We start from the raw sequence: 69,712 nt of genomic DNA on the forward strand, positions 1-69,712 counted from the left end.
CAGCTTGGTATGGCTCCTGCTCTGCCCAAGACCGCAAGGAACTACAAAAGGTCGTGAATGTAGCCCAATCCATCACACAAACCAGCCTCCCATCCATTGACACCGTCTACACTTCCCACTGCCTTGGCAAAGCAGCCAGCATAATTAAGGACCCCACGCACCCCGGACATTCTCTCGTTCACCTTCTTCCATCGGGACAAAGATACAAAAGTCTGAGGTCACGTACCAACCGACTCAAGAACAGCTTCTTCCCTGCTGCTGTCAGACTTTTGAATGGACTTACCTTGCATTATGTTGATCTTTCTCTATACCCTAGCTATGACTGTAACAGTACATTCTGCACTCTCTCCTTTCCCTCTCTATGAACGGTATGCTTTGTCTGTATACTGCGCAAGAAACAATACTTTTCACTGTATGTTAATACATGTGACAATAATAAATCAAATCAAATCAAATCAAAATCATTTTCCATTGAGGACTGATTACATGAGGTCTCTCCTCCAAGCTGAAAGACATCACTGCCTGAAGCTACCTTTAGTTCCAAGCCCCCTTTCCGACATTTTCAAGTGATAAGGCTACTTCAATGGCTTTTTAAATTGAAATCAAGTTCTGCCAACACCTTCTTTTGTGTGGTTAGGTCATTATAGAAAGGATATTATTAAACAAGGAAGAGTGCAGAAGAGATTTACTAGGATGCTATTGGGACTTGATGGTTTGAGTTATAAGGAGAGGCTGGATAGACTGGGACTTTTTTCCCTGGAGCATAGACGGCTGAGGGGTGATCTTATAGAGGTCTATAAAATAATGAGGGGCACAGATCAGCTGGATAGTCAATATCTTTTCCCAAAAGCAGGGGAGTCTAAAACTAGAGGGCATAGTTTAAGGTGAGAGGGGAGAGATACAAAAGGGTCCAGAGGGGCAATTTTTTCACACAGAGGATGGTGAGTGTCTGGAACAAGTTGCCAGAGGAATAGTAGAGGCGGGTACAATTTTGTCTTTTAAAAAGCATTTAGACAGTTACATAGGTAAGATGGGTATAGAGGGATATGGGTCAAATGTGGCAGTTGGGACTAGCTTAGGAGTTAAAAAAAGGGGCGGCATGGACAAGTTGGGCCGAAGGGCTTGTTTCCATGCTGTAAACCTCTATGACTCTAACGGGAGAAACTTCAATATTAAGGCAGAGCAGTCCATCTGCTGGCTGCTGAGTGGAATGGCGCGATGACTGAGAGACAGTGAAAAGTAACATTGCATAACAAGCGAGGGGACAACACAAACTGCGTTGAAGCTAAAGCAAAGGAAGGTGACCACCCACACAAAGACTAGGTGTTGCACCGCAAGGGGTGGTGGCGCAGTGGTATTGTCGCTTGACTATTAATCCAGGGCAATGCGCTGGGACCCGGATTCAAATCCCACCAACATAGCAGAAGTTTCAATTTAAAAGCTTCATGAAATATCTGGAATCAGAAGTTTACTGATCATTAAATTACTGAATTCTTTCAGGACTGAAGAACAGGGGAAGGTCTTTGACACCTCACGGGGGATGTAGGTCCATAAATCACTACTATCCAGATGTTCAAGGACCACAGGTGTCTGTGTGGCTGACAGTATAACTGTGCATACATGCTTGCTCACAATTAGTACAGTTAAGTAAATTCATCGAGGTTATAACTGGCAAAGTGTACAGGAAAACCCAGCCTGCTCATTCAAGAGTCCCATTTTATTACAGGGTAAATACTGGGGTTACGGGGATAGGGTCTGGATGGGATTATTGTCGGCGCAGACTCGATGGGCCAAATGGCCTCCTTCTGCACTGTTGGGTTTCTATGATTCTATGATATGATTTATATGTTCAGCCAAGGGCATAGGTCTAAGGTGAGAGGGAAGAGATACAAAAAGGTCCAGAGGGGCAATATTTTCACACAGAGGGTGGTGAGTGTCTCCCTCTTGTGGCAGATGAGGCACAGATGAATCGGGTGAGGCTGGCATTCAGCATTTCCAGCACATTCCTAGAGGACATCATGGGCAGGATTTTATGGCCGCAGGGTGGATGGAGCTATTACGAGGGGGCATAACTATAGGGTTCATGGTGGGAGATATAGGAAGGATATCAGAGGTAGGTTCTTCACGCAGAGAGTGGTTGGGGTGTGGAATGGACTGCCTGCAGTGATAGTGGAGTCAGACACTTTAGGAACATTTAAGCGGTTATTGGATAGGCACATGGAGCACACCAGGATGGTAGGGAGTGGGATAGCTTGATCTTGGTTTCAGATGAAGGTCGGCACAACATCGTGGGCCGAAGGGCCTGTTCTGTGCTGTACTGTTCTATGTTCTATGTTCACTCGTCCCGAAACTGTAAAATCCCACCCAAGGTCAAGTACGGGCTCAAAATCATCCACTATATGTTTGTACTATTCCATATTAATCACTGGTTTCTCAAATGGGTGATTTGTTTGCAGATGTTTCCTTCTCTGGAACTTCCTACCAACAAATTGATGATTTCTATTGAGATCTACCGCTATGCGCAAGACCCATGACAATTGGTTTTGAACTGTCGGGCAGCTTCTTCCTTTTGTCCTCACACTACTGCCTGAGTGTGGGTTCCAGTCACACTGCAGCAATCCTCCCCCGAGTGCAAGGTCCTTCAGGCTACGTGAGGGGAGACGCAGCCCATTCCTGAATCTGCCACTCTGTCCTTATCGCCCATGAGACCTCACCCAGATAACGCACAGTCGCCCCCAGTGCTGACCCTCTTGTTTTCAAGCCCTCCCACTCTCTGACCAGCTCCCACTAAGTTAGGGCACTCCCTCAGCCCCGGTATGGACAGGAAGCCAGGAAGGAGGGAATAGGAAGTGTTGCCTGCATGCCAGACCTCACAACCCCTTTAGACCAAGAGGCGCCCCGACATGAAAGGAATGTAAGGCTGGTGAGTAACCCCTCCCGACCGCGATATGGCGATTCTGGGACCCCAGTTGCACTTACCTGTGCCACATGCAGCCTCTCTGCTGCTCCTTGCTCAGTGTATCCCCTTGGAGGGTGCCGGCTGCCTGAACGCTCACCCCCGGAATCCCCCTTGGAGGTGAAGGTGCCAGTTCACAGGTATGTAGACCTGTTGTAAATGGAGCTGGCGCGATGTGACACCAGCGTCCGCTGAATATCCCCCCCGGTGAGGGTGGTTATCCCAGAGACAGTCTCACTAATGACATGTTAATGTATTAAAATGAGCTTCCTGGGGTCCCGCAGCCAGTTTAATGCCACTCTGTCAGCGAGGGGGCTGGAAGATCGGGATTCGGAAAATTGCCGAATCGTGTATTCCCAGTCTCTCCGGATTTTGGGAACACACCGCCAGTCCTGTGCATGGAGAGTGTGGGCTCAAAATCATCCACTATATGTTTGTACTATTCCATATTAATCACCTGTTTCTCAAATGGATGATTTGTTTGCAGATGTTTCCTTCTCTGGAACTTCTTACCAACAAATTGATGATTTCTCAAATGTACGTGTCAGTATTTTTGCTTCTTTATTATTTCATGGGACGTAGTTATCACTTGCAAGGCCAGCGTTTGTTACCCGTCCCTAATTGCCCCTGAACTGAGTGTCTCACCCGGCCATTTCAGAGGGCAATTGAGAGTCAACCACATTGCTGTGGCTCTGGAGTCACATGTAGGCCAGACCGGGTAAGGACGGCAGATTTCCTTCCCTAGAGGACATTAGTGACCCAGATGGGTTTTTACAACAATTAATGATAGTTGTCATGGTCACAATTTTACGGAACACTAGCTTCAGATTCCAGATTCCAAATTCCACCAGCTGCCGTGGTGGGGCTTGAATCCATGTGTCCAGAACATGGGTGGCACAGTGGTCAGCACTGCTACACTCACAGTGCCAGGGACCCGGGTTCGATTCCTGGCTTGGGTCACTGTCTGTGTGGAGTTTGTATGTTCTCCCTGTGTCTGCGTGGGTTTCCTCCGGGTGCTCCGCTTTCCTCCCACAGTCTGAAAGACGTGCTGGTTAGGTGCATTGGCCATGCTAAATTCTCCCTCAGTGTACCCGAACAGGCGCTGGAGTGCAGTGACTAGAAGATTTTCACAGTAACTTCATTGCAGTGTTAATGTAAGCTGACTCATGACACTAATAAATAAACTTGATCTGGGTCTCTTAATATATTTTAATAAGATACTAAACTGATCATTCGGCAATTCATAATTGAACATTTCAGCAGTTGCTGCATCAAAAATTACTTAATGATCAAAATCTAAAGGTTACTGTAGCTACAACATGAAGACCATGCATAACCATAGAAACCCTACAGTACAGAAAGAGGCCATTTGGCCCATCGAGTCTGCACCAACCACAATCCCACCCAGGCCCTACCCCCATATCCCACCCGCTAATCCCTCTAATCTATGCATCCCAGGACACTAAAGGGCAATTTTAGCATGGCCAATCAACCTAACCCGCACATCTTTGGACTGTGGGAGGAAACCGGAGCACCCAGAGAAAGCCCGCGCAGACACGAGGAGAATGTGCAAACTCCACACAGACAGTGACCCAAGCCGGGAATCGAACCCAGGTCCCTGGAGCTGTGAAGCAGCAGTGCTAACCACTGTGCTACTGTGCCGTCCAATGCAACTTGAGCAGGTTTTAGGGCAGTCTTATTTTAACTCTTTCCTTAATATTACACTCGCATCCCTCTAAGCTACATTTGTAAAAGTATTCTTTGCAAGACTTGTGAGATCACAGGGATGGCAGAATGGACCGGCACAGTGGCACGGTGATTAGCACAGCTGCCTCACAGCGCCAGGGACCCCCGGTTCGATTCTGGCCTCGGGTGACTGTCTGTGTGGAGTTTGCACATTCTCCCCATGTCTGTGTGGGTTTCCTCCGGGTGCTCCGGTTTCCCCCCACAGTCCAAAGATGTGTGGGTTTGGTGGATTGGCCATGCTAAATTGACCCTAGCATCAGGGAGACTAGCAGCGTAAATACGTGGGATTATGGGAATAGGGCCAGGATGGGATTGTGGTCGGTGCAGACTCGATGGGCTGAATGGCCTCCTTCTGCACTGTAGGATTCTATGAGTAGTTCAATCTTCTCCAACACATTCACTAACTTTATGACTGAGAGGACAGGATTTTCCAGCCCACCGTGGTGCTTCCCGCCGGTTGAGGTTGCTCGCCATTGGCCGCCGGTGGATCGGCTGGTCCCATTGAAGTATGTGGTGTTTTGCATGGCTCACTCGTCCCACCACCATGGGACCCGCCAGGGGGGCGGGGATCACCTTCAGTGGGGACTGGAAGATTCCTGCCAATGGGAAGAGCTGGAAAATCCCGTCCATAGTCATTTGAAACTAATCTAAATGTTTGAAGGTAAATTATGAAGATTCTCAAAATAGTCGTCTGCATAACGCAATATCTGCACCAGTGCAGACAGTATCAAAATATCGGTGGCATAATGAAGCTCATGATCTGACCAATAATTTTTCATTGGAATTATGCAAGAAATGGGAATGCCAAGTTGTTGTCCAACCGCCGACACCTAGAGAGAAAAACACACAATTTATTCGTGACATGAGAATCTGAGCAAGACATTTGAATCATCCCTATCTATGGCCTTTAAATATGGCAGGGGCAACATGTCCCTCTCTCTGAGAGGCTATACTCATCTTCATGCCTCCGGAGGATCTCCATGACAGGTTCATGTCTGCATGAACCTGGGGTCAACCTCGTCCATGAGCTTGTGGGGAGAAGGTTTCAATTACATTGAAAATCAGAAAAAAAGTTAAAAGGAAGGAGAACTCAGGAGATGTTATTAATGGTGGTGTTAGGATTCAAAAAGGTTCAAAAACTAGCATAAGGGCATTTTATCTGAATGCTCGTAGCATTCGAAACAAGATAAATGAGTTGACAGCACAAATCATTGCGAACGAGTATGATTTGGTGGCCATTACAGAGACATGGTTGCAGGATGGTTACGGCTGGGAGTTAAATATCCAGGGGTGTCAGATTGTTTGGAGGGGCAGATAGGAAGATAAGGGAAGTAGTGTGGCTTTGATATTTAAGGATGACATCAGGGTGACAGTGAGAGATGATATAGGTTCTATGGAAAAAAAGGTTGAATCCATTTGGGTGGAAATTAGAAATAGTAAGGAGAAAAAGTCACTGATAGGCGTAGTCTATAGGCCACCAAATAATGATATCATGGTGGGATGAGAAATAAATAAAGAAATAACTGATGCATGTAAAAATGGTACAGCAATTATCATGGGGGATTCTAATCTACATCTCAATTTGTCAAACCAGGTCGGTCAAGGCAGCCTTGAGGAGGAGTTCATAGAATGTATCCGCGATAGCTTCCTTGAACAGTATGTAATGGAATCTACGAGGGAGCGAGCTATCCTAGATCTGGTCCTGTGTAATGATACAGGAATAATTAATAATCTGACAGTTAGGGATCCTCTCGGAAGAGGCGATCACAATATGGTTGAATTTAAAATACAGATGGAGCGTAAGAAGGCAAAATCCAATACCAGTAAACAAAGGAGACTACAATGGGATGAGGGAGGAGTTGGCTAAGATAGACTGGGAGCAAAAACTTTATGGTGGAATAATTGAGGAACAGTGGAGGACTTTCAAAGCGATTTTTCACAGTGCTCAGCAAAAGTGTGTACCAGTGATAAGGAAGGACTGTAGAAAAAGAGATAATCAGCCATGGATATCTAAGGAAATAAAGGAGGGTATCAAATTGAAAAAAAATGTATACAAAGTGGCAAAGTTTAGAGGGAAACGAGAGGATTGGGAAATCTTTAAAGGTCAACAGGAAGCCACGAAAAAAAGCAATAAAGAAAAGTAAGATGGATTATGAGAGTAAACTAGCTCAGAATATAAAAACAGATAGCAAATGTTTCTACAAATATATAAAATGGAAAAGAGTGGCGAAAGTAAACATTGGTCCTTTAGAGGACGAGAAGGGGGATGTAATAACTGGAAATGAGAAAATGGCTGAGGCATTGAACAGGTATTTTTGTGTTGGTCTTCACAGTGGAAGACACAAATAACATGCCAGAAATTGATGACAGGAAGGCTATGGCAGGTGAGGACCTAGAAACTATTATTATCACGAAAGAGGTAGTGTTGGGCAAGCTAATGGGGCTAAAGGCTAAGTCTCCTGGTCCTGATGGAATGCATCCCAGGGTACTAAAAGAATGGCAGGGGAAATAGCAAATGCACTAGTGGTAATTTACCAAAATTCGCTGGGCTCTGGGGTGGTTCCCGCAGATTAGAAAGCAGCAAATGTGATGCCACTGTTTAAAAAAAGAGATAGACAAAGGCGGGTAACTACAGGGTGGTTAGCTTAACTTCTGTACCAGGGAAAATGCTTGAATCTATCATCAAGGAAGAAATAGCGAGACATCTGGATATAAATTGTCCCACTGGTAAGACGCAGCATGGATTCATGAAGGGCAGGTCATATTTGACTAATTTGGTGGAATTCTTTGAAAACATTAAGTACGCGGTGGACAACGGGAAACTTGTGGATGTGGTGTATCTGGAAGGCATTTGACAAGGTGCCGCACAGAAGGCTGCTCCATAAGGTAAAGGCGTACGGTGTTACGGGTAACGTATTAGCACGGATAGAGGATTGGTTCACCAACAGAAAGCAAAGAATGGGTGTTTTTCTGGTTGGCGATCAGTGACTAGTGGTGTGCCTCAGGGATCAGTGTTGGGGCCACAATTGTTTACGATTTACATAGATGATTTGGAGTTGGGGACCAAGTATAGTGTGTGAAAATTCACAGATGACACTAAGATGAGTGGCAGAGCAAAGCGTGCAGAGGACGCTGGAAGTCTGCAAAGGGATATAGATAGTCTAAGTGAGTGGGCAAGGGTCTGGCAGATGGAGTAAAATGTTGTTAAATGTGAAGTTATCCATTTTGGAAGGAATAACAGCAAAACGGACTATTATTTAAATGGTAAAAAGTTGCAGCATGCTGCTGTGCAGAGGGACCTGGGTGTCCTTGTGCAAGACTCACAAGGAGTTGGTTTGCAGGTGCAGCAGGTAATTAAGGAGGCAAATGGAATTTTGTCCTTCATTGTTAGACGGATGGAGTTTAAAAACAGGGAGGTTATGTTGCAGCTGTATAAGGTGCTGGTGAGGCCACACCTGGAGTACTGTGTACAGTTTTGGCCTCCTTACTTGAGAAAGGATATACTGGCACTGGCGGGGGTGCAGAGGAGATTCATTAGGTTGATTCTGGAGTTGAGCGGATTGGCTTATGAGGAGAGACTGAGGCTATACTCATTGGAATTTAGAAGAATGTGGGGAGATCTTATAGAAGCATATAAGATTATGAAGGGAATAAATAAGATAGAAGCAGGGAAGTTGTTTCTACTGGCGGGTGAAACTAGAACTAGGGGGCATAGCCTCAAAATAAGGGGGAGCAGATTTAGGACTGAGTTGTGGAGGAGCTTCTTCACCCAAAGGGTTGTGAATCTGTGGAATTCCCTGCCCAGTGAAGCAGTTGAGGCTACCTCATTGAATGTTTTAAGGCAAGGATAGATAAACTTTTGAACAGTAAAGGAATTAAGGGTTATGGTGAGCGGGTGGGTAAATGGAACTGAGTCCACGAAAAGATCAGCCATGATCTTATTGAATGGCGGAGCAGGCTTGAGGGGCCAGATGGCCTACTCCTGCTCTTAGTTCTTATGTTCTTATGTAGCAGCAGGAGACCGGGACCACAGAGCAGGGTCAGGGGTCGGAGCTCAGGGGTCGGAGACCGCACTCGCCATGCAAGGGCATGAAGGCACAGTAGGAGACCATGGGTGTACAGGGCTTGAGTATCCTTTATGGAGGTGTTTGACGACATGTGGTTGTGGTGATATAAACAGGGCCTAGTTTTAAGGCTGATAAAATTGGATATCCTAAATTAAAGAATTGGGCATTTTGAAATCAAACACAGTCAAACCTCAGGCAGATCAATTGTACAATACACAAAGGTGTCTGGGCCTGACCCATCAACCACCCATCAAAGGTCATTACACTCGACTTGAGACTTAGCAGGAGATCATGGCACCTCATTGAAATGCATCGGCCTATTGTTAGAAGCCCAGATCGGGCCAGACTTTCTGTCACCAAGAGATCCTGTAGAAACCTTACCTGATAACAAGTTCAACAACACGGAGATGGACACCTGGGGGGGGGGCGGACCCTGGTGTCCTGTCAGGCAGACATCAAGAAACCCACTGGGTATTGGAACCCCCTCCTGGGACTTCATTGACCAGAAGCCAGAGAAGTTTCTGGAAAGGCAAGCAGGCTGGGGATAAAGGGACACACTCAGAGGCACACTGCAGCGAAGACTCGACAAGGGAGACAGCCGTGACCATTCGGAAGACTGACCAGAGAAGGAAGGAAGGAAGAAGCGGCCATCGAGACTCACCTTCGTGACGACAGACCAGAGGGACTCAGAGAATCGGGCCTGCAGTTTAACCAAACCACCTTTATGGGTAGTATACTTGAATCTGGGGTATCCTCTTGTTTTATGTGGGTAATTTAAGGGTTAATAGTGTTATTATTAATAAACTTGTTGAATCTTTACTTGGTGTTTGTCCTTTGTCCACCTTGCAAATAAGGGCACCGGGATAAAACCTTGGAGTAAGTAAACTGGTTGAAAGTATCTGAGAATTAACAGGTACAACATGGTGTAGAAGACTCTGCCTCACCAGGAGACTGCCTGGCACCTGTGCCACATCCCAGAGGACTTGGCACCACGTGGCAGTGAAGGACACCCACTCCCTGTGGACGCGAAGGTCAGGGCAGCCCTCAATTTTTATGCAATGGGGTCGCTCCAGGGATCCACGGCAGGTCCGATGGGGCCCTCCAGTATAGCCCAAGGGGGCCTCCTGCATTGTGGTGTGTCTCAACAGGATTGGGACTAATGTCCTTGTGGTGAGGTTCACTTGTGTTGTTGGGGATGGTGGAAACTCTATTGGCAGCGGTGAGTGGGACCAGCTAGAAAAGCAGAAAAAGGAATAAGGTGCATAATGAGAGTGTTCAATTGTCCCAGGGAAGGAAGTCAGTTTATTTGATAGGAACAGTCTTAGCAGATAATGGGGAATATTAAGATAGGTTCACAATGCCTGAATGCTTGCAAACGCACTCACTGTGGTGAACAAGGTGAGCTACAAAATAGCTGTGTGGCAATATAATGCCGTTGCAATGCTGGAAATGTGGCTTAAAAATGGTGAAGACTGGTCACTTAATATTCAAGGGTGCAGAGACAAGTGAAGAGAAAAAGGATGTGGGACGGCCACACTGATGAGTGAAGAAATTGCAGTGTTAGAAAGAAAGGTTCACTGGAATTCTACCGCCCCGCCCACCATGGAATCGAAGCGGGTGAGGGGCGGGCAATGGAAATGTCCCTTGACCTTGGGCCCGCCTGATGTCTCTGAAGGGCCAAGGGGAGACTCAAGTTAGCAAGAAAGATATGATCACAATAAATGGGTATTTTATGGGTCCCCAAGTAGAGAGAGAGAAAGAGAGAAGGCCAAATCTACGATGAAAGCACAGACAAACACTGAAAATGCTGGAAAATCTCAGCAGGTCTGATTTGATTTGATTTGATTTTTGATTTGATTTTTTTTCCCAAGGTGGCGCCAGGACGAGGCGACTTCTTGCAAGCTGTACCCAGCATACCTTCTAATTCTATCTTTTACTTTTGTTCTATGCTTCTAACTCTTTTAAACTCTCTAACAATGCTTTAATTATGACTGTAATACTACATTCTGCACTCCTTTCCTTCTCTATGAACGGTATGTTTTGTCTGTATAGCGTGCAAGAAACAATACTTTTCACTGTATGCCAATACATGCGATAATAATAAATCAAATCAAATTAAATCAAATTGGGTGGCACGGTGGCACAGTGGTGAGCACTGCTGCCTCACAGCACCAGAGATGCGGGTTCAATTCCGGCCTCGGGTCACTGTCTGTGTGGAGTTTGCACGTTCTCCCCGTTTCTGTGTGGGTTTCCTCCAGATGCACTGGTTTCTTCCCACAGTCCAAAGATGTGCGGGTTAGGTTGATTGGCCATACCAAATTGACCCTAGTGTCAGGAGGATTAATAGGGTAAATATGTGGGGTTACGGGAATAGGGCCCTGGGTGGGATTGGGGTCGGTGCAGACTCGATGGGCCAAACAGCCTCCTTCTGCACTGTAAGGATTCTATGATTCTATGAAATCAAAAGCATCTGTGGAGAGAGAATGGAGCCAATGTTTCGAGTCTGGATGGCTCTTCGTCAGAGTGAAGTCAGATCCCACCATCCGTTGTATTTTGCCTCTATGAAAGTGCAAAGATGTGCGAGAACTATAATGGTGATACTGTGGGAATTTAATTACCCAAACATCAATTGAGATCGAACTTCCTTGAACCCTATGCTGTTGGTACAACTTAGAAGGAGGTGTTGGTGGATCTGCTGTTGGAGAATGAGGTGGGCCAAGTACCGAGGGGTGACTTTTACAGCCCACCCCACTGGTGTGTTTGAAGGTGGGTATGCTCATAAAATGCAACCTGTGACCTGCCTGTCACCTTCCTACCCACCCTTGGCCTGTCTTTCATTTTATAGGGAGGAATGCAAGTGTTCGATGTCCTGCCCACCCTTGGGCTTCTTACTGAAACTCTTACTGGGGGTTGGTTAGCTCAGCTGTCTGGGCAGCTGGTTCGTTATACAGCAGGATGCCAACAGCGTGGTGGTGATCCAGTTGACCAGCAGGCTTTCCAAGGTGGGACTTCCTCAATAGATGGGGGCAGAAGTCTCATCCTCAGAGTGTAAAATGGTGGCAGGATAGCTGGCTTTCTGGTGGATGAGCTCCCAACCAAAGGGTGCAGGGATACAGTCCATAGAATCCCTACAGTGCGGAAAGAAGTCACTTGACCCTTCGAGTCTGCACCGACCACAATCCTACCCAGGTCCTATTCCTGTAACCCCACATATTAACCCTGCTAATCCCCCTGACAGTAGGGTCAATTTAATATGGCCAATCAACCTAACCCCACATCTTTGGACTGTGGGAGGAAACCGGAGCACCCGGAGGAAACCCACGCAGACACGGGGAGAACGTGAAAACTCCAAACAGTTGCCCCATAAAATCCAGCTGTAACATCCAAGAGAAAACATTGGGATAAAAGGTGTTCTCCTTGGAACGAAGGCGGCACGGTAGCACAGTGGTTAGCACTGCTGCTTCATAGCTCCAGGGACCTGGGTTCGATTCCCGGCTCGGGTCACTGTCTGTGTGGAGTTTGCACATTCTCCTCGTGTCTGCGTGGGTTTCCTCCGGGTGCTCCGGTTCCCTCCCACAGTCCAAAGATGTGCGGGTTAGGTTGATTGGCCATGCTAAAATTGCCCCTTAGTGTCCTGAGATGCGTAGGTTAGAGGGATTAGTGGGTAAAATATGTAGGGATATGGGAGTAGGGCCTGGGTGGGATTGTGGTCGGTGCACTCGATGGGCCAAATGGCCTCTTTCTGTACTGTAGGGATTCTATGACTGAGGGAAGATGTGGTAGAGGTGTACGAGAGTATGGCAGTTTCTAAATAAAGTAGATAAGAGGAAACCATAGATTTAAGGTTTGGGTAAGAGTTCCCGGGGGCAGGGGCGAGGGTGAAGGGGTAGGCGAAGGAAACGGTTTTGGTGCAGTTAACATTGATGATCTGGTGCTCCCTGCCTATGGGCGTGTGATTTCAAAAGGAAATTGGATGGATGCTTGAGGAAAATAAACTGATAGGGGCTACAGGGAATGAGCTGGGGAATGGAACTGATTGGATTGCTCTACAGAGAGTCAGACACCACTTGATGAGTGAAATCAACTCTTCTGTGCTGGCTCTATGGCCAGACACTCATGCTTCCATCAGGGGGTCTCTAAGGCCGTGGGAGGGGTACAATCACATGGACTGGATTCCCTCCAGGAAATGGCAGCGGGTCTGTCGGGCTTGGTGCAGATAGGTTACGCGCCATGTCTCAGGACGGTGGGTGCCAAGCGTCCACCATCCTGAAAATTCAGACCTATGATTGGTATGACGCCACTCACTCAGAATAGAGACAACCCCAAATTCACACCTTAGAACACCAAATGTACACACTGTGAAACCAGATGCGATTGCAATTGCTAAGATGGTAGAAATTGTACCTTTTTCTCAATGTGGTCACTGTGATAGACATTTTCCAGATCTTTCGCAATCAAGGGACATTCTTCATCCACTTTTGTTAATAAAACAACCTGTGGCACCTCTATGGAATGAAATAAATATTAATTTATTTGCCGATTTTTTCATTGGATTATTCGCTGTGATTCAGAGGGTAATGCATCATGGGATACACAGTAAATTCTTCCCCGTCAAAGGTAGAACAGGATCAGGCCATGAAGTTAGAATCCCTACAGTGCAGAAGGAGGCCATTCGGCCCATTAAGTCTACACTGACCACAACCCCACCCAGTCCCTATCCCTGTGGCCCCACGTATTTACCCTGCTAGTCCCCTTGACACTAAAGGGCAATTTACCATGGCCAATCCACTTAATCTGCACATCTTTGGACTAGTTGCCCTTGATAAGCACTGCTTGGTGACATAGCTAATTGCTATTGCTTTGTGATTCACAGCTGCTCATAAAGATCAAATCTTGTGAACAAAAATAAGAAACAACTGATTTCCTGATTTTTGTAAGAAGTCTCACAACACCAGGTTAAAGTTCAAGAGGTGATGAAGGAGCAGGGCTCCGAAAGCTCGTGATGCCAAATAAACCTGTTGGACTTTAATGTGGTGTGGGGAAACTTCTTAATGTGCCCACCCCAGTCCAATGCCGCCATCTCCACATCATTCCTGATTTTTAATATATTTAAGTGACAAAGTTCTCCCTGTGTGATTTGTTGGATGAACATCAGATGCACAATATTAAACAAGACAAATGAAATCTTGATCTTTATTGCAAGGGAGTACGAAGGTAGGGAGGTCTTGCTACAACTCTGCAGGGCATTGGTGAGACCACACCTGTGTACAGTATTTGCCCCCTTGCAGAAAATAGGAGGAGGGGCCCGTGTCCTTTGATCCCCTTTGCCCCAAGAACTACATCCAACTCCTCCTTGAAAACGTACAGAGCTCAATCTTACAAAAATAAATCTGTTTTGGCCTCAACTACTTTCTGTGGTATTGAATTCCACAGGCTGACCACTCTCTGGGTAAAGAAGTTTCTCCTCATCTCTGTCCTAAATGGTCTACCCTTTATCCTCAGACTGTGACCCCTGGTTCTGGGCACCCCCCCATCATCGGGAACATCCTTCTTGCATCTACCCTGTCTAGTCATAGAATCCCTACAGTACCAAGGAGGCCATTCAGCCCATCGAATCTGTACTGATCACAATCCCATCCAGGCCCTATTCACGTAACTCCACACATTTACCCTGCTAATCCCCGTGACACTGAGGGAGAATTTAGCCTGGCCAGTCCACCTAATCTGCACATCTTTGGACTGTGGGAGGAAACCGGAGCACCCGGAGGAAACCCACGCAGACACAGGGAAAATGTGCAAACTCCACACAGACAGTGACCCGAGGCCGCAATTGATCAGGATATTGAATTCGATGATCAGCTATGATCAAAATGATCATGGAGCAGGCTCGAAGGGCCGAATGGCCTGTTCCTGCTTCTAGTTTCTATGTTTCTATGAACCATTTAATGGGTTACCTTTGAACTGTAATGTATTTCTTGGAGAGCATTGGAATATAGCACTCACCCAGTTTATTAATCTGTGATCGAATGGCACGAATTTCATTTTTAATGTCGGTGGAGCACTCAGTGACTTTGCCGGCATTAATCACATAGACAACGCAGTGTATCCTCCCGCCAACAGTTGGTGATTTGATGTAATCTGCTGTATCAGCGTTAATCGGAGAAGCTGCTTTAAACTGCAAGAAAAAGAAACTGGTGTTAAAATCATACTTTTATTCCTTCTCAGGATTTGGGGCGGCACGGGTGGCACAGTGGTTAGCACTGCTGCCTCACAACGCCAGGAACCTGGGTTCGATTCCCGGCTTGGGTCACTGTCTGTACGGAGTCTGCACACTCTCCCCGTGTCTGCGTGGGTTTCCTCCGGGTGCTACCATTCTTCTCAGGATTTGATTTGATATTATCACATGTATTGGTATACAGTGAAAAGTATTGTTTTTTGCGCTCTATGGCTCTGTAGTGAGCACAGTAAGAAGTCTCACAACACCAGGTTAAAGTCTGTAGTGAGCATCCAGCCTATTCTGTAGAACACAGATATTGTTGTTTTAGCAACACAGAGTCGGGGGCCATAGAGAGTTTGCTATAAGTGAGATTTATTTCATTTACACTGGTGATTGTTAATTTACATAGGTGATCGCTATCTACGGGTGCTGTGTAACTGGACCTTCTTAACCTTTCTGTTACATCTTAGTGTATTCCCAGATTCCACAACAGAGGTGGAAGCAGCCTGCTCTCTGGCATTCCTGGTAATTTGTCATGACCTTGACAGGTATCCTCTGGAGGGTCCCGGTTGTGGTGTTGCTACCTTTGTTGGCTTTTGGGACTGGAGCTGATTTAGTCAGAAGAGAAGAGTTGGGGATGGACACTCCCGGAACCTCCTCGGTCGAAGGTCCCAGGCTGTGAACACTATGAGTTCTGGCTCTGGCTTCCTCCTGTGGATAGAGGGACAGCTGGAGTGAGGTGAAGAACCCCAACCGTCTTCTGCCGTTGGCATTCAAAGACGTGTAGGTTGGGTGCGATGGCCATGCTGAATTGCCACGGTGTATAGATTAGGTGGATCAGCCATGGTAAATGTGTGGGGCTATGGGAATAGAGTTGGGGGAGAGGTGGGTGGGGGCTAGGAGGGTTGGTGCATGGAATGGGCCTGGTTGGGATGCTCTTTTGGAGAGTTGGTGCACATTTGATGGGCCAAATGGCCTCCTTCTGCACTGTAGGGATTCTATGTATGCCCACAAATGCCTGAACCATGGAGTGCATCTCATGCACCATGGAGTTCATGCATTCCACCAGTGCAGGATAGAGGTCACGTTCCAAGGTCTCCACTGTGGCCGCCACCCCCTCAGTATTGACCTTGCTGCCTCGGCGTGTCAGCACAATCTCCTCGGGCAGGAGGCATTGGGGCTTCTCCAGTCAGCCTTTCAATTTGAACAGCGTAGCTGATCTCCGTTCCTGATGTTGTTTGGTCTCAATCCCATCTGGGCAGCACGGTGGCACAGTGGTTAGCACTGCTGCCTCACAGCATCAGGGACCCAGGTTCAATCCCCGGCTTGGGTCACTGTCTGTGTGGAGTTTGCACGTTCTCCCTGTGTCCGCGTGGGTTTCCTCCGGGTGCTCGGGTTTCCTCCCACAGTCCGAAAGACGTGCGGGTTAGATGCATTGGCCGTGCTAAATTCTCCCTCAGTGTGTCCGAACAGGCGCCGGAGTGTGGCGACCAGGGGATTTTCACAATAGCTTCATTGCAGGGTTAATGTGAACCTACTTGTGACACTAATAATTAAACTTTTAACTTTAATCTTCTCACACCTCTCAGGGTAACTGATCGTGGAACAGCAACACAGAAAATCCTGAGATCAAACTGTTTGAACATTTAGTGAGGAAAAGCAGAAGAATACCTGGTACTTGTTCGGAACATGGCCTTTGATGATGCTGATAATATCCTGACTGAGTATCCCCCCTTTGTCTCCCATTGCCATTGTATCACAGAGAATAAAAGGGAGAGATTTGTCATCCTTTCCTCCTCTGAAGGAGTATGTTGAGTACTGCAATCAAACAAAGATACCAGAGGGCAAAAATGAAATCACTTTCACTGCTAAAATCATTTTTACAAGAACATGGAATATGGTCATTGCCTTGGCAATAGAGACAACTTACAGGATACTGCGAGGCCTGGATAGCGTGGACGTGGGAAGGATGTTTCCACTAGTAGGAAAAACTAGAACCAGAGGGCACAAACTCAGGCTAAAGGGTCAATCCTTTAAAACAGAGATGAGGAGGAATTTTTTCAGCCAGAGAGTGGTGAATCTGTGGAGAAGGCTGTGGAGGCCAGGTCATTGAGTGTCTTTAAGACAGAGATAGATAGGTTCTTGATTAATAAGGGGATCAGGGGTTATGGGGAAAGGGCAGGAGAATGGGGATGAGAAAAATATCAGCCATGATTGAATGTCAGAGCAGACTCGATGGGCCGAGTGGTCTAATTCTGCTCCTATGTCTTGTGGTCTTATGAACAAGGGCAGCGATGCTCTCAGGCCCCATTGGCAGGTTCAATGGCAGGACAGGGGAGGAATTTGCAGGAGGCCCAAAACTTCAGTGCAAATTTCCCACCGGATCTTCTGCTGATGCCCCCCTCATGGCGGATCAGTAAAACCCACCTGAGGCCAGCATGAAACTCATTTGTATCCCAATGAAGGCCCGACCACCCACACCCGACTGTCCATGGCACCGTCGGAAAAACAAGCCTGTGCAAAACCCCTTTGGAAGAACGTGGTGTGCAGATATCGGGCCTCACCTGAATAATTCCTGGGGCTCCCTTTGGAGTTCCGGATGGAGGTCGATGGTAACCCTGGACCCTGGAACACCGTAACAGTGGGTGGTGGGGATCACCTACAGGTGGACCTCCCAGATCAGGTGTCCTGGAGACAGGGGTTTATTTTCCAGCCTCAGAATGTTCCTGGAGATCCCTCGAGGGAGTGCAGCGAAGGTTTACCAGGCTGATTCTGGGGGATGGCGGGACTGCTGTATGAGGAGAGATTGACTAGCTTAGGATTGTTTTCACTGGAGTTCAGACGAATGAGGGGGATCTCATATCAAATCCTAACAGGACTATACAGGGTAGATGCAGGGAGGGTGTTCCCAATGTGTGGGAGTCCAGAATCAGGGGTCACAGTCTGAGGATTCGGGGTAGACCATTTAGGACAAAGATGAGGAGACATTTCTTCACCCAAAGAGTGGTGAGCCTACCAGAGGAAGTCGTTGATGCCAAAACATTGAATGTATTCAAGAGGCGGCTGGATATAGCACTTGGGGCGAATGGGATCAAAGGTTATGGGGAGAAAGCAGGATTCGGCTATTGAATTGGACGATCAGCCATGATCGTGATGAATGGCGGAACAGGCTCGAAGGGCTGAATGGCCTCCTCCTGCTCCTATCTTCTATGTTTCTATGTCTATGTTTCATTTTCAGGAGGTCCACTTTCTTTCTTCGAAAGTGGGTCAGTGATGTTGGGCGCCTTTTCAACATGGCACCCGACAGGTCAGCAGGCTATGCTCCATCAGCAAATAAGCTGAAAACCCCAGGGCCAACGAGGAGAAAAATACTCTGTAAGATTCTACTCCAACCTTCTCAAGTGATCAAAACCAGTCCAGAACTTCCCATGTGTTATATAATGCAATCTATATCATGATCCCTCTTTAAATCGATGCAGCGATTCAGTGAACACCACATCAGCTAACAATGCATTTCATAGGCTCATTATTCCTTATTACTCTCTGGGAAAGGATGTGATTGTACTGGAAGGTATGCAGGGGAGATTCACCAGGATGCTGCCTGGGAGGGAACATTTAGAAACATAGAAAAACTACAGCACAAACAGGCCCTTCGGCCCACAAGTTGTGCCGAACACATCCCTACCTTCTAGATCTACCTATAACCCTCCATCCTATTACGCTCCATGTACTCATCCAGGAGTCTCTTAAAAGACCCTATTGAGTTCGCCTCCACCACCACTGACAGCAGCCGATTCCACTCACCCACCACCCTCTGTGTGAAAAACTTACCCCGAACATCTCCCCTGTACCTACCCCTCCAGCACCTTAAACCTGTGTCCTCTCGTAGCAGACATTTCCACCCTGGGAAAAAGCCTCTGCGAGTCCACCCGATCTATGCCTCTCAACATCTTATACATCTCTATTTGGTCTCCTCTCATCCTTCGTCTCTCCAAGGAGAAAAGACCGAGCTCCCTCAGCCTATCCTCATAAGGCATGCCACTCAATCCAGGCAACATCCTGTTAAGTTTAAGTTATGAAGTGAAGATGTGTAGGTTTGGGTTGTTTTCATTGGAGCAGAGGTGACTGAGGGGTGACCTGATCAAGGTGTACAGGATTATGAGGGGCATGGACAGAGAGGATAAGGAGCAGCTGTTCCCCTTAGTTGAAGGATCAGTCACGAGGGGACACAATTCAAGGTGAGGGGCAGGAGGTTTAGGGGGATGTGAGGAAAACCTTTTTACCCAGAGGGTGGTGACGGTCTGGAATGCGCTGCCTGGGAGGGTGGTGGAGGCGGGATGCCTCACGTCCTTTAAAAAGAGCCTGGTTGAGCACTTGGCACATCATAACATTCAAGGCTATGGGCCAAGTGCTGATAGATGGGATTAGGTGGATAGGTGTTTCTCGTGTGTTAGTGCAGACTCAATGGGCCGAAGGGCCTCTTCTGCACTGTATGATTTTATGGAATGAAGAACTTCCTAACAATCAGTCTATTCCTACCGCTGACGCGAAGATGAATCCTAGTGGTGAAAATATTTGGAAATCAAAGCTACAGTTTCCTGTTTCTCCCTGCTGTGTGTTCTATTGTCTTCTGGTTCATAGATGTTGATGACAATCACACGTTAGGCTTGGAAAGAACAGAAACTCTTCATGTTTAATTTGGCTGCATTGTATGATACAAAAGATCCAAAGATGTGTGGATTAGGTGGATTGGCCCTGTTAAATTGGTCCTTCATGTCAGGGGGACTAACTGGGGTAAATGCATGGGGTTATGGGGTAATGGGGATGGGGCCAGGGTGGGATTGTGGTCAGTGCACACTTGATGGGCCGAATGGCCTCCTTCTGCACTGTAGGGGCCCGATTTTACCATTTTGATTCTCAGTGCTGAATCTGGGAGTGTTCCAGATCTGACTTGCAAACTTGTTCTCAGGTGCCCCCATACCCACTCTGCCTAAAAAAAAAAATCAGCCATTCTGAATCACGCTGCAGAAGCCTGTGGGCGGGGCTAATCGTGCCCGAAACACTGCAGCTCCGATCCGAGCCTCCAACTGCGCATGCGCAGTGAAAACAATTTTGAAAAATGCTCCCCAGCCACATTGCTCCTGGGCCGGATAATGCCTCCCCCTGGCCCACCTCCGCAACATAACTGACCCCATTATCCCCCCACCCCCCTGCTCCCCAGACCAATCGCAGTCCCCTGCCCCCCCCTTACCCCCCCACCGATCACACGCAGAGTGGCAGCCGACCCCCCCCCCCATTCCCCCCCCCCCCACCACCACCAGAGAACGGTCTGGCCCAGCTCCCTCCTCCTCCCCCCCCCCCACCAGAGAATGACCTGACCTGCCTCCCTACCCCCCCCCCACCAGAGAACGATCTGACCCACCTCCCCCGTCCCCCCCCCACCACTGATGTGAGTCAGAGAGCCGCTGGAAGCTCAGAACTTACCTCCTCAGAAGCTGGAGCGCCCGAAACAGACCTTTGCCGAGCATGTCTGTTTTGCGCCAAACCTGGACGGGCGAACCCGATTGTAAAGGGGGAAATGCCGCTAAGTTTGGCGCCCAGCCCATTAAGTCAATTTAAATGCATGCAAATGCATTTAAATTGACATCACGCTGTTTCGGGCGCGGTGCCGATCGCGGCCATTTTATGTGCTTGGTAAAGGGGGAACGGGCACGGAGACGGTCGTGGATCGCACTACTTGCCTCACGCCCGACTTTACCAAGTTTTTGCGCCCGAAAATGTTGGTAAAATCAGGCCCTAGGATTCCAGAAGAAGTACTGGATTGAACTGGTTCTGTTATATGTCACATGAGTCTCTAATGAAATATGGCCCCATGGAACACTTACGCATTAGGCATTAGCTCCTAACTAAGTAGTTCCTAGTTATTTATGATATTTCCAGATAATACCACAATATGTAATACTCCCAATACCCATCAGAAAGATTAGCATGCAAAACATTGCTAAAAATGACCAGCTTCTTGTTCTTTGGGTCATCTAAGGCTATGTTGTCCAATAAGCTTTTGATATTTGCAAAATTGTGCTGATCAGGTCACCAAATTTACCACATGATTTAAAATATATGCAATGTTCATAAAACAAAGAAGTAATCTTTTGAAAAATAAGGTTGAGGTTTTACACCGTCAGCAGTCAAGACTGAAACGCTCACAGCCAGGAGAAGGATAACAGCTGCAATTATTCCACATTGCAAGCCTGCTTTGTGCACTCTCAAAGGGTGGTGACAATCTGTTGACTGAGTTGTTCTGTTTCTGGTCGCGTGCTCCAGTTTATTACAAAAAAAATAACATTTCTACATAAACCGTCTCTACTTTCTCAGAATTGACATTTTAGGAGACATGGAAAGAAAAATCAATAAAACTATTTATTAATTTCTGCACTCCAGTTTTTGACTTGTTCATGTTCTCTCACCTGCCATTTCTCATGGCCAACGCTCCGTAATCTCATAGAGTCATAGAGGTTTACAGCATGGAAACAGGCTCTTCGGCCCAACTTGTCCATGCTGCCCTTTTTTTTAAACCCCTAAGCTAATCCCAATTGCCCACATTTGGCCCATATCCCTCTATACCCATCTTACCCATGTAACTGCCTAAATGCTTTATAAAAGACAAAATTGTACTCGCCTCTACTATTATCTCTAGCAGCTTGTTCCAGACACTCATCACCCTCTGTGTGAAAAAATCGCCCCTCTGGACACTTTTGTATCTCTCCCCTCTCACCTTAAACCTGTGCCCTCTAGTTTTAGACTCTCCTACCTTTGGGAAAAGATATTGACTATCTAGCTGATCTGTGCCCCTCATTATTTTATAGACCTCTATAAGATCACCCCTCAGCCTTCTACGCTCCAGAGAAAAAAGTCAGTCTATCTAGCCTCTCTTTATAACTCAAACCATCAAGTCCTGGTAGCATCCCAGTGAATCTTTTCTGCACTCTTTTTAGTTTAATAATATCCTTTCTATAATAGGGTAACCAGAACTGTACACAGTATTCCAAGTGTGGCTGGCCTTACCAATGTCTTGTACAACTTCAACAAGACGTCCCAACTCCTGTATTCAATATTCTGACCGATGGAACTAAGTATGCTGAATGACTTCTTCACCACTCTGTCCACCTGTGACTCCACTTTCAAGGAGCTATGAACATGTACCCCTAGATCTCTTTGTTCTGTAACTCTCCCCAATGCCCTACCATTAACTGAGTAAGTCCTACCCTGGTTCAATCTACCAAAATGCATCACCTCGCATTTATCTAAATTAAACTCCATCTGCCATTCGTCAGCCCACTGGCCCAATTGATCAAGATCCTGTTGCAATCGGAGATAACTTTCTTCACTGTCCACTATGCCACCAATCTTGGCATCATCTGCAAACTTACTAACCATGCTTCCTATATTCTCATTCAAATCATTAATATAAATGACAAACAACAGTGGACCCAGCACTGATCCCTGAGGCACACCGCTGGTCACAGGCCTCCAGTTTGAAAAACACCCCTCTACAACCACCCTCTGGCTTCTGTCAAGAAGCCAATTTTGTATCCATTTAGATACCTCACTCTGGATCCCATGAGATTTAACCTTATGCAACAACCTACTATGCGGTACCTTGTCAAAGACCTTGCTAAAGTCCATGTAGATAACATCAACTGCACTGCCCTCATCTACATTCTTGGTTACCCCTTCAAAAAACTCAATCAAATTTGTGAGACATGATTTTCCACCCTCAAAGCCATGCTGACTGTCCCTAATCAGTCCTTGCATCTCTAAATGCCTGTAGATCCTGTCTCTCAAAATACCTTCCAACAACTTACCCACCACAGATGTGAGGCTCACTGGCCTGTAGTTCCCAGGCTTTTCCCTGCAGCCCTTTTTAAACAAAGGAACAACATTTGCCATTCTCCAATCTTCAGGCACCTCACCCGTGACTATCGATGATTCAAATATCTCGGCTAGGGGACCTGCAATTTCCTCCCTAGCCTCCCACAATGTCCTGAGATACACTTCATTAGTTCCTGTGGATTTATCTACCTTGACACACTTTTAAGACTTCCAGCACTTCTTTCTCTGTAATATGTACACTCCTCAAGACATCACTATTTATTTCCTCAAGTTCCCTAACATCCATGCGTTTCTTAACAGTAAATACTGATGAGAAATACTCATTTAGGATCTCATCCATCCCTTGTGGATCCACGCATAGATGACATTGTTGATCCTGAAGAGGCCCTACTCTCTCCCTTGTCCCTCATTTGCCCTTTATGTATTTGAAAAAGTTCTTTGGATTCTCCTTTGCCTTATCTGCCAAAACAATCTTGTGTCCCCTTTTTGCCCTCCTGATTTCTCTCTTAACTCTACTCCTACACTCCCTTAAACTCTTTAAGGGATTCACTTGATCCCAGCTGCCTATGCATGTCATGTGCCTCTTTCTTCTTCTTGACCAGGGCCTCAATATCCCGAGTCATCCAGGATTCCCTATTTCTGCCAGCCTTGCCCTTCATTCTAAGAGGAATGTTTTTACCCTGAACCCTGGTTAACACACTTTTGAAAGCCCACTTAGCAGACGTTCCTTTGCCAAACTTAAGGGCATACTCGCCAACATTAAGGACATTTAAATGGTCATTGGATAAACATTTGGATGATATTGGAATAGTGTAGGTTAGATGGGCTTTAGATTGGTTTCACAGGTCGGCGCAACAGAGGGCCGAAGGGCCTGTACTGCGCTGGAATGTTCCATGTTTGCCTTCCCACAGACTCCCCCAATTAACTTTTGAAAGTTCCTGCCTGATACCATCAAAATTGGCCTTGCTCCAATTTAGAATTTTAACTTTTCTCTCCTTTTACACTAATTACATTCTGTTCCTTTCAATAGACCTATTAAGATCAAAGCTGACTGCATTTAGATGTTGCTACACCACTCAAACTTGCTAAAGTTGTCCACCTTAACTCTCATTGGCAGCCATGCAACACAGTCCACCACTCATGCATCTCGACTGTTAAGCAAAAAATGGCAAATACCACCTAAACAAAAGCAAACCTTTCAATCGGCATCCATCCCCTGTGTCACTTTAATTATGTTCCTTTGTAGCATCTTACTGGTGTCATGCTGTCTGTAACTGGTGTCCCGTATTGTTACTGAAGCAGTATAAATGACATCATGTTGCTTTTTTATCTGGACTAATGCAGTGTCCTGGGGTTTTATGATCCTTTGGGAATTGCTGAGTGAAGCTTGACTGAGGATGATTGACAGGTCAGGCGATATGCCTGGGAACAGCTATTATTCTTTATAGAGCATTCCAAGTTTTAGTTTTGGGTCAGTTGCTGCTAGAAGCTGGTGAAAGAAAGCAGTGTCTCTGCCTCTGTCTCTCTTTCCACAGGTTTGCTGAAAGTTCCCAGACTGGGAAGCCTCAGAGTTTTAGTCCAACATTCAAAGGACCAATTCACAGCAGGAGTTAAAAATCTGCAAAATCCAGCATCACGTGAGCACACTTGTCTTTTGTGCCAAGTCCAAAGAAGGGTGTCTGTCTGTGTGCTGATGTTTGACTTGGAACAACAGAGATAGCTAGCTGTTAAGAATTATATTGTGTCATATTTAAATTTTGTAATTGGTAAACGTTATTCTAATTTTCTTTGTTACATTTTAATTGTGTTTTGAAATAAACTTTGTTTGATGAAAGCTTCCTAGTGGGTCACTTGAATCATACGTGGAGTGAAACATCTTATGCTCACCCTAATGCCAAAATCAAATATAAAACTTAGGGTCTAGGCTAACTTCACAAAACACCTTGGAGTTTCTGGCCCGGGTCTTAACACCCCCAGTAATCATTATTGATGTTAACACATAATGAACAGTGCATCAAACGATGTCTAAGCCGACAGAATATCATCTCAGCAACAAAGATAGGCAGCAAAATACATTAATGAAGAAAAGCAAAGCCCTTCTGATTGTATTTCTCCCTTTACCATTGTCGTTGTGCTTGTTGGTCCGCTTCCAGCCAAAACACGACTGGTGACATGGCCACGGAAAATCGAATTGACCGAGTTGATGAAGCTGGACTTTCCTGCTCCAATTGGTCCGATGAGCAAAACCCGTGCCTTAGACACAGAGCTCATGTATGGTTTATAGCTCTCAATGAAATTAATCTGTTCTTGTCTTTTCCTGTTGGAAAGAATATTTATATGAATGAATATTGGAACTTTAATAACCAAACTGATGGATTTCTTAGACTGTTCCGCTGGCTGATAGTTTGGTTAATAAGGTAGAAGCATTATTTCAATGGAGCTGATCTTAACTATTTTTACTATGGACCAGCAGTGGGAACCATGCCCATCTACACACCCAGTCACCTCCTCAGAAAATTCATTCAGAACTGGCCATGAAGGGACTTACCCTGTTGTCCAAGTTAGATGTCTCCAGGGAGTTTTTAACTCTGGAAAACACAAGGAAATATCAAACAATAACAAAAACAACAACTGATGAACACACTAGAAACAGCGTGCAGTGTTCCAAAGGGTGCACCAAAACCCACATCAAACACTAGAGAAATCAGTAAGTACAATCAAAGTAGCACCATGATTAACAGAGGGTTCAAAGGAACAGAAAACAACCAGGATTTGCTCTAACATAATCAACTAGAAATTACAATCAAAGAGATTTAGATCATAAAAATTAAATAAAAACACTCCAATGAACCTTCCTACATGATGGGTGGCATGGTGGCACAGTGGTTAGCACTGCTGCTTCACAGCGCCAGGGACCCAGGTTCGATTCCGAGCTTGGGTCACTGTCTGCGTGGAGTTTGCACGTTCTCCCCATGTCTGCGTGGGTTTCCTCCGGGTGCTCCGGTTTCCTCCCACACTCCAAAGATGTGCGAGTTAGGTTGATTGGCCATGTTAACTTGCCCCTTTGTGTCAGGGGGTCTCGCAGGGCAAATACCTTGGGTTATGGGGATAGGGCCTGGGTAGAATTATTGTCGGTGCAGGCTCGATGGGCCAAATGGCCTCCTTCTGTACTGTAGGGATTCTATGATTCTATGAATAGTGATGTTAACACTGGAGGAACAGCTCATTGGTGAGTAGCTGATGGGGGCGAAAGGATCAAATGTGGAAAGATGTGCTTTATCAAAGAGTAGAGACAAAGATAAGAGTGAAAAATTATAATATGGGAAATGAGGGACAGAGAATGGCAGGAAGGGACCGAAAAAAAGAAGAATGCACCAAAAATCAAGATATTATAAAAATAACAAAAAGACAAAACTAAAGGCTCTGAATGCCTATTGTATTCGTGACAAAGTGAACAAATTAACAGTGCACATTGAAGTAAATAAATATGATCTGATAGCCATTACAGAGATGTGGCTACAGGGTGACAAGGATTGGGTCCCGAATATAGAGGGGTATATGACATTCAAGAAGAATAGGAAGCTAGGTGAAGGTGGTGGGGTAGCGCTGTTAACCAAGGATGGCATTGGTGCAATAGAGATGACCTTGGATCAGGAGATCCGGATGTTGGAATTGTTTGGGTGGAGATGAGGAACATATGGGGAATAGTAGGGGAAAGGAGTCACACGTGGGAATGGTCAACAGGCCCCCTAACTAACCACAATTAGGACAAAGTGTACAAGAAGAAATATTGGGGGCTTGTGATAAAGGGACAGCAATAGTCATGGGAGACTTTAATCTGCAAGTAAACTGGAACAATCAGATTGGCATGAGTCGCTCATAGAATGCTCTTGAGATATTTTCTTAGAACAACACATTCTGGAACCGACCAGTGAACAGATTGTATCCAAATTGGTATTGTGTGACGTGACCGGATTAATGAATGACCTCAGAGTAAAGGCACCCTTAAGTAACAGTGACCACATAGGCCCACAACTTGCTGGCTCCCCAGCATCAGATTTGAGGGGGGGGTTCCCCAATGTTGCGCTGGGGAATCCCTCAAGGAAGGGTTTACCCGGCAATTGTCCAGAAGTGCTAACTGCCCGGGACAATTATGTTGGGCTGGGAACCATCCGACAAAGCGAATTAAATAATTCTGCCTGGTTCTGCCTGTTTTACCCTCAGGGGACGGATTTTTCTGTTTTTGTTTTCAAAGTGTTTGCTCAGGTGGGAAAAGTGGAGCCTAGCATGCCAGCTCCCCAAATGAAGCTCCCCAGAGCACACCCCTCCCCCCCCCCAGTACTGCCCCCCCATGCCACCCTGGTAGTGCCGGGCCCTTTCCCTCTCCAGGGGGCTATACTTAGTTCTGCACCCTCCCCCAGGTGGGTTCCCTTTGCTTGCTTCAAGTTTTTAAAGAGCAGTTATAAACCTCACCAACAGGGGAATTGCAAATGTAAGGGGTTGATGTGGTGGGGAACCTCGCTAATTCCATTTAAATGTATTAAAATGAGACTCCAACACTTCCTGGGTGGGAAACCCATTAATTCACTGGTGAGGCGGCGAGGGGAATCAGTGAATGAGATCTCGCCAGCTCGAAACTTGTTTTCCAAATCTAGCAGGATTTTGTACCCACATCGATGTTCACACATGTGGTGGGTGCATGTGCAAATCTGTGGCCATAGTTACTGTGAAAGAGCTAAAGAAGCATTTCTAACTTCAGAGTAACTATTTTAAACACTCAGACAGAGCCCCACAAGGTACACCCCCCACACCCCAGTGCAGCCCACACTACCCCTAAATAAGCACTCCATCCGTATAGGATACTCCGCACCCCCTTGACCTGACTCCTCTGACATGATAAGGTCCGACCCCACGCCAGCCCGACTGCCACTTCCCCATAATCCCAACCCGTTCCCACGCCCCTGCCCACATCCCCTCCCAGTGTCTGACTCCACCTTGATATCCAAACCTCCAGTTTACTTCCACAGTCCGAAAGATGTGCTGGTTAGGTGCATTGTCCATGCTAAATTGTCCCTCAGTGTTACCCGAACAGGAGCCGGAGTGTGGCGACTTGGGGATTTTCACAGTAACTTTATTGCAGTGTTAATGTAAGCCTACTTGTGACACTAATAAATAAACTTAAAACTTAAAAGACAACTTACGCTGGAGCTGCTCCCATCTAGTTAGTTGGGAGGAGATTTGATGGAGGTATACAAAAGATTGAGGTCATTGCACAGATATGACAGGTGTAGAGTCAGAGAATGTGATGGAGATCAAAATAGGTGGGCACGGTGGCACAATGGTTAGCACTGCTGCCTCATAACGCCAGGGACCGGGGTTCGATTCCCGCTTGGGTAACTGTCTGTGTGGAGTTTGCACGTTCTCCCCGTGTCTGTGTGGGTTTCCTCCAGGTGCTGCGGTTTCCTTCCACAGTCCAAAGATGTGTACGTTAGGTGAATTGGCCATGCTAAATTCTCCCTCAGTGTACTCAAACAGGCGCTGGAGTGTGGCGACTAGGGGATTTTCACAGTAATTTTATTTCACTGTGAATGTAAGCCTTACTTGTGGCTAATAAATAAACTTTTTAGGTGGTCTTAGTGATGGCGTGAAATTGAGGTCAGAGGTGCATCTGACAGTCAAACAGGACAGACTTTCTTAATCTCCGAATGGCACAATTCTACCTCATTTCTTTTGATTTGATTAGATTTGATTTGATTTATTATTGTCACATTTATTAACATACAGTGAAAAGTATTGTTTCTTGCGTGCTATACAGACAAAACATACCGTTCATAGAGAAGGAAAGGAGAGAGTGCAGAGTGTAGTGTTACAGTCATAGCTAGGGTGCAGAGAAAGATCAACTTAATGCAAGGTAAGCCCATTCAAGAGTCTAACAGCAGTAGGGAAGAAGTTGTTCTTGAGTCAGTTGGTACGTGGCCTGACTTTTGTATCTTTTTCCTGAAGGAAGAAGGTGGAAGAGAGAATGTCCGGGGTGCGTGGATCCTTAATTATGCTGGCTGCTTTGCCGAGGCAGCAAGAAGTGTAGAGTCTAAACTGCAGCAGCAGTTTAGGGAGTTAGGTAGAAATTTAAAAAGCAGGACCTCTAGGGTTGTAATCTCAGGATTACTCCCTGTGCCACGTGCTAGTGAGGCTAGGAATAGGAAGATAGTGCAGCTCAACATGTGGCTAAACAGCTGGTGTAGGAGGAAGGGTTTCAGATATCTGGACCATTGGGTCAGATGGGTCCTCCAGGGCAGGTGGGACCTGTACAAGAAGGACAGGTCGCATCTAAACTGGAAGGGCACAAATATTCGGGCCGGGAGGTTTGCTAGTGTCACACGGAAGGATTTAAACTAGTTTGGCAGGGGGGTGGGAACCAAAGTAAAGGTGAATTAGTTAAAGGGGAACCAGACAATAGGGCCAGTAAGACTCAGAGAAACAGCAGGCAGGGTGGGATTGCTAATCAGAGAGGGTCTGGTGATAGGGAGTGCATTTGTTTCAATGCGAGAACTGTAACAGGAAGGCAGATGAACTTAGAGCTTGGATTAGTACTAGGAACTACGATGTTGTTGCCATTACAGAGAATTGGTTAAGGGAAGGACAGGATTGGCAGCTTAACATTCCAGGATACAGATATTTCATGCGGGATAGAGGGGGATGTAAAAGGGGTGGGGGAGTTGCACTACTGGTTAAGGAGACTATCACAGCTGTACTCCGGGAGAACGCTTCGGAGGGCTCATACAGCGAGGCAATATGGGTAGAGCTCAGGAATAGGAAAGGTGTAGTCACAATGTTGGGGGTTTACTATAGGCCACCCAACTGCCAGCGGGAGATTGAGAAACAGATATATAGGCAGATTTTGGCAAGGTGTAAAAGTAACAGGGTTGTTGTCGTGGGAGATTTTAATTTCTCCTATATTGACTGGGACTCACTTAGTGCAAGGGGTGTGGGTAGGGCAGAGTTTGTAAGGAACATTCTGGAGGACTTCCAGAAACAGTATGTAGATAGTCCAACTAGGGAAGGGGCTATACTGGACCTGGTATTGCAGAATGAGCCCGGCCAAGTGGTTGATGTTTCAGTAGGGGAGCAGTTCGGGAACAGTGACCACAATTCAGTAAACTTTAAGATACTGATGGATAAAGATAAGTGTAGTCCTCAAGTGAAGGTGCTAAATTAGGGGAAGGTTAATTACAACAATATGAGGCAGGAACTGAAGAATGTAGATTGGGGGCAGATGTTTGAGGGCAAATCAACATCTGGCATGTGGGAGGCTTTCAAATGTAAGTTGATAGGAATTCAGGCCCGGCACATTCCTGTAAGGATGAAGGATAAGTATGGCAAGTTTTGGGAAACTTGGATAACGAGAAATATTGTGAGCCTAGTCAAAGAGAAAAAGGAAGCATTTGTCAAAGCTAGGAGGCTGGGAACACATGAAGCAAGTGTGGAATACAAGGAAAGTAGAAAGAAGAGTAAGCAAGGAGTAAGAAGGGCTAAAAGGGGTCATGAAAAAGCATTGGCCAGCAGGATTAAGGAAAATCCCAAGGCTTTTTATACATATATAAAGAGCAAGAGGGTAGCCAAGGAGAAGGTTGGCCCACTCAAGGACAAGGGAGGGAATCTATGCGTGGAGCCAGAAGAAATGGACGAGGTATTAAATGAGTACTTTGCGTCAGTATTCATAGAACATAGAAAGCCACAGCACAAACAGGCCCTTCGGCCCACAAGTTGCGCTGATCATATCCCTACCTCTAGGCCTATCTATAGCCCTCAATCCCATTAAATCCCATGTACTCATCCAGAAGTCTCTTAAAAGACCCCAACGAGTTTGCCTCCACCACCACCGACGTCAGCCGATTCCACTCACCCACCACCCTCTGAGTGAAAAACTTACCCCTGACATCTCCTCTGTACCTACCCCCCAGCACCTTAAACCTGTGTCCTCTTGTAGCAACCATTTCAGCCCTTGGAAATAGCCTCTGAGAGTCTACCCTATCCAGACCTCTCAACATCTTGTAAACCTCTATCAGGTCACCTCTCATCCTTCGTCTCTCCAGGGAGAAGAGACCAAGCTCCCTCAACCTATCCTCATAAGGCATGCCCCCCAATCCAGGCAACATCCTTGTAAATCTCCTCTGCACCCTTTCAATGGCTTCAACATCTTTCCTGTAATGAGGTGACCAGAACTGCGCGCAGTACTCCAAAAGAACAAAGAACAAAGAACAGTACAGCACAGGAAACAGGCCCTTCGGCCCTCCAAGCCTGTGCCGCTCCTTGGTCCAACTAGACCAATCGTTTGTATCCCTCCATTCCCAGGCTGCTCATGTGACTATCCAGGCAAGTCTTAAACGATGTCAGCGTGCCTGCCTCCACCACCCTACTTGGCAGCGCATTCCAGGCCCCCACCACCCTCTGTGTAAAAAACGTCCCTCTGATGTCTGAGTTATACTTCGCCCATCTCAGCTTGAGCCCGTGACCCCTCGTGATCGTCACCTCCGACCTGGGAAAAAGCTTCCCACTGTTCACCCTATCTATACCCTTCATAATCTTGCATACCTCTATTAGATCTCCCCTCATTCTCCGTCTTTCCAAGGAGAACAACCCCAGTCTACCCAATCTCTCCTCATAGCTAAGACCCTCCATACCAGGCAACATCCTGGTAAACCTTCTCTGCACTCTCTCCAATGCCTCCACGTCCTTCTGGTAGTGCGGCGACCAGAACTGGATGCAGTACTCCAAATGTGGCCTAACCAGCGTTCTATACAGCTGCATCATCAGACTCCAGCTTTTATACTCTATACCCCGTCCTATAAAGGCAAGCATACCATATGCCTTCTTCACCACCTTCTCCACCTGTGTTGCCACCTTCAAGGATTTGTGGACTTGCACACCTAGGTCCCTCTGTGTTTCTATACTCCTGATGACTCTGCCATTTATTGTATAACTCCTCCCTACATTATTTCTTCCAAAATGCATCACTTCGCATTTATCCGGATTAAATTCCATCTGCCACCTCTCCGCCCAATTTTCCAGCCTATCTATATCCTGCTGTATTGCCCGACAATGCTCTTCGCTATCCGCAATTCCAGCCATCTTCGTGTCATCCGCAAACTTGCTGATTACACCAGTTACACCTTCTTCCAAATCATTTATATATATCACAAATAGCAGAGGTCCCAGTACAGAGCCCTGCGGAACACCACTGGTCACAGACCTCCAGCCGGAAAAAGACCCTTCGACCACTACCCTCTGTCTCCTATGGCCAAGCCAGTTCTCCACCCATCTAGCCACTTCTCCTTGTATCCCATGAGCCTTAACCTTCTTAACCAACCTGCCATGTGGGACCTTGTCAAATGCCTTACTGAAATCCATATAGACGACATCCACGGCCCTTCCTCCATCAACCGTTTTTGTCACTTCCTCAAAAAACTCCACCAAATTTGTAAGGCACGACCTCCCTCTCACAAAACCATGCTGTCTGTCACTAATGAGATTGTTCCGTTCTAAATGCACATACATCCTGTCTCTAAGAATCCTCTCCAACAACTTCCCCACCACGGACGTCAAGCTCACCGGCCTATAATTTCCTGGGTTATCCCTGCTACCCTTCTTAAACAACGGGACCACATTCGCTATCCTCCAATCCTCAGGGACCTCACCCGTGTCCAAAGAAGCGACAAAGATTTCCGTCAGAGGCCCAGTAATTTCACCTCTCGTCTCCCTGAGCAGTCGAGGATAGATGCCATCAGGCCCTGGGGCTTTGTCAGTTTTAATGTTCCCTAAAAAACCTAACTCTTCCTCTCTTGTAATGGAGATTTTCTCTAACGGGTCAACACCTCCCTCCGAGACACTCCCGGTTAACACGCCCCTCTCCTTCGTGAATACCGATGCAAAGTATTCATTTAGGATCTCCCCTATTCCCTTGGGTTCTAAGCATAATTCCCCTCCTTTGTCCCTGAGAGGTCCGATTTTCTCCCTGACAACTCTTTTGTTCCTAACGTATGAATAGAATGCCTTAGGATTCTCCTTAATCCTGCCTGCCAAGAACATCTCGTGACCTCTTTTTGCCCTTCTAACTCCCCGTTTGAGATCTTTCCTACTCTCTCTGTATTCCTCCAGAGCTCCATCTGTTTTCAGTTGCCTGGACTTAACGTACGCCTCCCTTTTCATTTTAATCAGATCCTCAATTTCCCTGGTTATCCACGGCTCTCGAATCCTACCTTTCCTATCTTTCCTTTTTACAGGCACATGCCTATCCTGCAGCCTTATCAATAGTTCCTTAAAAGACTCCCACATGCCAGACGCGGACTTACCCTCGAACATCCTCTCCCAATCAACATCCACCAATTCCTGCCTAATCCGGCTATAGTCAGCCTTTCCCCAATTTAGCACCCTGCCCGTAGGACAGCACTCATCCTTGTCCATTACTATCCTAAAGTTAACGGAGTTGTGGTCACTATTTGCCACATGTTCCCCTACCGAAACTTTGACGACCTGACCGGGCTCATTTCCCAGAACTAGGTCCAGTATAGCCCCCTCTCTAGTCGGGCTATCTACATACTGTTCCAAAGAACCTTCCAGTACACATTTTACAAATTCCTCCCCGTCCGGACCCCCAGCTCTCATCACTTTCCAGTCTGTGCCAGGGAAATTAAAGTCCCCCACTACAACAACCCTATGTTTTCTGCACCTATCCAGAATCTCCTGACATATCCTCTCCTCCACTTCCCGTGGGCTGTTGGGTGGTCTGTAGTACACCCCCAGCATAGTGACTGCACCCTTCCTGTTTCTGAGTTCCACGCACAGCGACTCAGTACATGACCCCTCTAAGTTGTCTACCCTCTGCACCGCGGTAATATGCTCCTTAACTAATATCGCTACTCCCCCACCTTTTTTAGCCCCTCCTCTGTCTCGCCTAAAACACTTATACCCCGGAATATTCAGCTGCCAGTCCTGTCCTTCTTTTAACCAAGTTTCCGTCACCGCAACCACATCCAAATTCCGCACAAGCATTAAGGCCCTAAGTTCGTCTGTTTTACCTGTTACACTCCTCGCATTGAAGCAGATGCACTCCAGACCTCCAGGCCCAGTCAGGTCCTCCTCCTCCAGAGTGCTCCTCTTCTTAGCTTGCCTTGCCCTGGCCCCCAGCTCGACCCCAGCCTCAGTATTTACTGACCTCCTGTTTTGTTCCCCACCCCCCTGCCACACTAGTTTAAATCCTGCCGAAACACTCTAGCAAAACTCCCAGCCAGGATATTTGCTCCCTTCCAGTTAAGGTGTAACCCATCCTTTCTGTACAGTTGCCATCCTGACTTGAAGATTTCCCAGTTATCTATGAATTTAAAACCCTCCCTCTTGCACCAGTCCTTTAGCCACGCGTTCAACTGTAGAATCTCCCTGTTCCGAGCCTCACTTGCACTAGGCACCGGGAGCAGTCCAGAGATTGCTACCCTGGAGGTCTTACTTTTTAGCCTAGCACCCAACTCCCTGAATTTCTCTCGTATGACCCCCCTGCTCTTCCTACCTACATCATTTCCTCCAATGTGTACAATCACATCCGTTTGACTACCTTCCTTTTTAAATATGCTTCCTACCCTCTCGGAGACATCCAGTACCCCGGCACCAGGGAGGCAGACTACCATCCTGGATTCTCGTTCAGTCCCACAGAAGCGCCTGTCCGTGCCTCTAACCATTGCGTCCCCCACAACTATCGCTCTCCTAAACCCCTTCTTTCCCTTCCGGACCCCTGAGCCTGTCTCCGTGGAGGCGATCTGGTCCTCGTGGCTTACCCCTGGAGGGTCATCCCCCTCCACAGAATCCAAAACAAGATACCTATTTTGGAGGGGGACAACCACAGGGGATCCCTCCACAGACTGCTCACTCCCTTCCCTTCTCCCATCTGTTGCCCGTCCCTTTCTTTTATGGGAGACTGCCACTGGGGTACTTTCTGGCACATCACCCTTCTGACTATTACCCCTCCTAACTGTGACCCACGTGTCGTCCTTCCGAGACCCTGGTGTCACTACCTGACTATAACTTTTATCTATTACTCTCTCATTTTCCCTAACTAAACTGAGTTCATCGAGCCTCAGCTCCAGCTCCCTTACACGATCCTTCAGGAGTTGCAGTTCCACACATCTGGCACAGATATGGACTTCCGGGAGGTAAGTTGTCTCCAGGAACTCCCACATCCCACACCGAATGCAGTATACTGGCCTCCCACTCATACCAGCCATGCCCTTTTTAGTTTTGGGGATAAAACAAAAAAGGGGGTGTAACCGAAGAAAAACAAACAAACAACCTTCCTCGCCTTCGCCGAAGCCCTGTGAGCCAAAGTCCTTTTAGCTCAAGTGGGGTCTAACCAGGGTCCTATAAAGCTGCAGCATTATCTCCCGACTCCTAAACTCAATCCCTCGATTAATGAAGGCTAGTACGCCGTACGCCTTCTTGACCGCATCCTCCACCTGCGAGGCCGATTTAAGAGTCCTATGGACCCGGACCCCAAGGTCCTTCTGATCCTCTACACTGCTAAGAATGGTACCCTTCATATTATACTGCTGCTTCATCCCATTGGATCTGCCAAAATGGATCACTACACACTTATCCGGGTTGAAGTCCATCTGCCACTTCTCCGCCCAGTCTTGCATTCTATCTATGTCTCGCTGCAACTTCTGACATCCCTCCAAACTATCCACAACACCACCTACCTTGGTGTCGTCAGCAAACTTACCAACCCATCCCTCCACTTCCTCATCCAGGTCATTTATGAAAATGACAAACATTCACCAAAGAGAAGGACTTGGTGGATGATGAATCTGGGAAAGGGTGTGTAGATAGTTTGAGTCATGTTGAGATCAAAAAGGAGGAGGTATTGGGGTTCTTGAGAAACATTAAGGTAGACAAGTCCCCAGGGCCTGATGGGATACACTCCAGAATACTGAGAGAGGCAAGGGTGGAAATTGCTGGGGCCTTGAGAGAAATCTTTGTATCCTCATTGGCTACAGGGGAGGTCCCAGAGGATTGGAGAACAGCCAATGTTGTTCCTTTGTTTAAGAAGGGTAGCAAGAATGATCCAGGTAATTACAGGCCGGTGAGCCTTACATCAGTGGTAGGGAAATTATTGGAGAGAATTCTTCGAGACAGGATTTATTCCCACTTGGAAATAAGTGGACGTATTAGCAAGAGACAACATGGTTTTGTGAAGGGGAGGTCGTGTCTCACGAACTTGATTGAGTTTTTCGAGGAAATGACGAAGATGATTGATGAGGGTAGGGCAGTGGATGTTGTCTACATGGACTTCAGTAAGGCCTTTGACAAGGTCCCTCATGGCAGACTGGTGCAGAAGATGAAGTTGCATGGGATCAGAGGTGAGCTGGCAAGGTGGATACAAAACTGGCTTGGTCAAAGAACACAGTAAGAGTTTTAACAACACCAGGTTAAAGTCCAACAGGTCTATTTGGTAGCAAATACCATTAGCTTTCGGAGCGCTGCTCCTTCGTCAGATGGAGTGGAAATGTGCTCTCAAACAGGGCACAGAGACACAAAATGACTACCATTGGTCAAAGAAGACAGAGGGTAGCAGTGGGAGAGTGCGTTTCTGAATGGAGGGCTGTGACAAGTGGTGTTCCTCAGGGATCAATGCTGGGACCTTTGCTGTTTGTAATATATATACATAAATGATTTGGAGGAAAATGTAGCTGGATTGATTAGTAAGTTTGCAGACGACACAAAGGTTGATGGATTTGCGGATAGCAATGAGGACCATCAGAGGATACAGCAGGATATAGATCAGTTGGAGACTTGGGCGGAGAGATGGCAGATGGAGTTTAATCCGGACAAATGTGAGGTAATGCATTTTGGAAGGTCTAATACAGATGGGAAATATACAGTAAATGGCAGAACCCTTAAGAGTATTGATCGGCAAAGCGATCTGGGTGTACAGGTACACAGGTCACTGAAAGTGGCAATGTAGGTGGAGAAGGTAGTCAAAAAGGCATATGGCATGCTTGCCTTCTTCGGCCGAGGTATTGAGTTTAAAAATTGGCAAGTCTGTTGCAGCTTTATAGAACCTTAGTTCGGCCGCACTTGGAATATAGTGTTGAATTCTGGTCGCCACACTACCAGAAGGATGTGGAGGCTTTGGAGAGGGTACAGAAAAGATTTACCAGGATGTTGCCTGGTATGGAGGGCATTAGATATGAGGAGAGGTTGGAGAAACAGGGTTTGTTTTCACTGGAGCGACGGAGGTTGAGGGGCGACTTGATAGAAGTCTACAAGATTATGAGAGGCATGGACAGAGTGGATAGTCAGAAGCTTTTTCCCAGGGTGGAAGAGTCAATTACTCGGGGGCATAGGTTTAAGGGGCAAGGTTTAAAGGAGATGTACGAGGCAGATCTTTTACACAGAGAGTAGTGGGTGCCTGGAACTTGTTGCCAGGAGAGGTAGTGGAACGGTAGTGACTTTTAAGGGGCGTCTTGATAAGTACATGAATGGGATGGGAATAGAGGGATATGGTCCCCGGAAGGGTAGGGGGTTTTAGTTAAGTCGGGCAGCATGGTCGGCGCAGGCTTGGAGGGCCGAAGGGCCTGTTCCTGTGCTGTAATTTTCTTTGTTCTTTGATGGAAGGCTGGTTTGCGTGATGGATTGGACTACATTCATGACCTTTTGTAGTTCCTTGCGGTCTTGGGCAGAGCAGGAGCCATACCAAGCTGTGATGCATCCGAAAGAATGCTTTCTATGGTGCATCTGTAAAAATTGGTGAGAGTCGTGGCTGACATGCCAAATTTCCTTTGTCTCTCGTAAAATGAAAAGGTCCTTACCTTCCACACGGTAAGCTTCGCACTCAATAAGCAGTTTATCGTTCACAGCAAGGAAATTGCTCTCACTTTTGTTGAGAAAACTATATTGTCCGTAGGTTTCTCTGCTCTTAAGCAGATGTAAGAGGCTGTATCCAAAATGAGAAAGAGCTTGCCGATTACTCCAGAGAGTCACAGCATCTTTTTTTACAGCATACACTGGCACCTTTCCTTCTGACGGGATTCGAAAGAGAAAAGTCTTGTTATCCACTTGATCAGAACAATCACCAAAATCTGTGCCTCTGTAACCTCCAAAAATGAAACCTGACTTGTTATAGCCGACAGTTATTGTTGGTCCTTGTTTATCACATTTTGCATGGAAAGCATCATCATCAAATCCATGGACAGTCGCTTTGTAAAGTAAATGTAAGTTTACTTTCCCAAGGAGTTGGGACAACTCTTTCCGATTTGCTGTAGTGAGCAGTGACGTTACATCAGACATGCTGAAAACTGAAAAAAACAAAGAATTGATTCAGATTGATTTTATCCACTGAAAGAGCTTGAATTTAACTCTCCATCCGTGGGATTCCCAGCGGGGGCCCAAGGTCTGGCAGAACCCGGAAATCGGGAATCTTGCAGACAAGATTGTGATCCCCGATTTTCGCTGTCCAGCACCGGCGACATGATCAGGTTCATGGCCAAAATGGGAGAGAACCTGAGTTGAATCGTAGAATCCCTACAATGCAGAAAGAGGCCACTCGGCCCATTGAAACTTCACCGACCACAGGCCCACCTCGACCCTATCCCCCCAGCCCTACACATTTACTCCACTAATCCCTCTAACCGACGCAGCCCAGGACACTAAGGGGTAATTTAGCACGGCCAATCCACTAACCCACGCATCTTTGGACACTAAGGGGCAATTTAGCATGGCCAATCCACCTAACCTGGATATCTTTGGACTGTGGGAGGAAACTGGAGCACCCAGAGGAAACCCATGCAGACACGGGGAGAATGTGCAAACTCCGCACAGACAGTGACCCAAGCTGGGAATGGAACCCGGATCCCTGTCGCTGTGAGGCAGCAGTGCTAACCACTGTGTCACCATGCTGTCCATTCATTGGTTGCATTCATTTCAATAAATTTAAATCTAATTAAAGATGCCCCTCGGCAGACCTTTCCCCACCCTCCCCCACCCCAACAAGATTTTTAAACCTCACCACCGCGGTTTACAACAGGTTCATCCCAGACGTGAACCTGTTGAGGGGATCCCTCTGGGGATGCGTAGGTCAGTACAGCCCCCAGAGGAGAGAGACATGGGCAGGCAGTGCCATGGTAATGCCCCTTGGCATTGCCAACCTGTGCCAGAGGGCAGTGCAAGGGGCAGCCCCGAGGAGGATCCTCACATGTGGGGACACATCTATGTGGGGTGAGGGCGGGGAGGGGGAGGAGGGGGGGCTGTGGACACTGTGGGCGACAGGGATGCCGCGATGATCACGGGGAGTGGGTGAGTGGATGCTGGGGGGTGATCAGTGGGATGGAGGGTGGTGTGGATTATGGTTGAATAAAATAGGATTGTTTTCACTGGAAAGACGGAGGCTGAGGGGAGACCTGATAGAGGTCTACAAAATTATGAGAGACATAGACAGGGTGGATAGTCAGAGGCTTTTTCACTGTGTGGAAGTGTCAATTATAAGGAGGCACAGGTTCAAGGTGAGGGCGGGGGGGGGGGGGGGCTGGAGTTTAAGGGAGATGTTCAGGGGAAGTTTTTCACACAGAGAGTGGTGGGTGTCCAGAACGTGCTGCCAGAGGAGGTGGTGGAAGCAGGCACATTAGCAACATTTAAGAGGCATCTGATGAAGGGGCAGCGCTTCGAAAGCTAGTGGCTTTTGCTACCAAATAAACCTGTTGGACTTTAACCTGCTGTTGTGAGACTTCTTACTGTATTTATATCAACAACATAGATGACTATGTTGGGAGGTAGAATCAGTAAGTTTGCCGATGATACAAAGATTCGCCCGGTGGTTAACAGCGAGTGTCTTGGGTTACAGGAAAATGTAGACGAGATGGTCAAATGGGTGGATAAGTGGCAGATGGAATTTAACCCTGAAAAGTGTGAGGTGATGCACTTTGGAAGGATAAGGAAGTATACTATACTGGGAAGTTCCGAAGAACAAAGGGACCTTGTCCATAATAGATCTCTGAAGGCGGAAAGGCAGGTTAATAGGGTGGTGAAAAAGGCATATGGCACACTGGCCTTTATCAGTCGGGGTATAGATTACAAAAGCAGGGAGGTCATGATGGAGTTGAAAACAGCTTTGGTGAGGCCACAGCTGGAGTACTGTGTGCAGTTCTGGGTTGCCACGTTAAAGGAAGGACGTGATTGCACTGGAGGGGGTGCAGAGGAGATTCACCGGGATGCTGCCTGGGATGGAACATTTAAGTTATAAAGAGAGGTTGGATAGGCTTGGGTTGTTTTTTCTGGAGCAGAGAAGACTGAAGGGCGACCTGATTGAGGTGTTCGAGATGAGGGGCATGGACAGGGTGGATAGGGAGCAGCTGTTCCCCTTAGTTGAAGGGTCAGTTACGAGGGGACACAAGTTAAAAGTGAGGGTGGGAGGTTTGGGGAGATTTGAGCAAAAACTTTTTTTTACCCAGAGGGTGGTGAGGGTCTGGAATGCGCTGCCTGGGAGGGTGGTGGAGGCGGGATGCCTCACATCCTTTAAAAAGTACCTGGATGAGTACTTGGCACATCATAACATTCAAGGCTATGGGCCAAGTGCTGGCAAGTGGGATTAGGTGGGCAGGTCAGGGCCTTTCATGCAGCGGTGCAGACTCGATGGGCCGAAGGGCCTTTCTGCACTGTAGTATTCTGTGATTCCGTGTGATTTCTGGCAGCCCCCACTTGAGTCGCCCGGCCCACTGCGCTGCTCTAGCTGGGAGAATCATCCCTCCCTAAGGGCTTTGGATAATTGGCCATTTAAATAATCACTATTAAATGATAATATACCCACAGTTGTGATTAATCTGTTTGTGAGCTGCATCCCACAGTGATGACCGTACCCCGAACATATACATAGAGGCTCAGAGCATCGTTCTGCACGAGAGAGGCCCTTCGGCCCACCAAGTCTGTGATTGCCAGTTCCCAGCACCTGTGCCAAACCCCTGACTGTTGTCGCATTCCAAGCCCTCATCCGAAAACGTCAGGAGGTTACCAGTCCCCACCACAGACTGGAGCTCCTCTGCTCCAGTCCCCGCCTACCTATAAGACCATAAGACATAGGAGCAGAATTAGACCACTCGGCCCATCAAGTCTGCTCCACCATTCAATCATGGCTGATACTTTTCTCGTCCCCATTTTCCTGCCTTTCCCCATAACCCCTAATCCCCTTATTAATCAAGAACCTATCTATCTCTGTCTTAAAGACACTCAATGACCTGGCCTCCACAGCCTTCTGCAGCAAAGAGTTCCACAGATTCACCACTCTCTGGCTGAAGAAATTCCTCCTCATCTCTGTTTTAAAGGATCGTCCCTTTAGCCTGAGGTTGGGCTCTCCGGTTCTAGCTTTTCCTACTAGTGGAAACATCCTCTCCACGTCCACTCTATCCAGGCCTCACAGTATCCTGTAAGTTTCAATAAGATCTCCTCTCATCGTTCTAAACTCCAACAAGTACAGACCCAGAGTCCTCAACTGTTCCTCATACGACAAGCTCTTCATTCCAGGAATCATTCTTGTGAACCTCCTCTGGACCCTTTCCAAGGCCAGCACATCCTTCCTTAGATACGGACCCAAAACTGCTCACAATACTCCAAATGGGGCCTGACCAGAGCCTTCTGCAGCCTCAGAAGTACATCCCTGCTCTTGTATTCTAGCCCTCTTGATATGAATGCTAACATTGCATTTTCCTTCCTAACTACCGACTGAACCTGCATGTTAACCTTAAGAGAATCTTGAACAATGACTCCCAAGTCCCTTTGTGTTTCTGATTTCCTAAGCATTTCCACATTTAGAAAATAGTCTATTCCTCTAATCCTCCTTCCAAAGTGCGTAACCTCACACTTTTCCACATTATATTCCATCTGCCACTTCTTTGCCCACTCTCCTAACCTGTCCAAGTCCTTCTGCAGCCCCCCTGCTTCCTCAATATTACCTGTCCCTCTACATATCTTTGTATCATCTGCAAACTTAGCAACAGTGCCTTCAGTTCCTTCTTCCAAATCGTTAATGTATATTGTGAAAAGTTGTGGTCCCAGCACTGACCCCTGAGGCACACCACTAGTCACCGGCTGCCATCCTGAAAAAGACCCCTTTATCCCCACTCTCTGCCTTCTGCCAGTCAGCCAATCCTCTATCCACACCAGGATCTTACCCTTAACACCATGGGCTCTTAACTTATTTAACAGTCTGCTATGCGACACTTTGTCAAAGGCTTTCTGGAAATCTAAATAAATCACGTCCACTGGTTCTCCTTTATCTAACTTCCTTGTTACCTCCTCAAAGAACTCTAACAGATTGTCAGACATGACCTCCCCTTGACAAAGCCGTGCTGACTCAGTCCCACTTTATCATGCACTTCCAAGTATTTCACGATCTCATCTTTAATAATGGACTCTAAAATCCTGCCAATGACCGAAGTCAGGCTAACTGGGCTATAATTTCCCATCTGCTGCCTCCCTCCCTTCTTAAACAGCGGTGTTACATAAGCTACTTTCCAGTCCTCTGGGACCCTCCCTGTCTCCAGTGATTCCTGAAAGGTACAAGGGGAGCAAGGCAGCAAAGGCATTAGTGGAGTACAGAAAGTGCAGGGTGGAGCTTAAGAAAGCAATTAGGAAAGCAAAGTGGGGATATGAGAAAGCTCTGGCTGATAAAAGTAGGGAAAATCCCAAGGTATTCTATTAGTATATCAATGGGAAGAGGATAACCAGGGAAAGAATCGGGTCCATTAGGGACCAAGGGGACAATCTATGGGTGGAGACAGAGGACAAGTAAGGTATCCTTATTTGAGAAAGGATATACTGGCACTGGAAGGGCTGCAGAGGAGATTCACTAGGTTGATTCTGGAGTTGAGAGGGTTAGCTTATGAGGAGAGACTGAGTAGACTGGGGCTATACTCATTGGAATTCAGAAGAATGAGGGGAGATCTTATAAATCATGTAAGATTATGAAGGAAATAGATAAGATAGAAGCAGGGAAGTTGTTTCCACTGGCGGGTGAAACTAGAACGAGGGGGCATGGCCTCAAAATAAGGGGAAGCAGATTTAGGACTGAGTTGAGGAGGAACTTCTTCACACAAAGGGTTGTGAATCTGTGGAATTCCCTGCCCAGTGAAGCAGTTGAGGCTACCTCATTGAATGTTTTTAAGGCAAGGATAGATACATTTTTGAACAGTAAAGGAATTAAGGGTTATGGTGAGTGGGCGGGTAAGTGGAGCTGAGTCCATGAAAAGATCAGCCATGATCTTATTGAATGGCGGAGCAGGCTCGAGGGGCCAGATGGCCTACTCCTGCTCCTAGTTCTTATATCGGTAGAGTGTTGAACGAATACTTCATATCCTTTTTCACTCAACAGAAAGGATGAAGATACGGAATACAAGAAAAGACTACGAGGTCCTTGTGCAAATTGACATAGTGAGTGACAAAGTATTGGAGGTGTTGGCAGGCTTGAAAGTGGACAAAATCCAGGTCCAGATGAATTGTGCCCTAGGCTGCTGTGGGAGGCAAGGGAAGAGATTGTAGAGGCTCTGACCCAAATTTTCAATTCCTCTCTGGCCACGAGGAGGTGCCAGAGAACTGGAGAACAGCCAATGTGGTCCCACTGTTTAAGAAAGGTTGTAGAGACAAGCCAGGGAACTACAGACCAGTGAGTCTCACATCAGTGGTTGGGAAACTATTGGAGACAATTCTGAAGGAGAGAATCTATCTCCACTTGGATAGGCAAGGTTTGATCAAGGATAGTCAACATGGCTTCGTCATTTGATTAAATTTTTTGATGGAGTGACCAGGTCTGTAGATGAGGGTAGTACAGTTGATGTAGTTTATATGGATTTCATCAAAAGTTTTGACAAGGTCCCACATGGGCGCCTTATAAAGAAAACAAATACACATGGGATACAGGATAATTTGATAAGCTGGATTCTATATTGGCTCAGTTGTAGGAGACAGAGGGTGATGCAGAAGGCTACTTTAGTGACTGGAAGCCAGTGTCCAGTGGCGCACCACAGGGATCTGTGCTGGGTCCCCTATTATTCATCATTGACATAAACAACTATGTGGGGGTTAGGATTAGTCAGTTTGCAGATGACACAAAGATTGGCCAGGTGATTAACAGTGAGTTTGAGTGTCTTGGGCTACAGGAAGATGTAAAGTTTATTTATTAATCACAAGTAAGGCTTACGTTAACACTGCAATGAAGTTACTGTGAAATTCCCCCTAGTCACCACAGTCCGGCACCTATTTGGGTCAATGCACCTAACCAGCACGTCTTTCAGAATGTGGGAGGAAACCGGAGGAAACCCACACAGACAGGGAGAATGTGCAAACTCCACACAGTCACCCAAGCTGGGAAGTGAACCTGGGTTCTTGGTGCTGTGAAGCAGCAGTGCTAAGCACTGTGTTACCGTGCCACCCAGCATGTAGATGGAATGGTCAAATGGGCAGATAAGTGGCAGATGGAATTTAACCCTGAATAGTGTGAAGCGATACACCTTGGAAGGAGTAATTTGACAAGAAGTATTAAATGAACGGCATGACACTAGGGAGTTCTGAAGAACAAAAAGACCTTGGCCTGTTTGTCCATGGACTTCTGAAGATGGAAGGGCATGTTAGAAGAGTGGTGAAAATGGCATATGGGACACTTGCCTTTATCAATCAAAGCATAGATTACAGAAGCAGGGAGGTCCTGTTGGAGTTGTATAGAACTTTGGTGAGGCCAAAGCTAGACTACTGTGTGCAGTTCTGGTTGCCACATTTTTTGGAAGGATGTGATTGCACTGGAGGAAGTGCAGGGGAGAGTCACCAGGATCCTGCCTGGGATGGAACATTTAAGTTATGAAGAGTTATGGGCAGCACGGTGGCACAGTGGTCAGCACTGTTGCCTACAGCTCTAGGGACCCAGGTTCGATTCCCGGCTTGGATCGCTATCTGTGCAGAGTTTGCACATTCTCCCCCTGTTTGTGTGGGTTTCCTCCGGGCGCTCTGGTTTCCTCCCACAGTTCGAAAGATGTGCGGGTTTGATTGATTGGCCATGCTAAATTGACCCTTAGTGTCCTGGGATGTGTATGTTCGAAGGATTAGCAGGGTAAATAGGGCTTGGCTGGGATTGTCATCAGTGCAGACTTGATGGGCTGAATGGGCCTCCTTCTGTGGGATAGGTTTGGGTTGTTTTCATTGGAGCAGAGAAGACTGAGGGGGCAACCTGATCGAAGTGTACAAGATTATGAGAGATATGGACAGGATGGATAAGGAGCAACTGTTCCTCGCAGTTGAAGGATCAGTCACGAGGGGACACAAGTTGAAGGTGAGGGGCAGGAGGTTTTGGGGGGATTTGAGGAAAAGCTTTTTTACCCAGAGGGTGGTGATGGTCTGGAATGTGCTGCCTGGGAGGGTGGTAGGGGCGAATTGCCTCACATCCTTTAAAAAGTACCTCGATGAGCACTTGGCATGTCATAACATTCACGCGATAGGCCAAGTGCTGGTAAATGGGATTAGGTAGGTCAGGTGTTTCTTACATGTCAGTGCAGACTGAATGGGCCTGTAAGGGGAAAATACAAGGGGGGCACACTTTAAAATGGCAGCACAAGAAAGCACACTCTGAAATGGCTGCCTGGCACACACAGGGTTAACTGGGAAAGAAGCCAGAAAAACAGCCACAGGCTCCCGCTTTTCAGAAATAACGTCAAGCCAGAATCCTGACAGACAAACCACTTACAAAGTACAGACAGTGACTCATAGCAAACAAACACCTCAGGAAGCCAAAGCCAAGGGTCGAAACATCTTTAAGATAAGGAAACCCCTAAACAAAGAGTTTAGATTAATGCTAGAGGAAGGCGGGAAATATGAATGCGAGGGAACCGATTAGCACCCGCACAAGACAAAACTAGCCATTGATAGACCCATTCATAAAATGCTAAATGTCTATACCTGTTTGTATTCTTGTAAATATGGGGAAATGTACCCATTCATGAAATGTTAAATACTTGTAAATGTGATAATCTTCGAATCACCGGTCTACCCATTGTGTAAAGGGTATAAAATTGAACCGCTCCCGGTATACAATTGAGAAAAGGTGTTCTATGAACATAGCGCCTTTCTCCACGGAGCTCCGTTTAATAAATCGTATTTTCTGAATCTCGAAGTCTGACTACTGGTGGATTTTTCCCACAACAATTGGCGTAGTCGGCTAGGATCCTATTACTGGTGAGATCGATTGGCCACGGTCGCAACCGGGGTAGAGATCGCGGAATCTGTGACAGTCAGACTGGATCAGGAAATACGGTTTACAAGGGGGAAACATTTGTACTGTTTATTTGTGATAATATTTGTTATAGTGATAAGTACTAACTGCTGATAGGAATAAGAATTACTGTGATTTGTGCTGATCAACAAAAGGACAAGGTAGTGCCTATCTCAAAACCTCTGCCTTAGACTGGCTATTAAGAGCAGAAATCTGCCACGTGAAGGTCAGGAATTGAAGTGAGTGAGAGACACCAAGGGCACTAAAGGATTGTGAAGCACAAAAGGGCAGAAGTCGGTTTAACATCACCCTCTGTAGTGGCGAACAGACGCAGAGGTGCCAGCTGATTGCATGAAAGTTATTGAAAAGTTGGAAACTGTACTGTCAATGTGGTGAAAAGCGGGGCGGAACAGGAGTTTGATCAACTCTGACCTAAACCGAAATCTGGTGGAGAAGCACATTGCCGAAGTGGTAATCGTGGAAGCCGTGAGTATAACTTAAAACCCTGTAACGGCAGTAAAACACGGTGTGAGAATAGCAATAGTGGCCGGGGGTAGTGAAGTCCCTACGGTAGTTAGCACACTTTGCTAAGAGTAGTAATAGTGGCCGGGGGTAGTGAAGTCCCTACGGCAGTTAGCACACTTTACTAAAGAATAATCGTGGCCAGGGTTAGTGAAATCTGCGAAATGGCAGATAGTGAAGTTAAAAGGGGATCTGCAGGTTCCCTGATTGAAATCTACATGACAGACAGGAAGGAGTTAATAAAGAGAATGCAAAAGGATGGCTGGGATACTTCTCAAACCTTAGAGCAGCAGAGAAAGTGGATAGATAAAGTAAAAAGAAACAGAACGAAGAAAATAGGAATAATGTTAACACATCAGTTAGCAGGTCTAATTGAACAAACAATTGCCTCTACAAGGAAATGGAGAGAGGACAAAGAAAGAATTAGAGAACTAGAATCCCAAGTGAGGGAATTGGAAAAACGAAATCAGGTTTTAGAAAGGCAAGGGGGAGGAGAAACTGATCCTCTACCTTCTTATGAGTCTACCCAGCAAGGGCCAACGGCACCCTCAGGAGAGTGGGAACAGCTGGAACATAACTTAGCGCCCATAACGAGAGGGGGGACCGCAGCGCGACCCAAGGCAAATTATAAACCCTTTACCCCAGGGGAAAGACAGCAGATAATGGCTTCCCTGGGCAAATTACAAACCAGAAGCGCGAACACCACATTCTGGGAGGAATTAGACACAATCTGGGTAGGACATCAATTACACCTAAGAGACATACACCAACTGGTCAGGGCAGCCTGTCCAGCGGATAAATGGAGACAGGTAGTAGGTGGACCCGCTTCCCCTATAGCGCAGGATTATAGTGGGGGACGGTGGACACATGTAATCCCCCTAACAGCAGAAATAGATACCCAACAACCACCCTTCTTACGGTTTAAGGAAGAAATTCAGAGGGTCTTAGGAAATGCCCCCACTAATTGGAGCAGAATCACCACCACAAAGCAGCTTAAAGGGGAAGGAGCCTCTGAGTACGGGGAACGATTGTTCCGAATATACCAAGAGTGCTCAGGACAAGTGGACCCAGGGCGAGGAGATCGAGCATTCATCCAAGCTTTTAAGGATGGACTCTCTAGTGCCCACCAGATCATCCTAAAATTGGGAGTGATCATGTCCCAAAATTACGATGAGCTGGTGGAGTGGGCTGGCGGCGTCCCAGTGGAAGAGAAACCACAGGCAAGAGCAAGGTTAGAAAGGGTAGCAGCCTACAGTAATGAGAGTGAAACAAAACCCAGATTGATCTGCCACAATTGTGGACGACAGGGGCACTTTGCGAGGGATTGCGGGACTTTCTATGACTTCTATAGGTTAAAAAAAAAAATTGCCCCTTAGAGTCCTGGGATGTGTAGGTTAGAGGGATTAGCGGGTAAATATGTGGGGGTAGGGCCTGGGTGGGATTGTGGTCGGTGCAGACTCGATGGGCCGAATGGCCTCCTTCTGCACTGTAGGGTTTCTATGACTTCTATGACTTCCACGGAGAAAGAGCAAAACTAGGAACAGTGGCAAGCATTGCAGCCACTGTAAAAGACACGGACATACGGAAGCCGTATGTTGGCATAAGCATGGGAGACCCCCAGCCCAATCCACGTCCCCAGCTGAACCCCAGGAACAAAAGGACACCCAGGGTCAGCAAGATTGACGGTCTGCAGCCCCCGTCCACAAGGGCAAAAAGGAGGGAAGGATTTATGTGTCAGCACTGGTAGGGGGCAGACAATGCGAGATGCTAGTGGACACAGGGGCATCCATATCCGTTACCGACCTACCCTTACCCACTACGAATAAAATGATTTATCTGACCGGGATAGGAGGGAACAAAACTCCCGCCTACCTTAGCGAGACCACGTTAGTAGAAATAAACAATCTATATATCCCAATGAAGTTCTATGTGTGCAGAAATAACGAGGGAACCATAATGGGGAATGATTTAATGAAAGAATATGAGATCTTGATAGATTGTGGGAAGGGAGAATTGATTTGGCCAAGACAGGACGGTCGAAAAATTAAAATAGGGAAACTCACAAGCCACCTCGAGACCATTAAGGTGGCCACAGTCACCATCAGAAAATGGGAGTTAGAGACAGGAGGGTTCGGAGCCATTTGTGCTTCCGTTCCCGGAGTATGGGCTGAGACAAAGTTAGATACCGGGTTAACCAAAACAGACCCAATAAAGGTACCGGGACCAGAGCATAAGCCACACAGGCAGTACCCAATTAAACCAGAAGCAGAGAAAGCTGTAGTAGAGATTGTGAAAGGGTTAGTGAAAAAGGGGATCCTGAGAGAAGCCACGAGCACCACTAACTCCCCAACATGGCCAGTGAGTAAACCTGACGGGAGCTATAGGCTCACGATAGATTACACTGGACTTAATAAAGTCACGTCCAAACTGCACCCCATTGTAGCAAGCCCTTCGACAATCCTGAATGGACTGTCACAGGAGCATAAAATATTTACAGTACTGGACATAGCTAATGGATTCTGGTCCTTACCCTTGGATCCTGAATCCCAAGACAAATTTGCATTTACAGTAGGGGACAAGCAGTACACCTGGACCCGTTTACCACAGGGATTCCACAACAGCCCCGCTATATTCCATCGAGTGATGAGTGACATCCTAAATAGGGTAGAACTGCCAGAGGGTAACACGACCTTACAATATGTAGACGACATCCTAATAGCTTCAGAGTCCAAGTCAGGACATCAAGAAGCCCTATACTTAGTACTGAGCGAATTAAAAGCCGCAGGGTTAAAAGTCAGCCCCAAAAAGGCGCAGATCGGGAAGTCACAGGTCCTATACCTAGGGCACCTTATATCCCAAGGACTTAAAGAAATGCCGGCGGACAGGAGAGAGGCAATACAACAGATGCCGCGGCCGGTTAATATAAGAGGGGTTAGAAAGGTGCTAGGACTATTCAACTACAGTCGGAGTTTCATCCCAGGGTTCACAAAACTCGCAGGACCCATACAAAGACTCGTTAAAGGGGGGAAGCCAGCTTTAGACCCCGTAGAGTGGGGACCCGAGCAAGAAGAAGCTTACACTAAATGAAAAACAGAACTAATATCAGCCCCCGGACTAGGCTTACCCGATCTTAACAAAGACTTCCACATTTATTGTAATAATGAGGAAGGGTTCTATTCCGCAATAGTGACACAGGACCATGGCGACAGAAGGAGACCCATAGGGTATTATTCCACCGCAGAGGGGCCGGTAGTCACCGGACTGCCAAGGTGCACAGCCGCCTTGGATTGCGCCGCATGGGCTGTAAAGGTTAGCGAACCAGTAATCATGACAGGGAACATAATCCTCCACACCAAACACACCTTGGTGGAAATGTTGAACACAGGAAAACTAAAGTCAGTCTCCAACATGAGAAGGGCTAAATGGGAAGCTGTCCTCTTACCTCCCAGTAAGTCCGTAACAATAATAAGGGATACGGGAAATAACCCAGCAGAAGGAATCTTAGATGGAGGAGAACCCCACAATTGTGGGGATGTGGATGCAGGAGAAGGAGAAGGAAGGATAAAGGACATGCCCCTGGTAACAGCGGAAGAGACCCTCTTTGTGGATGGGTCACGTAAATATGTGGAAGGATCACCCCGAACAGGATGGGCAGTCGTAAATAGTAAGCTAGAAACAGTGAGGTCAGGAAGAATTGACGGAAGCTTGTCTGCACAAGTGGCAGAACTGGTGGCACTCACCCAGGCACTTGAGTTGTCCGAAGGTAAAGCGGTAAACATTTATTCAGACAGTCGCTATGCCTTCGGAGTCATACATGATTATATGACAGCTTGGGGAAGGAGGGGGTTCATAACGACAGAAGGAACCCCTATTAAGCACCAGCAGAGAATTGAGGCATTATTGAGAGCTAGCGAGAGACCACGAGAAGCCGCAGTAATAAAAATTAAAGCGCACCAGAAGGAACCCGGAAGAGATAGCCCCGACTGGCTAAATTTCAAAGGAAACCAAACCGCAGATAGGGCAGCACAGATAGCCCTAGAGCAGGAAACGATTGATGAATTACCCATAGCAACAATAGAACCAACAGAAGCCGAAGTAGACATTCAGGGTTTACATGAGGATACCCCAAAGGAAGAAAAGGAGAAGTGGGAAGCGCAGGGAGCAGTCAAGGGGACAGATAACATTTGGAGACGAGAAGATAAGGTAATAGCACCAGAGTGCATACAAAACACCCTATTGGGATTACATCATGGACTCTCACATGTGGGTAGAGAGGCCATGATCACTAATATCGGAAAGGAGTGGTGGTGGAAGGGAATGGGAAAGGATATTGCCCGACACTGTCACCGATGCGTGACGTGCGCGCAACACAACCCTGGCAGACCCATAAAAATTAAAATGGGACACCAGCCGAGACCCAAGGGACCCTGGGAACATCTACAACTGGATTTTACAGGACCACTGCCACAGTCCCATGGCAAAACTTACTGTCTGGTCATCATAGACCAATTCACCCAGTGGGTGGAAGCATTCCCAACTTCAAACTGCACGGCCACCACAGTGGAAACACTTCACTGGAAAGGTAATAAAAACAGTATGCCAATTAATGGGGATAAAACAAAAATTTCACATCCCCTACCACCCGCAGAGCTCTGGAATGGTAGAACGTATGAACAGAACACTAAAAAATGCACTTGCTAAGGCCATGCAGACATCAGGAAGAAGGTGGACAGAGGTATTGCCCACCATACTAATGAAATTAAGGGCGACCACGAACCGGACCACCGGATTAACCCCTTATGAACTAATGACAGGACGGGCGATGCAGTTACCAGAAAGCATCATAACAGGTGGGACCGATGTCGGTCCACTAAAAGATAAAATCAAGAGATACGTTCTGGACCTGAGCACCCAGCTAAAAGGGATGCGCAAATTGGTAAAAGACAAACAGGAAATAAAAGACGCAGAGAGAGAGCTGGAAACGCTCCCTGACGTCCCAACAGTGGGAAGTCGCGTCCTAGTGAAAACACTACCCGACAAACCAGGGTTTGCACCAAAGTGGAATGGGCCATATGAAATTATAATTAGTGGGGACACCTGTGCCTGTATAGACATAAGAGGGAAAGGTGTCTGGAAGCACTGGACGCAGCTGAAATTATACAAAGGAGATAAGTAAGCTAAATTGATGAACTAACAGAACTGCTTTCCTCGACACAGGCAAAGACTGCAAGCAAGAGCCGGCGTGCGCAGGTTAATAAACGAAATAAACTGTAAAAGATTAAAAGTGTAATATTAAGTTACAACTGTTGCGAAAATGTATGTAATCGCGTATGTAATTGTATTATTTTGTGTTGTGGTAACCGTAAATCTGACTGGGCTAGAAGACAACTTGTTTTACAAAGCCCACATACATTTACATGGGAATCGAACTGTATGTTACCCATTAACACAATCTGTAGAAGCCCTATTTGTAGCCACCCCTGGGTGGACCCCTCATGACTTATATACTGTAGATACATCAGAGACACCCTGTAAGGGACAAATTGGCAAATATAAAAGAGGTTTACAGGGGAGATGTGTGGGACTTGTAAACCCCACTAATTCTACATGCAAGGGGTCCCAACAGGAGGGAAGAAAAGCTTGCCCAGACACTGCAAGCTATCCGCTTTGTTTCACGGGGCAGGGATGGGCTGTGCCTATGCCTTAGTCCCTAAGAATGATTCTTGTGTACAGACACAGTGTGTCCGTCAACATTGTCGGATCAACAAGGGACGGATTATTTGTATTTGTGACGAACTAAAATGTTTAAATATAACCGCGGGAAGACAGCTTATTTGCGGGCAATGTAATGGGACTCACGTAAGCTCAGCCAAATGGACATACCCCTTTGATACTTACCAGGTGGTGGGATCAAACGGGAAGCTAAGTGAACTGAACAATTGGCAGTATGAGCAAACTCACAATCGGGACACTAAATGCTACCGGGCTAAGAAGGGGTATGTATTCCTCTTCAATGGTACCTACATGACAGAAACCCCAAACCTCCCAAACCATTTTGCGGTAGGAACAATCGGGCCACTGACTGTTCCATGCCCTCAGAAGGGGTACATTAGGAGGAGAATAGTGACCCGGGCTATTAGCAGGGAATTCTGCGCTAACTGGGAAACCCCGAATACATTGGGATCCTCACTGGGGTATGGGTTCCTCGGAACTTTATCTCTAGGAGGGTCAGCCGGGGTAATTGGAGCTAAGAATAGAAACCATATTGTTTGTGGGCTAACAATCCTGGGAAACAGCACTTCAAAAGCATTGGAGGCTGTCAACCAAGAAATGGCTGAGTTAAGATTGTATGCGCAGCAGACACGATACGCAGTGGACTACCAGTTAGCACAACAAGGGGGAGTATGTGCCATCATAGGCGACAAATGCATAACCCATGTCACAGATGAGTCTTACAATATTACACAAGTCATCAATGACATCAGGACGCAACTCGATAACTTTAGACAGGGACCCACAAGAGGAGGTAGTTGGCTGGCATGGCTGGTGGGAGAATCCTGGGAATCGTACCTGTTACATGGGTTGATTATACTTATTGTCATTATACTTGTCTGTTGTCTGACTGTGGGATGCCTTAAAGCCTGTTTTAAAATAATGTTGACAAGAATTGTGCCAGGAGCCAGTGTGTACATCGAAGAAGAACCCCTAATGAAGATCCCCGAAGACGTCAGAAGAAATGAAGATACTGGAAGAAATAAAGACATCAAAAGAAGCAAAGAAGGAGAGAAGAAAGAGAACCTGTATATGTGAATGTATGATTGGTGGTCTGAGGATTGTCCAAGCTAGAATCCGACCAACAGGAGGGTCTGTAAGGAGAAAATACAAGGGGGGCACACTTTAAAATGGCAGCACAAGAAAGCACACTCTGAAATGGCTGCCTGGCACACACAGGGTTAACTGGGAAAGAAGCCAGAAAAACAGCCACAGGCTCCCGCTTTTCAGAAATAACGTCAAGCCAGAATCCTGACAGACAAACCACTTACAAAGTACAGACAGTGACTCATAGCAAACAAACACCTCAGGAAGCCAAAGCCAAGGGTCGAAACATCTTTAAGATAAGGAAACCCCTAAACAAAGAGTTTAGATTAATGCTAGAGGAAGGCGGGAAATATGAATGCGAGGGAACCGATTAGCACCCGCACAAGACAAAACTAGCCATTGATAGACCCATTCATAAAATGCTAAATGTCTATACCTGTTTGTATTCTTGTAAATATGGGGAAATGTACCCATTCATGAAATGTTAAATACTTGTAAATGTGATAATCTTCGAATCACCGGTCTACCCATTGTGTAAAGGGTATAAAATTGAACCGCTCCCGGTATACAATTGAGAAAAGGTGTTCTATGAACATAGCGCCTTTCTCCACGGAGCTCCGTTTAATAAATCGTATTTTCTGAATCTCGAAGTCTGACTACTGGTGGTTTTTTCCCACAACAGGCCAAAGGGCCTCTTCTACACTGTGTGATTCTGTGAAATGCAATCAGTTATTTACAGGATCTCTGTATTCTCAATTCCCAGTACAGTTATCATGGAAACTCCTCAGTCCCATGAGGCATTCCCAGTATCTTGGCGTGACTATTCAAATTTAGATTAATAATAAATGCCAATTCCTGATTGTCTCATCCTATTTGGTTCATGCAGTCTCACTGTTGTACAGAACTCTGATCCTCGGGCAGTTACCAACTTGATGAACAAAGATCACAGATTCTTCACTGTCATAGAGTGCAGAAAAGGCCTTTGGCCCATCGAATCTGCACCGACAATAACGACCACTAAAATCACGCTCATCCCACTTTCCTGCACTTGTCCCATATCCTTGAATGCTATGACGTTCCAAGTGCTCATCCAAATATTTTTTAAAGGCTGTAAGGTTTCCGGCCTCCACTACCTTCCCAGGCAGCGCATTCCAGGTTCCCACCGCCCTCTGAGTGAAAAAGGTTTTTCTCAAATCCTCTCTGAATCTCCTGCCCCTCACCCCAAAAGTATGCCGCCTCATGATTGGCGCTTCAACCAAGGGGAACAGCTGCTCCCTACTCACCCTGTCCATACCCCTCATTGTCACAGGGTGAAAGTTCTGGAATTCTGTACAGAACTGCACAAGTGGGTTCCGTACAAGGCTTCACTGGGCTAATAAGAGGCCATATCACTAATAACTTTGTATCTTTGAGAACAGAACTTGACCTTGGCAGCATTGCCCACACCCCAAGAGAGAGCTCTTTTCAATCATTCCCAATGCTTCATCGACCATGTTTGAGCATTGACATGGCCTGGCAGATCAGTGCCAGAAACTATACAAAGTCTGGCAACATCAAAATCACTTGAGCTTCAATCTAACATCATAATGAATCTTCATGTGGAAGATTTCACCAATGAAAACTGGACCAGGCACAAATGGGCGGCACGGTGGCACAGTGGTTAGCACTGCTGCCTACAGCTCTAGGGACCCGGGTTCGATTCCCTGCTTGGGTCACTGTCTGTGCGGAGTTTTGCACGTTCTCCCCCTTGTTTGCGTGGATTTCCTCCGGGTGCTCCGGTTTCCTCCCGCAGTTCAAATGATGCGGGGGTTTGATTGATTGACCCTTCGGGCCCGGTTTTATCATTTTCATTCTAAGTGCTGAATCTGGGCGTAATGCAGATCCAACTTGGAAATCTGTTCTCAGGCGCCCCCATACGCACTTAGCCTGAAAAAAAAAATCGCCAGTCCCATTCGCGCTGTGGGCGGGGTTTAGCACGGCCGACTCGATCGGAGCTCTGAACTGTGCGTGCGCAGTTGGAAAAAATTTTGAAAAAGCGCGCCCGTGTCAGATTGCTCCCGGGCCGCAGAAAGCAGAGAATGCGGCCCGGGAGCGACAAGAGGGAGCGATGGCCCCCCACACACAGCACTGCCCCCCTTATCCACCCCCCCACTACCCACACACATCACTGTCCCCCTTATCCACCCCCGTACTACCCACACACATCACTGTCCCCCTTATCCACCCCCGTACTACCCACACACATCACTGCCCCCCTTATCCACCCCCGTACTACCCACACACATCACTGCCCCCCTTATCCACCCCCCCACTACCCACACACATCACTGCCCCCCTTATCCATCCCCGCACTACCGACACACATCACTGCCCCCCTTATCCACCCCCGTACTACCCACACACATCACTGCCCCCCTTATCCACCCCCCCACTACCCACACACATCACTGCCCCCCTTATCCACCCCCCCACTACCCACACACATCACTGCCCCCCTTATCCACCCCCCACTACCCACACAAATCACTGCCCCCCTTATCCACCCCCCCACTACCCACACACATCACTGTCCCCCTTATCCACCTCCCCACTACCCACACACATCACTGCCCCCCTTATCCACCCCCCCACTACTCACACACATCACTGCCCCCCTTATCCACCCCCCCCACTACCCACACACATCACTGTCCCCCTTATCCACCCCCCCACTACCCACACACATCACTGCCCCCCTTATCCACCCCCCCACTACCCACACACATCACTGCCCCCCTTATCCACCCCCCACTACCCACACACATCACTGCCCCCCTTATCCACCCCCCCACTACCCACACACATCACTGCCCCCCTTATCCACCCCCCACTACCCACACACATCACTGCCCCCCTTATCCAGCCCCCCACTACACACACACATCTCTGCCCCCCTTATCCACCCCCCCACTACCCACACACATCACTGTCCCCCTTATCCACCCCCCCACTACCCACACACATCACTGTCCCCCTTATCCACCCCCCACTACCCACACACATCACTGTTCCCCCTATCCACTTCCCCCACACATCGCTATCCCCTTTATCAGCCCCCCCCCCCTACCCAGACCGATCGCCACCCCTGCCCCCCCACCAGAAATCCATCTGCCCCCCCCATCCACCAGTGAGCGATCGGGCCTCCCCCCCGCCCCCCCCCCCACCAGAGATACATCTTACCCACCTCCCTCCCCCCGAGAATGGTCTGGCCTCACTAACCCCCTCCCCCCCCCCCACAGACAACGATCGGCCTCGCCCCCCACCAGAGATACATCTGACCCGCCTCCGCCTTCTCCTCCCCGCCTCAACCCAGACAACGATCTGGCCTCACTCCCCTCCCCCCACCCAACCAGGGAATTATCTGACCCGCCTCCCTCGTCCCCCCCCCCGCACCACTGATCTGAGTCAGGGAGCCGTTGGAAACACTGAATGCGCTCTTCAGCAGCTGGAGCGCCCGATTCAGACATTTATTGAGCAGGCGAGACAGAGGAGGGCCTAAAAAAGGTGGGGGAGTAGCGATATTAGTTAAGGAGCATATTACCGCGGTGCAGAGGGTAGACAACTTAGAGGGGTCATGTACTGAGTCGCTGTGCGTGGAACTCAGAAACAGGAAGGGTGCAGTCACTATGCTGGGGGTATACTACAGACCACCCAACAGCCCACGGGAAGTGGAGGAAAGGATATGTCAGGAGATTCTGGATAGGTGCAGAAAAAATAGGGTTGTTGTAGTGGGGGACTTTAATTTCCCTGGCACAGACTGGAAAGTGCTTAGAGCTGGGGGTCCGGACGGGGAGGAATTTGTAAAATGCGTACTGGAAGGTTCTTTGGAACAGTATGTAGATAGCCCGACTAGAGAGGGGGCTATACTGGACCTAGTTCTGGGAAATGAGCCCGGTCAGGTCGTCAAAGTTTCGGTAGGGGAACATGTGGCAAATAGTGACCACAACTCTGTTAACTTTAGGATAGTAATGGACAAGGGTGAGTGCTGTCCTACGGGCAGGGTGCTAAATTGGGGGAAGGCTGACTATAGCCGGATTAGGCAGGAATTGGTGGATGTTGATTGGGAGAGGATGTTCGAGGGTAAGTCCGCGTCTGGCATGTGGGAGTCTTTTAAGGAACTATTGATAAGGCTGCAGGATAGGCATGTGCCTGTAAAAAGGAAAGATAGGAAAGGTAGGATTCGTGGATAACCAGGGAAATTGAGGATCTGATTAAAATGAAAAGGGAGGCGTACGTTAAGTCCAGGCAACTGAAAACAGATGGAGCTCTGGAGGAATACAGAGAGAGTAGGAAAGAACTCAAACGGGGAGTTAGAAGGGCAAAAAGAGGTCACGAAATGTTCTTGGCAGGCAGGATTAAGGAGAATCCTAAGGCATTCTATTCATACATTAGGAACAAAAGAGTTGTCAGGGAGAAAATCGGACCTCTCGGGGACAAAGGAGGGGAATTATGCTTAGAACCCAAGGGAATAGGGGAGATCCTAAATGAATACTTTGCATCGGTATTCACGAAGGAGAGGGGCGTGTTAACCGGGAGTGTCTCGGAGGGAGGTGTTGACCCGTTAGCGAAAATCTCCATTACAAGAGAGGAAGTGTTAGGTTTTTTAGGGAACATTAAAACTGACAAAGCCCCAGGGCCTGATGGTATCTATACTCGACTGCTCAGGGAGACGAGAGATGAAATTGCTGGGCCTCTGACGGAAATCTTTGTCGCTTCTTTGGACACGGGTGAGGTCCCTGAGGATTGGAGGATAGCGAATGTGGTCCCGTTGTTTAAGAAGGGTAGCAGGGATAACCCAGGAAATTATAGGCCGGTGAGCTTGACGTCCGTGGTAGGGAAGTTGTTGGAGAGGATTCTTAGAGACAGGATGTATGTGCATTTAGAACGGAACAATCTCATTAGTGACAGACAGCATGGTTTTGTAAGAGGGAGGTCGTGCCTTACAAATTTGGTGGAGTTTTTTGAGGAAGTGACAAAAACGGTTGATGAAGGAAGGGCTGTGGATGTCTTCTATATGGATTTCAGTAAGGCATTTGACAAAGTCCCACATGGCAGGTTGGTTAAGAAGGTTAAGGCTCATGGGATACAAGGAGAAATGGCTAGATGGGTGGAGAACTGGCTTGGCCATAGGACAGTAAGAAGTCTCACAACACCAGGTTAAAGTCCAACAGGTTAACCTGGTGTTGTGAGACTTCTTACTGTGCTTACCCCAGTCCAACGCCGGCATCTCCACATCTTGGCCATAGGAGACAGAGGGTAGTGGTCGAAGGGTCTTTTTCCGGCTGGAGGTCTGTGACCAGTGGTGTTCCGCAGGGCTCTGTACTGGGGCCTCTGCTATTTGTGATATATATAAATGATTTGGAAGAAGGTGTAACTGGTGTAATCAGCAAGTTTGCGGATGACACGAAGATGGTTGGACTTGCGGATAGCGAAGAGCATTGTCGGGCAATACAGCAGGATATAGATAGGCTGAAAATTGGGCGGAGAGGTGGCAGATGGAGTTTAATCCGGATAAATGCGAAGTGATGCATTTGGAAGAAATAATGTAGGGAGGAGTTATAAAATAAATGGCAGAGTCATCAGGAGTATAGAAACACAGAGGGACATAGGTGTGCAAGTCCACAAATCCTTGAAGGTGGCAACACAGGTGGAGAAGGTGGTGAAGAAGGCATATGGTATGCTTGCCATTATTGGACGGGGTATAGAGTATAAAAGCTGGAGTCTGATGATGCAGCTGTATAGAACGCTAGTTAGGCCACATTTGGAGTACTGCGTCCAGTTCTGGTCGCCGCACTACCAGAAGGATGTGGAGGCGTTAGAGAGAGTGCAGAGAAGGTTTACCAAGATGTTGCCTGGTATGGAGGGTCTTAGCTATGAGGAGAGATTGGGTAAACTGGGGTTGTTCTTCCTGGAAAGACGGAGAATGAGGGGAGATCTAATAGAGGTGTACAAGATTATGAAGGGTATAGATAGGGTGAATAGTGGGAAGCTTTTTCCCAGGTTAGAGGTGACAATCACGAGGGGTCACGGGCTCAAGGTGAGAGGGGCGAAGTATAACTCAGATATCAGAGGGACTTTTTTTACACAGAGGGTGGTGGGGGACTGGAATGTGCTGCCAAGTAGGGTGGTGGAGGCAGGCACGCTGACATCGTTTAAGACTTACCTGGATAGTCACATGAGCAGCCTGGGAATGGAGGGATACAAACGATTGGTCTAGTTGGACCAAGGAGCGGCACAGGCTTGGAGGGCCGAAGGGCCTGTTTCCTGTGCTGTACTGTTCTTTGTTCTTAGGTCCATTACGGCGCGATTCCGGATCGGCGAACGTGGTGGTAAAGGGGGAAATGCTGATAAAGTTGGGCGGGCAGTTCATTAATTCAATTTAAATGCATTTAATTTGTCATTGCGCCTGTTTTGGGCACGAAGCGGATCGCCGCCATTCCCGGGTTTCGGTAAAGTGGCAATCTGCGCAGACGAGGGCACGGATCGCGTTAATGGCCTCACACCCGACTTTACCACGTTTGCGTGCCCGAAAATGGGCACGACGCAATGGGGAAAATCGCCCCTGGTCTACTCAAAAACAGTGCCATGTGATCATTTACAGAGAGACAAGATTGTACCTCAACACTGCAGTACTCCCTGCTAACGCCCTGGAAGGGGGAAGAGGCGAGAGTGCTGCCAGTTCAGCCCAGGGTCACACGCACCCCACTTGCAAACTGAGCCAGAGAGGAGAAATCAAGCTTTTAATTCATTGCAGGACTTCACACACACCCTTGTGTTCAGGGAACAGAGGTCGACCAGTCAGCATTCTAACCTTGTCAGATTAACAGTGTTAACAGAAACACAAATCTAAAACTGCCATTGCTCCCAATCCATTGATATCCTGCGGGAAGAATGGGGAATAACACGAATAACAAGTCCCATTTCTTACAGGAAAAGTGCTCACAGAACACTCACCCCGAGAATGTGTGCTGCAATTTGTCTGAATGTTTAGCTGCTCCTATCCTGTATTCACGGCAGAGACACCTGAGCAACTCAATTATTCAGCCAAATGCAGGCTGCCACCGTCAGATGTCTGCTTCAGAAACGAAACTGAGATTCAGGGTAAGTTTCGGTTTCATTTCCACTAACAACATGAACGGGAAATCACATGGAAAAGGTTGCAAGTTCCGACTTTTTTTTTCGAAGTCTACAAGTCTCCCTTTATTTATTTATCCGCCCTTCCTGTCAACGCTAAACCTGTTTCAGCGCAGATTATATTAACACAAAGATAAAATCAAGATACTGCAAATCTGAAACAATGCTGGAAAATTTCAGCAGGTCTGACAGGTCTAACATACTCCACCCCCCCTGTGAATATTAACACACTCCACCCCCCCTGTGAATATTAACACACTCCACACTCACTGTGAATATTAACACACTACACCCCACCCTGTGAATATTAACACACTCCACACTCACTGTGAATATTAACACACTCCACACTCTGTAAATATTAACACACTCACTCTGAATATTAACACCCTCCACACTCCCTGTAAATATTAACACACTCCACACTCACTGAATATTAACACACTCCACACTGTAAATATTAACACACTCCACACTCACTGTAAATATTATCACACTCCACACTCACTGTAAATATTAACACACTCCACACCCCCTGTAAATATTATCACACTCCACACTCACTGTGAATATTAACACACTCCACACTCACTGTGAATATTAACACACTCCACACTCACTGTAAATATTAACACACTCCACACCCCCTGTAAATATTAACACACTCCACACTCACTGTAAATATTAACACACTCCACACTCACTGTAAATATTAACACACTCCACACTCACTGTGAATATTAACACACTCCACACTCACTGTAAATATTAACACACTCCACACTCACTGTGAATATTAACACACTCCACACCCCCTGTAAATATTAACACACTCCACACTCACTGTAAATATTAACACACTCCACACTCACTGTAAATATTAACACACTCCACACTCACTGTGAATATTAACACACTCCACACTCACTGTAAATATTAACACACTCCACACTCCCTGTAAATATTATCATAATCCACACTCACTGTAAATAATAACACACTCCACACTCACTGTGAATATTAACACACTCCACACCCCCTGTAAATATTAACACACTCCACACTCCCTGTAAATATTATCATAATCCACACTCACTGTAAATATTAACACACTCCACACTCACTGTAAATAATAACACACTCCACACTCACTGTAAATAATAACACACTCCACACTCACTGTAAATATTAACACACTCCACACTCACTGTGAATATTAACACACTCCACACTCACTGTGAATATTAACGAGTCTCCTGGCTGGCCAAAGACTGGCCAAAGCCACTCACATTGTCTGTACATTTAAGACCTGGCTGGCTGTAGGATTCGCATTCTAATCAGTATTCTGCAACTTGATTTTGTGTCTGTTTGCACTGTTTGAGAGCACATTTCCACTCCATCTGACGAAGGAGCAGTGCTCCGAAAGCTTATGGTATTTGCTCCCAAATAAACCTGTTGGACTTTAACCTGGTGTTGTGAGACTTCTTACTGTGCTTACCCCAGTCCAACGCCGGCATCTCCACATCATGGCCAAAGACTTGCAGCCCTGCTCAAATCACACAAGTGAGACTTCCAGGCACAGTCTTCCACAGCATGTCCTGGAAATGAAGGACAAAATGTCCCTGAAGGGATGTAGAAATGTCAAAATAAGGGACAACCCCACAGAATACAATGGTAAGGGCCAGATCGGAAACTCCAAGGTATTTTACGAAGTTAGCCAAGACCCAAAGTTTTACATTTGATTTTGGCACTCGGGTGAGCATTAGGCGTTTCACTCCAAGTATGATTCAAGTGACTTTTTTATCAAGCTTTAATAACACCAAACTTTATTTAAGGCTCCTGCTCTGCCCAAGACAGCAAGAAACTACAAAGGGTTGTGAACAGAGCCCATAGCATCACGCAAACCAGCCTCCCATCCACCGACTCAAGAACAGTTTCTTCCCTGCTGCCATCAGACTTTTGAACGGACATACCTGATATTAAGTTGATCTTTCTCTATAGCCTAGATAAGACTGTAACACTACATTCTGCACACGCTCCTTTTTTTCTCCATGTATGGTATGCGACTCTGCAAGGTAAGTTGTAAGTCTTGGTTGCTTCAAACGACCTCATCTCACACTCTTATGTCTGGCATAACATTCCCCTCTCTGCCAACCACCCCATCCCCAACTGCCATCGCCCCCTCCCCCTACCACCACTCTGGTCTCACAGTCAAAGCATCCATTATTTTATTATATTACTTCTTCATGCTTGGTGACCTTGGGCATAATAAACTGCCAAGGCTCACTGCCTTGGTTCACAATGGTCACTTGATAAGGTTCATGTGGGCAGCAGCTATGGGACTGCACTCTGTGGCCAAGCGGCCAACGGCCTCAACAGTTAGTCCAGATACAGAATTGGACTGTCTAAATTAAACAGCAACCAACAGCAGCCAGGCTTTATTGTAATTTGGACAGGTCAAGTTTAAACACAGACCCAGGTCACAGATGAGCATGGGCAAGCCAGGACGTGTCCTGGGGGCTGGGACCGGAGGTGCTTGATCCTGACCAAATAAGGACATTGTTTTGTGTATTTGCCAGTATTGGCCAGATTCACCGGCAACTCAGTCACCATATATGGAAAGGGCTCCATGCACTCAGCGCACCTGCGGATTGTCACTAAGGGCCTGATTTTACCATTTTCATTCTAAGTGCTGAATCTGGGCGTAATTCAGATCTGACTTGGAAATCTGCTTTCAGGCACCCCCGTTACACACTCAGCCTGAAAAAAAAATCGTTATATAAACTATCTGGAAGAAGGTGTAATTGGGGTGATCAGTAAGTTGGCGGACGACACAAAATCGGCAGGACTTGCAGATAGTGAGGAACATTGTCAGAGGCTACAGAAGGATATAGATAGGCTGGAAATTTGGGCAAAGAAATGGCAGATGGAGTTCAATCCAGATAAATGCGAAGTGATGCATTTTGGTAGAACTAACGTAGGGGGGAGCTATACGATAAATGGCAGAACCATAAAGGGTGTAGATACGCAGAGGGACCTGGGTGTGCAAGTCCACAGATCCTTGAAGGTGACGTCACAGGTGGAGAAGGTGGTGAGGAAGGCATATAGCATGCTTGCCTTTATAGGACGGGGCATAGAGTATAAAAGTTGGGGTCTGATGCTGCAGATGTATAGAACGTTGGTTCGGCCGCATTTGGAATACTGCGTCCAGTTCTGGTCGCCACACTACCAGAAGGATGTGGAGGCTTTAGAGAGAGTGCAGAGGAGGTTTACCAGGATGTTGCCTGGTATGGAGGGGCTTAGTTATGAGGAGAGATTGGGTAAACTGGGGTTGTTTTCCCTGGAAAGACGGAGGATGAGGGGAGACTTAATAGAGGTGTATAAAATTATGAAAGGCATAGATAGGGTGAACGGTGAGAAGCTTTTCCCCAGGTCGGTGGTGATGTTCACGAGGGGTCATAGGTTCAAGGTGAAGGGAGGGGTGGTTTAACACAGATATCAGAAGGACATATTTTACACAGAGGGTGGTGGGGGCCTGGAATGCGCTGTCGGGCAAGGTGGTGGAGGCGGACACACTGGGAACGTTTAAGACTTATCTAGATAGCCATATGAACGGAGTGGGAATGGAGGGATACAAAAGAATGGTCTAGTTTGGACCAGGGAGCGGCACGGGTTTGGAGGGCCGAAGGGCCTGTGCTGTATTGTTCTTTGTTCAGTCCCATTCGCGCTGTGGGCGGGGCTTATCGCGCCCGAAACGATCGGAGCTCTGAACTGCGCATGCGCAGTTAGAAAAAAATTTGAAAAGTGCGCCCGTTTCAGATCGCTCCCGGGCCACAGAAAGCGGAGAAAGCGGCCCAGGAGCGAAAAGCGGGAGCGATGGCCCCCACACACATCACTGTCCCCCTTATCCACTCACTCCACTACCCACAGACATCACTGTCCCCCTTATCAACCCTCCCCTGCTACCCAGACCGATCGCCACCCCTGCCCCCCTCCCCGCACCACCGATTCACGCAAGGGGACATGAATATAGCTGAGGAGGACACTGGGTTGCAAGGGAGTAGAATAGACAGTATTACAGTTGATAAGGAGGATGTGCAGGATATTCTGGAGGGTCTGAAAATAGATAAATCCCCTGGTCCGGATGGGATTTATCCAAGGATTCTCTGGGAGGCAAGAGAAGTGATTGCAGAGCCTCTGGCTCTGATCTTCAGGTCGTCGTTGGCCTCTGGTATAGTACCAGAAGATTGGAGGTTAGCGAATGTTGTCCCATTGTTTAAGAAGGGGAACAGAGACTTCCCCGGGAATTATAGACCGGTGAGTCTCACTTCTGTTGTCGGCAAGATGTTGGAAAAAATTATAAGGGATAGGATTTATAGTTATTTGGAGAGTAATGAATTGATAGGTGATAGTCAGCATGGTTTTGTGGCAGGTAGGTCGTGCCTTACTAACCTTATTGAGTTTTTTGAGAAAGTGACCAAGGAGGTGGATGGGGGCAAGGCAGTGGACGTGGTATATATGGATTTTAGTAAGGCGTTTGATAAGGTTCACCATGGTAGGCTTCTGCAGAAAATGCAGATGTATGGGATTGGGGGTGATCTAGGAAATTGGATCAGGAATTGGCTAGCGGATAGGAAACAGAGGGTGGTGGTTGATAGTAAATATTCATCATGGAGTGCGGTTACAAGTGGTGTACCTCAGGGATCTGTTTTGGGGCCACTGCTGTTTGTAATATTTATTAATGATCTGGATGAGGGTATAGTTGGGTGGATTAGCAAATTTGCTGATGACACCAAAGTCGGTGGTGTGGTAGACAGTGAGGAAGGGTGTCGTAGTTTGCAGGAAGACTTAGACAGGTTGCAAAGTTGGGCCGAGAGGTGGCGGATGGAGTTTAATGCGGAGAAGTGTGAGGTAATTCACTTTGGTAGGAATAACAGATGTGTTGAGTATAGGGCTAACGGGAGGACTTTGAATAGTGTGGAGGAGCAGAGGGATCTAGGTGTATGTGTGCATAGATCCCTGAAAGTTGGGAATCAAGTAGATAAGGTTGTTAAGAAGGCATATGGTGTCTTGGCGTTTATTGGTAGGGGGATTGAATTTAGGAGTCGTAGCGTTATGTTGCAACTGTACACAACTCTGGTGCGGCCGCACTTGGAGTACTGTGTGCAGTTCTGGTCCCCACATTACAGGAAGGATGTGGAGGCTTTGGAGAGGGTGCAGAGGAGGTTTACCAGGATGTTGCCTGGTATGGAGGGGAGATCCTATGAGGAGAGGCTGAGGGATTTGGGATTGTTTTCGCTGGAAAGGCGGCGGCTAAGAGGGGATCTTATTGAAACATATAAGATGATTAGAGGTTTAGATAGGGTGGATAGTGATAGCCTTTTTCCTCTGATGGAGAAATCCAGCACGAGGGGGCATGGCTTTAAATTGAGGGGGGGTAGTTATAGAACCGATGTCAGGGGTAGGTTCTTTACCCAGAGGGTGGTGAGGGATTGGAATGCCCTGCCAGCATCAGTAGTAAATGCGCCTAGTTTGGGGGCGTTTAAGAGATCCGTAGATAGGTTCATGGACGAAAAGAAATTGGTTTAGGTTGGAGGGTCACAGTTTTTTTTTAACTGGTCGGTGCAACATCGTGGGCCGAAGGGCCTGTTCTGCGCTGTAATGTTCTATGTTCTATGTTCTATGATTGCCCGCAGACTGGCAGCGGACCCTCCTGCTCCCCCACACCCCCCCAACAGATATCCATCTAACCCCCCCCCCCACCAGAGATCCATCTGCACCTACCCACCAGTGAGCAATCGGGCCTCGCCCATCTCCCACCAGAGATACATCTTACCTGTCTCCCTCCTCCCTCCCCCTCAGAGAATGATCTGGCCTCACTGCCCCCCCCACAGAATGGTCTGGCCTCACTCACCACCCACCCCCCCCAGAGGAACATCTGACCCGCCTCCTCCTCCTCCCCCCACCAACCAGACAACGATCCGGTCTCACTCACTCCCCCCCGCAACCAGAGAATGATCTGACCCACCTCCCTTCTCCCCGCCACCACTGATCTGAGTCAGGGAGCCGTTGGAAACACTGAACACGCTCTTCAGCAGCTGGAGCGCCCGATTCAGACTTTTATTTAGAAGGTCCATTTCGGCGCAGTTCCGGATTGGCAAACGCAGTGGTAAAGGGGGAAATGCTGATAAAGTTGGGCGGGCAGTTCATTAATTCAATTTAAATGCATGCAAATGCATTTAAATCGCCGTTGCGCCCGTTTTGGGCGTGAAGCGGATCGCCGCCATTCCCGGGTTTCGGTAAAGTGGCAATCTGCACGGACGCGGGCGCGGGCGCGGATCGCGTTAATGGCCTCAGACCCAACTTTACCACGTTTTCGCGCCCGAAAATGAGCGCACCGCAGTGGTAAAATCGGGCCCCAAGTGTGCTCCTGGCATCCTCCATATATGGAATTGGCAATCCCATTGGATGCTGCGACCCCCACCTAGTAAAGTCATTGGCTGGAAGCCAGGGAAGTTTCCAGAAGTGTGCGAACAGAGGGGATAAGAAGGGACAACTGGAGACCACCCCCAGCAAAGACTCGACCACCTATCAAAGACACGGTGATGACGGAAGAGGCCGTGCAAGACCAAACTTCACAAAGAAGATTCTGAGTTCAGGGTGTCATGTGAGTGTGCCTTTAAGAAAGGTTTTTTTTCAAAAAATCATGCAGCTCACAGATTCAGTGATGTCATTGGGGGTTGGAGCTAAGCTGTGGCAGTCACGTGATATGGGCTTTTTCTTTTGGGTTTTCAGTTTCGTTTTGGGAAGCAGTTTAGCAGCATGCTAAGAAGCAGTCTCTCTCTCTCTCTGTCCGGTTCTGAAACTATTACCAGTTAGCTGAAGGAGAAACTTATTGTCATCCTGCTTTAAAGAAGCTGCGTTTTGGGAAACAGATTTGACTACAACCTCTTCTGAGTCTCTTCACAAGGGATTTTCAGCATTCAGCCCAGGAGGCGGGATTCCTGTAACAAGTGGGCATTAACCTATGCTGTATTGTGTTTATTTGGAGTATTTTGTGTATTGGATGTTGGCTTTGGTTAGAACACATTAGAGATATTTCCTTAAGAGTTATACATTATCGTGGTTATGTTTCTTGTTTGTAATTGTTAAAAGTTCTTGCTAATTGTCTTACTATACATGTCAACAATATTCTTAATTAATTCTGAAAGATATGCAGATTAGGGTGCATTGACCCGAACAGGCGCAGGAGTGTGGCGACTAGGTGAATTTCACAGTAACTTCATTGCAGTGTTAATGTTAGCCTACTTGTGACTAATAAATAAACTTCAAACTTTGTTTTTGATAAAAGCTCCTCGTGGGTCAGTTGAATCACACCTGAAGTGAAACCTCTCGTGCTCACCTGAGCCAAGTTCAACGTAAAATGCTACAGGTTAGGAGAGCTTCATAGAACACCTTGAAGTATCCAACCTGACTTCGAATAAGAGGCAAGATCATCGGAATCAGCACAGCTCAGTGAAGACAAAGGGCCCGATTACGGGTGCGAAAACTTGGTAAAGTCGGGCGTGAGGCCATTAACGCAAACTGCGTCCGTGTCCGTGCAGATGCCCACTTTAACCAAGGCCCGAAAATGGCCGCGATCCGATTCGCGCCCGAAACTTAAATGCATTTAAATTGAATTAATGGGCTGCCCGCCCAACTTTACCAGCATTTCCCCCTTTACCATCGCGTTCGCCCGTCCAGATTCAGCACGAAACAGCCATGCTTGGCAAAGGTCTCTTTCGGGCGCTCCAGCTTCTGAAGAGGTAAGTTCAGAGCTTCCATCGGCTCTCTGACTCAGATCGGTGGTGTTGGGGGAGGGAGGTGGGTCAGATCATTCTCTGGTGGGGGGAGGAGGGGAGGGCTGAGGGAGGCCAGATTGTTGTCTGGTTGGTGGCAGGGGGGTGGGGGGGGGGACCCGATCATTCTCTGGGGGCGGGGAAGGCTTGTTCATTCTCCGGGGGGGGGGGTGGGGGGTGGCCCGATCATTCTCTGGGGTGGGGGGGGAGGGGGGCGGGGAGAAGGCCCGATCATTTTCTTGGGGGCGGGGGGGGGGGGGGGGGGGAGAAGGCCCGATCATTCTCTGCGGGGGGGGGGGGGTTGGTGGGGAGGCCCAATCATTCTCTGCGGGGGGTAGGCCCGATCACTCTCTGGGGGTGGGGGGGACTCGATCATTCTCTTGTGGGGGGGGGGGGGGGAGGGGGAGGAGGCCCGATCATTCTCTGCAGGGGGGAGCGGGCAGAGGCCCGATCATTTTCAGGGGTGGGGGGGAGGCCAGTTGGATCTCTGGTGGGGGTGTGGGATGGGAGGGCGGGAGGGAGTGCTGCCACTCTGCGGGCAATCGGTGAGGGGGAAGGGGGCAGAAGGTCATGATCGGTCTGGGTAGCGGGGGGGGGCTGGGTGGATAAGGGGGACAGTTATGTTGTGGGGGTGGAGCGATGTCTGTGAGGTCCATCATTCCTGGGCTGCTTTATCCACTTTTTGCGGCCCGGGAGCAATGTGACGGGGGAGCGTTTTTCAGATTTTTTTTCACCGCTCAGGCGCAGTTCAAAGCTCTGATCGGAGCAGCAGCGTTTCGGGCGCGATAAGCCCCGCCCACAGTGCGATTCAGACCCGCGATTTTTTTTTCAGACTGAGTGCGTATGGGGGCGCAGGAGAACAGATTTCCAAGTCAGATCTGATTGCGCCCAGATTCAGCACTTAGAATGAAAATGGTAAAATCAGGCTCAAAGAGTCATACCCGGCAGAGCAGCCTGGCCAAGTTTAACTATGCAGGAAGTATCAGAACCTCAGATAAACAGTGCAGTTTGTTAATAAGTTCATGAAGAGTTGAGTTTTGATAATAAGATTCTGGAATAAAATTGGGTTGAACTGCGTATTGACTCTTGTCCTTTGTTCACCTCATGAGTAAGGGCACCTGGGTAAACAAGTTTTAGTATAAACTGTAAACTATAAACTATAAGGCAACCACATTGCTGTGGCTCTGGAGTCACATG

The 69,712-nt window shown here is 47.4% G+C and overlaps 1 protein-coding gene across 5 annotated transcripts; it reads right to left on the minus strand.

Moving 5' to 3' along the window:
• Positions 1–4,148: 4,148 nt before the first annotated feature.
• Positions 4,149–60,626, minus strand: LOC144497554 (interferon-induced protein 44-like). 5 transcript variants are annotated; one of them, XM_078218976.1, is made up of 9 exons: positions 60,498–60,617; positions 51,174–51,259; positions 37,735–38,220; positions 25,428–25,467; positions 25,001–25,196; positions 16,658–16,804; positions 14,773–14,944; positions 13,174–13,274; positions 4,149–5,532 (listed from the first exon to the last, which is right to left on the minus strand). In XM_078218976.1, exons 3-9 carry the CDS (start codon positions 38,210–38,212, stop codon positions 5,350–5,352), a joined length of 1,317 nt encoding a protein of 438 aa, XP_078075102.1. In that variant the 5' UTR covers positions 38,213–38,220; positions 51,174–51,259; positions 60,498–60,617; the 3' UTR covers positions 4,149–5,349. The 5 variants fall into 5 exon arrangements, with proteins under 5 accessions (XP_078075102.1, XP_078075100.1, XP_078075103.1 ...); XM_078218974.1 differs by lacking the exon at positions 51,174–51,259 and having other exon boundaries at positions 60,498–60,626; XM_078218977.1 differs by lacking the exon at positions 51,174–51,259 and having other exon boundaries at positions 37,735–38,213.
• Between the last annotated feature and the right edge of the window lie 9,086 nt (positions 60,627–69,712).

Source organism: Mustelus asterias, chromosome 8 (assembly GCF_964213995.1).
Source record: "Mustelus asterias chromosome 8, sMusAst1.hap1.1, whole genome shotgun sequence".
Classification (NCBI taxonomy): domain Eukaryota; kingdom Metazoa; phylum Chordata; class Chondrichthyes; order Carcharhiniformes; family Triakidae; genus Mustelus; species Mustelus asterias.

Bases quoted from the DNA above. Each gene is read 5' to 3' on its own strand.
- LOC144497554 (XM_078218974.1), bottom strand. From the start codon at position 38,212: ATGTCTGATGTAACGTCACTGCTCACTACAGCAAATCGGAAAGAGTTG. The intron at 16,805-25,000 runs GTAAAGGGAGAA...GTTTGATTGCAG, and splicing joins CAACAAGCACAACGACAATG to TACTCAACATACTCCTTCAG. The intron at 5,533-13,173 runs GTACAATTTCTA...TTTTCTCTCTAG, and splicing joins GTGACCACATTGAGAAAAAG to GTGTCGGCGGTTGGACAACA.